At 36.3% G+C, this 72,089-nt stretch overlaps 2 protein-coding genes across 3 annotated transcripts in view; both read left to right on the top strand.

Moving 5' to 3' along the window:
* The window catches only part of LOC129253972 (mRNA cap guanine-N7 methyltransferase-like), a 21,215-nt gene extending 7,737 nt beyond the window's left edge, over nucleotides 1-13,478 (top strand). For both annotated transcript variants that reach the window (XM_064095164.1, XM_064095163.1), the window contains exons 4-11: nucleotides 997-1,129; nucleotides 2,378-2,499; nucleotides 3,008-3,189; nucleotides 3,646-3,810; nucleotides 4,485-4,602; nucleotides 5,518-5,640; nucleotides 7,472-7,784; nucleotides 10,404-13,478. In XM_064095164.1, the coding sequence (XP_063951234.1) occupies nucleotides 997-1,129; nucleotides 2,378-2,499; nucleotides 3,008-3,189; nucleotides 3,646-3,810; nucleotides 4,485-4,602; nucleotides 5,518-5,640; nucleotides 7,472-7,741 (1,113 nt within the window). In that variant the 3' untranslated portion in view covers nucleotides 7,742-7,784; nucleotides 10,404-13,478. The remainder of the gene's footprint in view (nucleotides 1-996; nucleotides 1,130-2,377; nucleotides 2,500-3,007; nucleotides 3,190-3,645; nucleotides 3,811-4,484; nucleotides 4,603-5,517; nucleotides 5,641-7,471; nucleotides 7,785-10,403) is intronic.
* A 28,760-nt stretch (nucleotides 13,479-42,238) lies between these two features.
* LOC129270652 (BTB/POZ domain-containing protein kctd15-like) lies at nucleotides 42,239-67,108 on the top strand. The gene is made up of 4 exons (XM_064095162.1): nucleotides 42,239-43,280; nucleotides 48,636-48,727; nucleotides 53,936-54,001; nucleotides 62,484-67,108. The coding sequence occupies exons 2-4, from the start codon at nucleotides 48,644-48,646 to the stop codon at nucleotides 63,393-63,395; spliced, it is 1,062 nt and encodes a 353-aa protein (XP_063951232.1). The 5' UTR covers nucleotides 42,239-43,280; nucleotides 48,636-48,643; the 3' UTR covers nucleotides 63,396-67,108.
* Nucleotides 67,109-72,089: the final 4,981 nt, after the last annotated feature.

Below are 72,089 nucleotides of genomic sequence, written 5' to 3'. Positions count from 1 at the left end.
CATCAAAATCGGATGTAAAATAAGAAAGTTATGATATTTTGAAGTTTCGCTTAATTTCACAAAACAGTTATATGCACATCCTGGTCGGTATGCAAATGAGGAGATTGATGACGTCATTCACTCACTATATCTTTTGTATTTTATTATGTGAAATATGAAATATTCTAATTTTATATATATTGTCAAGGGAAACAACAATTAATTCCTCCCTGAAAATGTGGAATTAGCACTGTTTAATACTATATGGTTCAGTCAAGGTGGTCCTTATTGTCAAATATGTAAAAAATGAAATATTGTATAAAATTCAAACAATAAAAAACAAAAGAAATAGTGAGTGACGGACATCATCGACTGACCCATTTGCATGTCGCTGAGTTGTGCATATCACTGTTTTGTGAAAAATAAGCGAAACTTCAAAATGCCATAACTTTTTTATTTTACATCCGATTTTGATGAAATTTTTAGCATTATGTTTGTTTGATTTTTCCCTATTTATTTACTGGTTGGACTTGACCTTTAAGTATGACTTTGAGTCGCACTAGTTGTGTGCGGTATAAAAGGCATGACCACATTGGTCAGATCATGCCAAGAGGACGCGCACTACTGCGTATTGATCAATAAGATCGCACGTTGAATATTATGTACGCGTCAACATTTAACCCATTGGTTTCTGGAACCTGGTGATCCCTGAACAAAGAGTATGGGACTTACATAGTCAACGGGTAAAGTGTGATTTAAGTCATACTTAAATCTTTGTGAAACACCCCCCTGGTCTGTTACCTGAATGCACATGCTATCTGTGTTTACAATGGGAAATGTAAACATGTTTTTTGGTGGATCAGTGGGTTGGTTATCACTTCAAATATTTTGTTTCTTTTAGAGTGTGAAAAAATATCCCCTTGGAATTAAAAGCCATAACATTGCTGAACAAATTAGGTAATGGCAATTCAAGAAGGCCTATTACATGTTAACGTTTGTCCAACATTCAATTGACAGAGTATGATCATCGCAAACTCATTGAAGGCTGTTGACAGAAAGAAAGGTTGTACAGTACTTGATCTTTGTTGCGGGAAAGGAGGAGATCTTCTCAAATGGACCAAAGGAAACCTCAAGAAATTAGTCTGTGCAGGTAATGTATTCTTGTCTTGGTCATTTCCATTTGGATTTAGTAATAATATTCTTGATTCAGAATGATTTACACCACCATGCATTTGGAGATTTCTGCCATTCTATTCCATTTTAGTGTTTTATTTTTGTGCTATCAATTCTTTTTGTGTCTTTCTTATTTGATTATTGTAGAATTAGTTATGTATTTGTTATTTAGTCTTAGTTTTAAAGAAATATTTATCTATTTAATCTTTTTTTTTGGGGGGGGGTGGAGGTTGGTTTTTATATTTTTAAAATCTTTGATTCTTACAGAATCAAAGATTTTTCTTTGGTATTGAAGAATTGCAGTAAAGACCAAGTCAGGGACGGGGTCTTTTACACTAGCAAGGGAGGGGCACATTAAAATCCAACATGGGATTCAGGCAACCCCCCAGGGTGGAATCAAACCCACGATCTTTGGTTCATCAAGCAGATGCTTAACCGACAAAGCCAACTTGCTCCCTAGTAGTGATAATTTGCAGTCCATGCTAAAAAGAAAAATCATTTTAGAATATCTGGAACTTGAACATTTTTTAAACATGGATGGCAGGAAAGAAGAAATGTAAGGTATGATATTATTACTTAAAGGAGAATGAAACCCTTGAAACCAGCTGAATCAATATCAAAGAGAAAAATCAAAGAAACATAATGTTGAAAGTTTGAGGAAGATTGAATGAATAATAAGAAAGTTATGAGCATTTGAATATTGAGATCACTAGTGCCATGTAGATCCTCCCATCGGCAATGCGACCAAGATCTGTGATGTCACACACGTACAACTCCCTCATTACTTTAGTACTTATTTCACTTATATTCTCACTTTTATAGAGTCTATCACAAGGTGAGGTGTTCTCTTTATGAGATGACAAGTACAGAGGTTTCACAACATTATATCATTGATGAATCATTTGTCATATGATTAGAATGAGCAAAAAGAGATGTTTTGGGGTATATTTTCAGTGTCCAAATGGGAGAGTTGTACGTGTGTGACATCACAGATCTTGGTCGCATTGCCAATAGGAGGATCTCCATAGCATTAGTGATCTCGACATTCAAATGCTCATAACTCTTTTATTGCTAGTCCTATTTTACTCAAACTTTTGTTGATCTTATTCTTTGATTTTTCTGCTTTCACAAAAGCTAACTTGCTCCAAGAGTTTCATTCTCCTTTAAGATCAAATGATATGATGCATATCTTTATTAAGGACTTTTTTTCGTCTCCTTGTTGCAGATATCGCAGCTGTGTCAGTACAACAGTGTCAGAAGAGATACAGAGACATGGCAGACAGGAATAGACGTACTGGTAATGCAAAGACCTTTGCAGCAGAATTCATTGCAGCAGATTGTGCTGAGGTAAAGTTTGTCTAAGACACTGAAAATTCAAAAGATAACAAAAAAGTTTTGTCCGCATTTGTTACATGTTTGCTTTGGGGATCAGAGAGAGAGAGAGAGAGCAATGATTAATCTCTTGCTCTGAATATGAAGGGCAGTTTTTAAATTATCAGATTCCATGTATCCTTTATAAGTGAGGGGTGGTTTCATGACAATTTTCTTTTCAAAGAGATTTATGACGAATTTTCAATGGACTCCTTCCTCAATACAATTATCCATTACAACCCTTCTCAAAAACATGTAAAATTTGCCACAAGTGAAGTACAATTATTCAAGTTACTAATTTCTCTAATGTATAAGTTACTTTGTAAGGCTACTCTGAATAAACTGATCCATTGTTATCATATCTTTTAATGACACAAAATGGATGTCTTCAATTAGTTTGAGATATAAGAAGGGCTTGTATCATTTACTAATAGTTTAGACCGTACCTTTGGATTTACAACACATGTTTCCTCTGTCTCTGCAGGTACTTTTATCAGAACGCTACCACGACAAGGACATTGTCTTTGACCTGTGCAGCTGTCAGTTTTCCTTCCACTACTCATTTGAGACTGCCGCTAGGGCAAGGACTATGCTCAGAAACGCCTGTGAGAGACTGCGACCCGGTGGATACTTTGTCGGAACCATTCCTAATGGATACGAGCTTGTGTAAGGAGCCATTCACTTTTTCACTTAGATTTTTCAATGGAAGTTGGAATAGAATGCCTGGCAAATAATCCTATATATTGTGGGGAAAGGATAAAAAAGTTGCCTTTCACCATTTATCTTCCCTCCTTTTTTTACTGTGTTTGGATAGGAAGGTTGAGAAAAGACATGAAATACAATTATTCGTTCTTTTTCTCTTGTTTCAGTTCCTCCGTCATTTTAGAGATCGATAAGTAGCACTGCAGAAATAAGTTTATATAGTCTGGTTGATGTAACGTACAGAGGGGTTGAAGAGATACAAATTTACAAGTAGTAGATTTAAGGGTCAGGGTGTTGAATTAATCGGTTGATGTTAGGGGAGACAATTATTTGTGTACAGCAATACGTGGTCATCTCTTTTGCTGTTACTTATTTTCTTTCAGTTTATTCTATTAATCACTTTATCTTTTTTTGGTACAGATCAAGGTTAAAAGCGAGTGAAGATCTGTCATTCGGCAATGATGTGTACAAGGTCACCTTTGAGAACAAAGATTCTTTCCCACTCTATGGATGCAAGTATGATTTCCATCTTGAGGGTGTAGTTGATTGTCCCGAGTTCTTGATCTACTTCCCTCTCCTTGAAGAGTAAGTACATTTTCAATGGTAGTCGTCAAATGCATTTTAAAATCATATTGTATTCAGTGATATTCAATGTTAAACATGTCAAATTACCAGTTGTATTCAACATTCACTCATGTTTTTATTCAATATCTATCCTATAAATATGTATTACTTCCATATGGTACGGAAGAATTTGATTTTTTTTAATCATGAAGTTTTTCCAAAGCATATTTTTTCTGTAATTTATGTACAGAGAATAATCATGAATATTTAAAAAAAATGAAATAAAACTTAAATAATGCCTGGAAGAAAGCACAGACGTAGTAAGGAGCTCAAATAAAGTATAAGAGGAGGAGGAGAGGGGCAAGTTATGAGAGTGAGAAGTAAAGAGTAAAAAATGATAACGTTTTATTTGCCCAGGGTAGCCACTTCCGTGAGAAAACTGCTCTACCAACAGGCCCTTCATAACATGATACATGTATGTTACTATTCATCTACATTCTAATTGCTGATCACCTAACAAGAAGGTCCCATTTTAATAAGTCTTTGGTATGACTAGGCCGAGGATTGAACCCACTATCTCCTGTTGATGAGGCTGTATCACTAAGCCACCATGAAGCTTGCGTTGCTAACCAAATTACTATATCTTTCTCTACTTTTTTATTGATTTTTTAAAATGTTTCTTTCCTTTCATACAGGATGGCTAAAGAGTTTGATATGGAATTAGTGTACTTGAAGAAGTTCCAGGAAGTGTATGAAGACAATTGTGGGCCAACAGACAACCAAGCTCTCATGTCAAAGATGCAAGCTCTTGAGGTACATATAAAAATTATAATAATAATGTAGGATATTTGTATATTGCTTATATCCACCTTGATAGGTGCTCAAGGCGCTCCTAAATTACCCCGGCTAAACTTGACAAGTTAAAGATAAATGCTAGTTGTGGTAACTATCTCAATATGAGTTCGAACAGAATCCAATTAAATGGCCACCCAATTTTTGTATGTATGAATAAAAATATGTGCCAACTGACTCTTGGCAAAAATGCTTAGTTGCTGATAAATTAGCAAATTAAGCACAGAATACCAATAGTTTGGTATTTTTCCAAGTAATATTAATATACTATCCCACATATGCATTTTTGTGTCAGTGATCATCAGAATTATCTGCTTTCAGCTAAAATTTCATGATTTCACAAAGATAAGTTTATTTCAATGTACCAGATCTAGATCTATGATAATATTGTGGCAATTAACCTTGATTTTAAAGACTTTCTCATGAAATAATTGTTTGCTGCAACTACTGTCTTTTACCTTTGAGTATTAAGTATGTAAAATGTTCATGTTATTACAAGTGTACATGTTATGAAATTTTATGTTTGCGATAATGCGAATACCAGTGCTATTTCTATCCTGCATACAACTCCATTTAAATAGCAATGTATATTGGTCAATGTGGATTATGCTTTAATTGTTAATGTTTTATCACACTACTTTAGTTATGAATGAAATCTGTATGGAAAGGGAAGTAAATAATGGCATTTCTTTGTTTCTCATTTCTTAACCTCTTTTTCACCTTTCTCAAATTGTGCAGATTATTCAGATAGAAAAAAGTCAAGGAGATTTTTCGAAATACTCAAAATATGTGCATTTATTATCAGAGCATATTTCTTGTTCTAGCTTTATTTATGTCAGGGTTTTATATCAGCCAATGTTTGTTTTATTCTTTTAGCAATACCCTCCTGAGAAGGGTACCCCTCCAGCCAGTAAGAAAGATGAAGACTACAGCCATGCTGAGACTAGGCATACGGAGGTCATGGGTATGGAGAATGAAGAGAAGAAACCAACATCCATCGTAAGTTACTCAAATCAGTAGATTATGTGATCATTTCCAGTGATTAGTTATGTACGTTTAACCCTTATTAAACTGGGGGGGGGGTCAATGTGACCCCCCCCCCTCAACAAATTTTGTCACTACCCCGTCGCACGAATTTTTTTGACTGCACCGCTCACTGACTTTTTACTTTCAAGTTTTGCGCATCTTTTGAGACCAAATTTGCGACTCCCGGTTACGCGGTTCCAAAATTACGCAACGTTTTGTAAGTGCATGTCAGACCAGAAATTGCTCAAAAACGTGATTCCGTGTAAAAAGTCAATGCAAATTGTGTTTTTTTACCAAAAATCATAAATGTATGATTATTTTTAGTTTTTTGGTTTAAATGGATTTATTTTATGCTATTTATGATCGCAAAAGGGTCCTCGACAAAGTTCATCGGGAAAAACAATAAAAAACATAAGAAATGAATTATATTTTTGCTATTTTGGGGGAGATATTTGTTAGAAATGTAATAATTGATACTCCCACCAAAAATTAGCTTTCTACTAGCTATATAAATTGAGTTAACTCTTAACATGCCATACACACTACTAACCCAACGCCACAGTGCTAATCCGATGCTTATCCCCTGTGCCAGCCACAAAACCCCCTGTGCCACATTGATTTTGGGATTGCGAGTCGTATTCACTCCTTTCAATAGTCATGATTACAATTGCTTGTAACTCTCTAACGATTAGTTTATCCACAAAATATTGTGTAGTAAAGTTGTAGGAAATTTCATACCCCTTACAATGGTGTCCTCATTATATGGATTCGTTATTATCTTTACTGCTAAAATATGAGTTGTATCAAGTAGTTCCATTTTGTGGAGTGTTTTGTATGGATCAAAAAACCTAGGTCTCTTCCCTCTCGGAGGCGGAGCCATATCTGTCAGAAAGCAGAGTTCGCACTGCACACAATAGTGCTAATTACGGCGTGCATGCGATGCGCAATACAATGCAAAACGGCGTAACAATGATTGTAATTCCGAATGTGCGCAGTCATGCACGAAGCAGGCGAGGGTAGGAAACAATGCAAGCACAAAGCAATCAATAGTAGGCGTGCGAGCATGAGTATGGCATGTTATAGTAGGATACGTAGCGTGCACAAAGCACTCAATGAGTTAAAGGCAAATACATACACAAAAAACAAATTTATGGCAAATTTCATATGCTTATTTGCATAAGTAATTAATAAAAAAATATTTTTAATTTTTTTTTTGAAAATGTTACTATACACTCTTGTAGTTTAAATCCGGCTCTACGCGCTTGCAAATTTTCGCGGCGATTGCGCAATCAGCGGCCGAGATCTGAGGGGGGGTCAAATTTACCCCCCCCCCAGTATATACTGGTCCGAAATAGCCCAGTTAAGATAGGGTTAAGTGGGTTTTTATGCCTCTATTCTAAACCATGGACATTTGATACTTTCTCTACTTTTTCTCTCGAGGGGCAGTAGGTTGTCTCAGTTGCTCGAGATACATATTTAGAAAATGTATTATTTCCAGAGACGAGCATCTTTAGAGATAATGGGGGGGGGGGAGTATGAAAACTTATTGACTAATCTTATAAAAAGGGAAGTTATCTACACAAAATGTACAATTTTAAAATATGGTTGTCAGTTTGAGGATCTCCATTTTTTCAAACTGTCATTTTGATGTATCCATAATTCTCATTTTTTTCTCTTTTTTGGTGGGGGGGGGCATCTTCTCCTTCATGTAATTCATTCTCCTGTAAGATATATAAAATTTAAATTTGGCATTTTGAAATTGCTGGAGATAGAAAGTTGACTGTACTGTTCATCTCTTATACAGGGCACCCTCTCCAAGTCCGAATGGGAGGCATCTAGCCTCTACTGTGCCTTTGCCTTCAAGAAAGCTGGAGACTTCGAGGAAGAGGAAGAGGAGGAGGAGGCACCCGCTGAAGAGGAGAAGAAGGAGGAGGAAGAGAAGACGGAAGAGGTTGCTAATGGTAACGGTGACGAAGCTGCCGAAGCGGAAGGTGAAGGTGGGGAGGAGGGCGGAGCCGAGGCAGAAGCAGAGGCAGAGGCTGAAGAAGGAGGTGGAGAAGAAGAAGCTCAATGAGTGGGGAAAGAAATCCATACTACCTGATTGACTATGAATACAGGTGAGAACACTTACATCTAGGAGTATAATATTGTCATATATACAGACACCTTGGCCCGGATTCTGAAGTCAGGGTTAACTTAGACCATGGTCTAACTCTGCTAAAATTATGGGGAGCCAAAATTCAAAATTTCTGTCTATATTATATATTTCAAATGTTCACTTTTTTGCTTCCTTTTGCTTTCAAAACGAGAAATAATACTTCAAAATACTTCAGTCATCATTCCCACACAATTATGAACAATTTGAGTGTTGTATCATTTAATAAATTGTATGTGTATTTTTAGTGATATGTGCCCCGATTGGCTCTCCATAGTTAAACCACAACTTTAAACCAGGGTTTAATTTCAACCCGAGTTCAGAATATGGGCCTCTGGGTGAAATCGTTTGCAGAGGTACCCAGTGTAGATAAGGTAGTGCTGAAAAAGACTGCTTGTCTTTCGGTGTAAGTTCTGAAAAGTTCCTTTTCAACGAACAAGAAGAAAAGAGTCCTTTTCAGGACTACCTTGTCTTCATGGTGTGTCTGCAAATCTCTTCACCCAGTCTATCCCCGATTCAAACCTTCAAAGCTCTTATACACTCCCCATTTTATAAGTTGACCTCTAGTGAGTAAACACTTTGGTTTAGTCAATGGGATTCATCAGACCCCTCGGTTTAATCATCTGAAGTTAGTCATAGACACCGTTCTCACTACCTTCCTAAAACTAGTTTACTGGAAACTAGATTAACGTGTAGTGAGAAAGGTCGAAGCTATCTTATTAACCGGTTCAGAAAACCACCTCGCTATGTAGTTTTCAAGATCGCTTTGCCCCGTTAAACTGGTTTTAGCGTGAGGACACACCTGTTCTTCGGGAAGCGATCTTCGCACATTTTGAGCGCGCTGCTCCACACGACAGGTGTAGAATGCCTACGCTGAGAGCGTTTCCATAGCAACAAGATCGCTTTATGTGAAGTGATTTTGAATACCACTTTCGTGTGATCAAGTGGGAACGCTAGCAAAGCGATCTTCCAAACCGGTTTCCTGAATCGGTTTCCAGTAAACTAGTTTTAGAAAGCGTAATGAGAACGGCCTCATATAAATTTATTTTGTTTTGGTTTAAGCAGTTTTATCGGTCTCTTCAGTGTAGTTTAGATAAGCCTAACTTGAAATAAAATGGTGGATGGGCTAAATGGCAAATAGATGAAATGGTGAATGTGAACTAGAATTAGATCATGTTTGACGAGGCCAAATGGAAAATATACAAATTGGTTACAGACCAAATGGCAATTCACCATTTACCTTAGCACAAGTCATTGATAAATATACATGTACCTTTACATGATTCAAAATGACTGCATTAATGGGAGCTCAAGTTATGTTCAACAAGCTCCCAAATTCTATGCTCTATCTCTACTGATTTTAACTACCTTGAAGCATCAGTCTGTTTGAGAGACAGAAAATTAATAGCGCCATCTTCTGGTGACTTTATTACATTTGCTTCTTCAGATATTTGACTGTTGACCATTTCCTATTTTGAGCTATTGATATATGCCTTGAGCATGGGTTGAATTGTAGAGCTAACATATACATTTTGTCACCATTTTTTTTTGGTCATGAATTAGCATGTTAATTTGGCTATTGTCATTTCCATGGCAATGCACGTGATTAGGATTTTTATTTTCATTTTAGTATCTAGCAATCAATCATGATGTTGGGATTCATTTGTTTCATTTATGTATGATTAGAATTCATGAACAGGAATATCAACCTACACATACTGAAAGATTACAATGCATTGCATTGCATTTATCTTTATTTTTTATTCTGTATGTTTAAAGGGGAATCCAACCCAAATGAAAACTTGTTTTTATAAGGAAAAGAAAAATCGGACAAGTTGATAGGTGAAAGTTTGAACAAACAATATCGGACAATTAACAAGAAAGTTATGAATTTTTTAAAGTTGTAAATATTGGTAATCACTATACCCATGGAGACTTCAAATTGGCCGCATATGGGATGCCATAGTGATGTAAGGCAAGGACTACTCTTTCATGTACTCCAATACATATTATGGCTAAAATGTCATTTTTCCTGAAAGTTTTATTTCAAATTATATTTTTATTTCATGAGGACATAAATCAATATACTACCTGGGTTATATTTAGATTACTGCCCCAGGGGAATGGGTACTTAGGAGAAAACCACAAATCCCTGATAATAAAGTACATGGCCTATGGGAAAGTTGTCCTTGCCTCTTGTCATAATTTACTTCCCCAGTTGCCAATTTGAAATCTACATAGTATTAGTGATCTCAATTTTAAAACAGCTATAACTTTCTTATTGCTTGTCCGATTTCTTTCAAACTTTCACCATTCTGTTTAATTTATTTTTCTCCTTCCCAACACAACATTTTATGACCAAGGCTGGATTCCCCTTTAATCATAAAATACATTAGACAATTGTATTGTTCTGTGTAAAATTGAATTACTGTTTATGGCACTTATTTCTAACATTGTGTTTATGTTTTATAATGAGAGATTGTGATCAAATTTTTGCAATGTAAATCAGCTATTCATCAATCATCTTCTTTTAATCATTAATCAATTATTTCTTTACTTCTGTCATGTTTTACATATACAGGATGAGCATCGGAAGGAATACCACATAAGAAAAGTAAAGTCATCCACAGGATTTAAACCGATTAAGACATTCAGGGGAAAGGAAATTAAAGGCATGGTTAAATAATTACCTTTAAATCAATACTTAATAGGCACACAGTCCTCTTTTAAGAGACAGAAGGATTTAAATCATACATTTATAAAGGAGTTATTGGCCTTCTGTTTCTCAACAGAGTGTGTGTTGGTTCACCTATTCATGTTGTATATTTTTCGTGTGTTTTTTTTTAATCAAGGACACCATTGAATTGTCAATTTTCATTTGTCTTGCTTTGTAGATTTCAGTTTGTAAAATGTTGATACTCAATCAGATTATGCTCCATTTGAGTTCATTTTTTTTAAAGAAGATAAATGCAAATTGACAGGGTGCAGATTACTGATATATGCCATCTAAGCACTTGTATCAATTTCATTTATCATAGAAAGATTTACGGTGTGATATGAGGGCCCGTTTAGCATGAATGGATGTCAAATGGTGGATATAAGATAGGATACATGTGATGTCTGTCACAGAATCTTTGTATGTTTTGAAAATGATCGTGTCCTTTTTAAGACAATCCCTTGATGATTTAGAATTCAGTAGAAAACTTTTCAGCTTGCATAGAAACTGTTATTTTGCATATATATTTGAATCTTACAATTTGTCCTAAAATATATTTTCGTTGGAGATTATTATTTTCTTTTCTTTTTTTACATACACTGCTGATTTTGTATTGAGGAGTTTTTTTGGAATTAAAACGACAGTTAGGATTGTTGCATCTTGTATAAAAGCTATCATATAAATCCATTTTGTTTGTGTGTAATGCAGAAGTCTATTGTGTACTTATGGTATACTCTATAAATCAAGGAGGGTTTACCATCATTGAATACAAGTCTGTACATAGAATGTATTTGTTACGTTTAGAATGATATGCACAATGAATTATGATTAATCCCAGTGAAGAGCTCTGATTGATAATTGTTAAGCGCATTGAGCAGTCGTAGATTGATTAAGTGCTATACAAATGACAATTATTATTATTTCCTAATGTTTCGTACCACCTCAGGACTTTTTGTTTTTATTTTACCCAAAGTTGGCAGTTCCTTGCAATACAAGACGATCTGTGTAGGTGAGGTATGTCATTCTCCCAGCCCTATAAAAACTATTTTGAGCCTCAGTTTATTACCATCCCATAGAAATGTGCATATGACGATAATCCATGTTTCTGTTTCCAAGAATTAAGGCTCTTCATGATTTCGTGAAATAGGTCCGAAGCGGGTTGTTTCACTTTCACGTATACTTAGTGTAACAGAAGCAATGTGTCTCCCCAGTATGCATTGGCTAGTGCAGGTGCTGTATTATAACCTAAGCGACTTTACGATACACTTAAATCCTTGTGAAATATTCCATGGGGTTCCAATTTAGATGCAATTCTGCAATGCTATGCATCTTAGATGGCATTCACCTTCAAATAGGCAGAGCATGGGAGATTTCACTGTCCAGTTTTCAAGTCTGACTTGGAAATCAAATGGCTTGATCTGGTGGGTGTTTCATAAAGCTGTTCGTAAGTTACAATATCTAGGATTAGCTCCTGTGTGATATTACATGCTACAAATGAGATTATTGACGATTTGGATTATTGTATGTTGTTTCATTGTTGTGTTTATGCTTCATTTTAGATCAATGTTAACAACAGCATGATTGAAACTTTTAAAGACTTATTTCCAAAAACTTATTTTCAGTGCCTTTCCTTGAAAGAGTGACAAACATGTTTGTTAAAGAAATATTCTCTTTTTACTCTCTAACTCCTAAATACCATTTTAGGAGCTAATTAAATTCTAAGAGAAAAAACTTTTAAAAATAGTAATGACCGGGAGCTAGTACCACAAATGTTAGTGACTGATCGTGTGATTGATCCTGGCGATTGATTGTAGATTGTGGTCAATGCAATCAATCATTGAACTTTGTTCTGAAACTAATTGCAAAGCTGAGTGTGAAATGACCCTTGACTGGCTCTTTATGCTTTGCATCCTCAAAGCACTGTACGTATTACAATCCAATCGTACAGGGAATTATTTCGCGCTTTTTACTTCTACAGACGATGTCTGCCACACAAACTGGCCAAATTTTGTTATTTATTGCTGTTTGTGTTTTAGCACGAAGTGATCGAGTTATGTACATAATTAAGATTTAAAAAAGTGACAGTTGGTTGGTGACTATGTCATTTTCTCTGATATCTGTTTAATGTTATGCAATCTTATAATATGCTCTATTTAGGGGAAGGGGAGAATTCATTGACTGTCTGTATTATATCAAAATTATGATACTTTTGATTGAAAGGGCTTGTAGAATTTTTTTTTTACTGAAGAAAATTCCTTTCTGCTTCCCTTACGTATATTAAGTATGATTCGGAAGCATTTATTAATAATTCTTTAGCGTGTGATTTGCCCTACTGCTGAATGGACTTGTTCATGGATCGATATCTTACACTAAAGATTACACAAGGTAGAATAGAAACGTGTGTGAAACATACTGGAATTTCTTTTGTTACTATAAAATGCATTCCTTTACATGATCTAATGATGTTAATAATAAAGATTCAGGGAGCTGACATAGAATTGATTTAAGAGCAAGCATTGCATATAGAAGTTGAATGGAAGTGTCAATAATTGTTGCATGGCGTAGGGATGGGAAAGTTCTTATGAACAAATTGTTAAAATAGGATTGTGATGTTGTTGTATAGGGGTTTAACAACCCACTTTTGATGTGATATTATTTTGAATTCCCAACTTTGTGTTTGGGCATTTATTTTTGCTTTTTTTTGGTAATGTATAGTTATGATCAGTGGTGTATGAAAATTAGGACACTGCAGAAGTTTCCTCCCATGAAATATTTCCCTCCCATTTTTCGTTGATGTACATTGCTTTGTTTTTGGTAATTACTTGAGAAAAAAAAAATGCATAACAATTTTTGTAGTATGGCTCAGAATTCTGTAAAGAACTTTAAATGTTGTAGAAGTGTAACAATAGCTCAATTAAAAAGACTGGAATGTATTCTAAATTTGACTTCTTGACTTTTCCTTTCTTTTGTTTTATATTTTTTGTGTAAACTTGGCAGTATTCCACCTACATATCATTTTACCAAGCAACATTATTGGAATGATGAATACAGTGTATACCCATCTCATGCTAAAAAAAAAGGGAGGGGGGGCTACGTCTAACATGCAGCTTTCTCCCAAATATGATTACCCCGGTAGTGACAAGTCTGGATCGAGTTTATATTTGCAGGATGAACTGCAAATAGCCTGTTTCACTTTTCAAAGAAAAGAAAGTGAGAGCCAACGAGTAGATTGAAGATTAATATACTTACATGCACTGTCACACTCCTACCACCAGTAAGGTGAAAGGACAAGAACAAGTAGGTGAAGGAGAATGAGGATGAATAAAGGAGAAAGGAATAAATGAGAATAAGGAGGAGGAAAAACGTGGAGGAGTGAGAGAGGTGTGTGTAGGGGGGGGGGTGAAGATGTAATACAGAAATCACGTTTTGACTTGCGAGTATCCATCCATTACCATGGCAATATCACGAGTAGTGTGATGATGGGTGTTGCGTCTCACAACACAAATACCACTTACATTGGCCATATAAAATGCCGCCCAGGGGATGTGTATATTACGAATCCATGTTGTATTGTTATTTCTTTTCTCTTGCCACCGGTGATTCCACAGATTTCTTTTAAGTGTTTTGATGAGATTTATCGCCATCTTCTCATCCTCCTGGGTTCCGTAACACAAAGGTTAGCGATTGATCATACGCTTGATTTTCACGATTGATTGTACATTGTAGTCAATGGAGTCAATCGTAGGAAAATGTTCTACGATCAATGCTAAGCTTTGCGTTACGGGCACCCGATCACCCAATACCATCTCACCTCTAAGTGATTGGATTTAGAAGCATGATATAACATCGATACAACAATCGAAGGAATGTCATACAATTATTGATTTCCCCAATCGTCAGCTTAAAAGGACAAGCAGGAAACATAGACTGAAGACGGCCACAGGGACATGAAGGACCTGAATATTTAAACCTTTACATATTATAGTTGCAAAAGTGGAAAGGGTCAAGATGTGGCTGTTTTGAAGAAAAAAAAGACATTTTTATCTCCAGTTGAAAATTGAAGTACAGGGGTACATGATGGCTTAATCAACTCCTCTTTGGTGGATTCTCACTTCTCACTAATACATTAAAATGTTTATTGCCAGAAAATGAGGAACAAAAAAATATGATATGCTTTTATACTTAATATGTCTCTTGATTGTTCATTCCTCTTCATCCTCCTTCCCTCTCTCTCTCCGTCTGTCTCTTTCCAGGGAGTTGGATTCTAAGTCCCAACTGTCTGTCTTTCTCTTCCCCCTCTCTCTTTCACTGTCTCTCTCTCTGACTTTCTCTCCTCTCCCATTTTCTTACTGTCCCTCTCCCAATTGCGTTGCTTTAATATTTGAATACATCCCTTTCCCTTAACCAACAGAGGGCTACACCGTTGGTCGAACATGCAATTACAAATTCGTAACCTTCAGTGTTGGTTCTGATGTTTGGAGGATAGCTCCATTACTGATACTTCAGGCCTAAAGCCAATATTCCTTTTCGGGATGCGATCCGAGATCTTTCTCCTCATCAGTGGAATGATGATGATTGTGATACGAGTCCATTCTGGTGATGGGAATAGGGATTTTCGAGTTTCTCTTTTTTTTTACATAATTATGACCAACGATTTCAGCAGAAAGGGGAAAACCGTTAATTCTAACATCCGTTAAAAAAAATCATTAACAGGTGGAAAGGTCACCAGTTGATTTGTATTCTGATGAAGTAAAATCTCAATTTCTAATCATACGTACAGCAGGTCCCGATGATTAGCTCATTGTTGATGTTTCAATTGAACCCTGGTCGAATTTTGATAGAGATCGCATGATGGTGATGAATTGCTTTAGCAAAGTGGGTTTCTTTTAATTCTTCATAATTTGTTTACTACATTATAAAGCAAGAGAAGAGGCGAGGAAGGCTGAAAGGAAGAATACGACATGCGTATTTTGCCGGCGGGAAGGAAAGGTTATTTACATCACTGTTCGGTTTTTCTTCTGCAAAATTAATGCCCCATAGGGGAAAGGAGGAAAGAAAAGAGGGGATATGAAAGGAAAAAAGAAAAGGAGAGAAAATGGGATGGCAAAGTCTGGTACCGGTAAACACTGTAAAGCTAGGCCGTCGGCATGCCGGGCGAATGCCAAGCTTTTTAGAATTTTGCTCATGGCATTTCGGTTTTTATGTGTTCCTTCCCTGCTCACCAGCGCTGCTTTATAATACGGGTAGTCAAGGCGAATTGCTTTTGTGTAGCATGGAGACTTCAGCATAACATGTCCGGCAGTCAACCCTGGGGGCGCTTTATACCCAAGTCGGCCCCTCAACATCTGCCGTCAGTTTTTGTTTGCAATTTCTCTTCTCTCTGTCGCATTAAAAGCTTCTGACTTGGCATTAGGCATGCTGTGCTGTGACATTGGCAAGGGCTCGCTTCATCCAATTTAATTCCCTAACGTCTTAAGGTGCTCATCGTAGATGTACTCTAATGATGATTGTATACAGCATTCTGTACGAGAATATAATGAACTCAAGAACTGTTATTGAACGAATATTGGGGGTGAGAACAGACTGATGTTGAATTGTTCAGATAGGTTAACTCCATTATTTAAAACTGTTGGAAGAAAGTCTTGCAGGATGTAATTTATATAGATACGAATATATGTAGGAAATTTCAACCCGTGTTATAATAACAAACCGTTTTTGCCGGAGAATGAATACCCTTTCCGACTTAGAAAAGAAGAAAAGGATAATGATAACATTGTTTTATTTGGATTCCAAGCCATCCTGTTACTATATGTCATTTACAATTGGATATATAGAATAGAAAAAAAAACTATCTTGACCGGGTTGGTAGAGCGCTGGTTATGCAATCCATATCCAGGGTCCAGGATCAAATTCCCTAGAGGACAGTCAGGATTTCCGTTGCTATGGTTTCAAACCCACTTCTTTATCGCAAAACTTTATCAAAATCCGTCAAAAGTGTGCAACACATCCTTCAGTTTTAATCTAAAATGCAAAGGTTGTTTTCGGAATAAGCTTGGTCGCTTCGCGCCGTCGCATATTTTGTTAATGAACTTTTTATATATAGGCATGTGGGGCTCATGTTGCAGTGTATACGGTCATGGAAATTCAACCGACAAGAATTTTCATGAAATGTTCTCTGGCCCCCTCACTGATAAAGAGAGGCAACAATCATGAAAAACCCCTCCTCGAATTGTAAATGTTCTAAAAACTACATTCTTGTCCGTTTCGTCGAAAATAAAGACACATAAAATAACTACCACATTCTTTGTTTTAGTTGCTTAATGTATACATGGGGACGCGATTAACTTTGGGAGAATTGTTTGCTATCAAAGAGGTGCTATGGAGTTAAAAATAAAATTTTCGTGAGTCAAGGAGTGAAAATTAAAACAGGAGGAATTGGGAGATTTTGGAGTAAAAATGGATGAGAACCAATTTTGTCCTTAATATAATCCCTCACGCTGTGAACGTTTCTCTTATGTCTTACAAGAGAGTATACGTAAGCTGGGATTGGCAGTGCCAAAGTTCCTACATCCTTAAACGAAAATTCAAGCTCCAAGGTACAATGTGCCTCATTATTCCCCCGCGCCCTTGAACATTGATGAACATGATGAATGACTGGAAGTTACAATCCCTGGCCCGTATTCTGAATTCAGGTTTAACTTAGACCACGGTCTAACTCTGTGCTATTATAATGGGAAGCCAACAATTCAAAAATTCTGTTTCTAATGTATATTTCTCATGTTTACTATTTTGCTTTCATAATGAAGAAAAATACTTCAAAATACTTCATTTATCATTCCCAGACAATTATGAACAATTTGGGTGTCATATGAGTCAATAAATTGGATGTGTAAGTTAGAGATTTGTGCTCAAATTGGCGCTCCATAGTTAAACCACAATTTTAAACCAGGGTTTAATTTAAACCCGAGTTCAGAATTCGGGCCCTTGTGTCCTATTTCAAATTTCGCTGATAGTGAAACATTTCAAGGTGAAGAGCTTTTTTTAGCCTAGTCCGCTGAATAATATCAATTAAAAATAAACATATTGGTATATATCTATTGATTTTCATATTTCAGTGAATGGGAATTTAACTTGGAATTATCTACCATGTCAAAAAAATCTCCACATAATTTTTATATCTTGTTACTTGTACATCTCCTTTAAACCTTTTTTCAGTATCAAACATTTTGATAATTAAAAGGTGCACTGCAATTCGTCTACTTTGGTGTAACTTTTCACCTTTCGAACTTGTTTGCAAAGGGTATCAGTGGCAAATACAGAGGCTGGTCCATGATCCGCCTATCTATACAAGAGAAGGACTTGAACCCCCACTCCAGGAACCCTAATGGTCCTTTTATGCTCGTCAGATTTTTTTTCAACGTCTAATTTTCTCTGTTGATAAACCTTTGGGTTTTTTTTGCTGGTCATTTCTTTTTAGGTGTCGTAATTTCTTGGCAACGAGAACCCCCACCCCAAAAAAAAAAAGTAACAATATATAAATAAATGCACCAAATTTAATCTCTTTCGTAGTGTGAACGCCACTGAACTACGAAAAATCCAAAGTAATGATAGAATGAAAACAAAAGTCACCACCACACAAACTTAGCCTATATCCCCCTCCCAACCCAGAGCACTTCACCATCCCCTGGTGGTGCCCCTCCCCCTCTAGCGGAGATCACCGGATAAACCTATAGAGAATCCAGTCATAAGTGTCCCGCTTCGGGTTTTCCGCCTAATCCTCACCCCCTAACCAAGCTTTTATCTATCTCATATTCTCCAGTTTATGATCTGCTTGATTATGTTTGAAGATGACAATGAATCACTGTCAGCGCGCTGTTAAATCTAGTTTGTAGTTTTCCAAGCTCATTAGAATTGAAAAGAATATTCGACCACAAAATGGCAACGAAGTGACGACGATTTATACAGTCATATAGATGATTTTTTTTTTCAATTCAATTCAAATAAACATTTATTTTCTTCCATTTCACAACATTTTTCATAAACATTAATTGAAACAAAAATCAAATTGTTATGAAGAATATAAATATGTACATGTTAGGTTTAAAGAAGAAGGCGTATACCCTAAACGCCGAGGCTTGTGGCGGGATACGCCTATAGACAAAAATACAATACAATAAACAATATAATTTGAGGAGGGACAGGAGGCTATTAAATATTGGGCTTTGTCATTATCCACGATCATTCCTCACATACCTGAAAGGAAATGGTGCAACACTTTTTTTGTGGGAATTATATTTACTTCATAATATTAAGTAACTTATCCATCCGATATAATGAAGCGCCTTTTCCTAGCGGTTACAAAACAGTACAAATCCCTTTCCGAAAAGATGATAAAATTTGGTGTATGATTAATTTCCTCATTATGTGGCGATGAACATGAAAACGAAAAAAAATGATAATGAAAACAAAACAGAATTATTAAATATAGATAAGTGCAGGTGAATACATATATAAATCATAATAAGCATATGCGGTAGACTCATATTCTTTGATGCTATACATATTAAGGTCACTGCATGTCCATGTAAAATGGTGTATAAACAAATGCCATTAAAAAAACTACCGACGAAAGGTACTTACCAAAAACTTGAGCCAGCACAACGGATAAAACTTCAGACACTCTGTACTTTACATAAAAAACATAAAAACGTATTAACCCTTTGCTTTGTCATACAACTTTATTGTCTAGTTACTTCCTTCACGAAATGAAGCAATTCAATGAAATTCATCGGAGCTATCATGTCTTTCCATAGAGCTATTAATAGCTCCATGGTCTTTCCTGCCTCGTGGCTGATATAGACAACCGGGGGTCACTTTAGTATCAGACAACGAATGACCACAACTCGAACGCACAAGGGTGTGGTTTTTAATAGCTCTCTTAGTTGACGCCACTTACAACCCTCGGGAAAAATGGCGCCTCTGATCAGCCGAATTGCGCAGATTGTAGCAAATATCATGCGACGTTAGCCAATTGACGTCTTATCCTATTCCTAGCTATGTAATACTACAGTTAATCTATACGGTCAATCAAAACATTATTTAGATGAATGTTACATTTATGATAAGAATGGGAAGAGAAACAATTTTATTGTGAAATGGAGTATGTTGAACCATTCGCTTGTATAATTCATATAATTATTTTACTTTCGCAAACGTGCAAGTTTTCTTTTAATGTAATTAAAATTGCCCATTGGGGCAAAAATAGGAAAATAAAAATGATGTCGGCCTAATATGCATAACTGAACAATGACTTATTATTGCTGTTTTTATTTATCCAAAACATGCGTCTATTGACCATGTTGACGTCCTATATAGCATCGGCGCGGCGGGATGTAACCGTCTTCTGTCGACTATATCCAAAACTAATTTATGTAACTATGTAACTATTTATGGGAGTATATCTATATTTCGTGCATACATGACCGTGTATATGTATACATACTTTACATGTATGCATGCAACATGTACAATATATGATCAGCATATTCATTTGACCCTTGCAAAAAAATTTTCCCTCTTCCCCTTTCCTTTCTTGTATTTGAATAAAAATCAAACTTGGATTTTATGGTCATAAAATTAGATCCGTCTCACCTAACAACTCATTAATAAGAACCTACAGTTTTACCAACTTGTTTTAATGTAGGTTCCATCATATTTCTCTGACTTTTTAACGCACCATATATGTTCCTCCCATTTATTGTTTTACCCCTGTAATACTTTGTAAATTACTATATCTGTGTTATGCAATTGATGCTTTCTGATTGCCAATAAAATCTTGTCAATGACTGTCAATAAAGTTACAGGTAATTACCTGTCATTTATTTAGAGCTATGTTACCTTTGTCACTTAACTGATTCAGTTTCTATAAAACTCGTTTTATTGTACACACTTACTTCCTGAAGATGATCTGAACGAAAGGTCGAAAATTTGAACGAACTCGAACAACATGAGTCTACTCGGAGTTTCCTTTCTGTCACATATACTCTTCATTTTTTTAAAAATTCCATTATATTGTAACAGTCGAATTTGCAGTATTTATTTGATAGTTGCCTTTGATTTTTTTTCCATACTTTACTGTTTACATTTACCTTGTTTATTTACAATCCAAGTCATGAGATCATTTTTCATTCCATTGTCGTTTTTGTTAGTAAAACAAAATAATGTCATACGGGAAATATGAAATAAATAAAATGAAATGAAAACAAAACTTATTATATAGTAATGAACTGTTAAAGTAACATGGACTTCAATGGGATTTACCAAATCTAAAGATATGCTATATACTGTAAATATCTTGATAAAGCGCATATATATACAACATTCGGGTAATCACTGATGGATATATTGTTTTTATGAGCCACTGTGTTGTAGAGAGCTCAACTTCGAGTGGTACTCGGAAGAATAGCTAAGCCCTCTCTCGACGAACTCATTAACCGACAACCCCCCCCTTGCCATGTCGTGTCTGCAGTACAATGATCTCGTGAATTCTGAAAATGTACATCAAATATTTAAAGAATTGGCATATTTTTTACAGAATCAAATCCATTTCGGTTGTTTGTTGAGTAATTTGGTGTGTAGCTTATACATATCACAACTTTGACAACAGGGCCATGCTCTATCAAAAACAGAGCTTGGGGTTTTAGTGAAGCACATTGGTGATACGACAAAAGTTAACTCGAAGAACATAAAAAACAAATAAATATGATTTCAGCAGATTGTCAAAAAGCCAGATAATTGAGCCTCAGATAGCAAAGGTTTGTCAGAGAGAGAGAGAGGGCGAGAGAGATAAAGAGAGAAAGGAAGGGAAGGGGGGGGGGGGAGAGGGGTGAAGAAAAATGGGGTGGGTTATGCCTCGAGGATCCTTCTGGAAACGTTAAACATCTTAATATTTACAATTCACCTGTTTCTCGAATCCCTTTCATCTAAATGACGCTCATGAATGTGTTTAAGTTAAACCATATTTCGTTCCCATGACACTGTATGAATAAAACCGATAACTTTCATTTATTGAAGTCATCACGTGACTACTTTTCAACATCATTGTTACTGGCATAATAAGATCACCTTCGATTATCATTCTTATCTCTTTTTTGTGTGTGATATTCTGGGAATATTTGAGAGTTTTTATTGCAACCTATACAACTACAGCATAGCTATTGGTGGCTGCAAATAATTATAATAGGTTTTTAGAAAAATAATTATCATGATTACAAACACTTCGCTGAAAAATCATGACGTCATTTATCCCTAATGTATGAAGCCGATGTGATATCATGGGTTAAACTTTTTTTCTTGGTGCCAGACGACTCGGCCGGTTCTTCATTACTATTTATACATGGTGTGTATATATATATACATATATATATATATATAGTAGGCCGAGTACCTTCAACAGGTGTGTGTTAATATACCCATATCGGAAGTTCATTTAAGAACGCCCCCTGTGGCAGAGTCTTCCTTTCGTTACATCTCCTTTACGACATGAGAAGTTACCCTTTAGGTGGGTGACGAGACAATCTGAATCATAGAGGAAAGTCTCTCTGCTTTTAAAGAGTAGTAATACTCGTTTGTCTGCTTTATGAATTCTCCCACGCAGTCAAGGGGGCGGCATTTAAATAGTAATCAATATTAGAGTAAGCAATTAGACAATCCTAAATCTAGAATATCGCACAGGGCTATAAAAAAAATTAGGTGTTCGCGTGGTTGACGTCACCCACATTTTGACCCTCCCTGCCTGACATAAGGAACTAATATACCCTAATAACTGTCGACCGTTTTCTAATATGATGATTTTTTTTTTTTGGTAGTCAGATTTTCGAAGACATAGATTTCGATCCATTCTATCTCAATGGTTGTCCAGCTTTGTCAACGAGAACCTATTTGTTTTTTGTTTAAGTCTACCCCCCCCCCAAAAAAAAAAACCTTTACCGGCTTCATACATGCCTACAAGATGTTTGAAATATGGACCTAAACGAGGTTCCTCCGACCTCTATAGTTTTACGCTTCGACTCTTTACTGTATTTATTCTACTAGCCGTTTGTCATCAATATGATGTTTTTATGTACCAAATATTGCATAGAAATTTATATTTCATACGAGATGAATGATCACACGTGTATCAAAACACACTCTCTAACCCACACTCTCACATCGCACACAGTCAACTTGTAACTGTGACAAACTTCTCTAATTTGCGAATTGTGCCCACACATCGCTTACAATTATTTTCATATTTTACACATCAAAGCGACAGCTGCTACTGTTTATGGCGAGATGCAAGGAAACTAAATCCCCATCTTGGATAATTCTTAGTTGCATTATTTGAGGTTTTTGTTTTCCATTAACAGTATCCTGTAATAACACTTGACGCTGCTGGCAATCTGAGCTGACGCTTGACGATATATAGACACATACAATCCAGGCAATGCTTTCTTCAAAAACGACCTCCAGCACTTTCTATTATGCATTATCTTTCTTGTTTCTGTTCAATTTTTGTTTCATACTTCTTTCTCTCTGGATCTCCCGCGTTTTCCTTCTCTACTCCCGTTCTCGCAGGCAATTCTAATTTGACCGAAAATGGAGGAGGCTCAAGGCTGTGTACGGACCTTAGCTACGCCTCCTAGAACCCACGGGGATTACGGCATCAAGGGAGAGATAGAGGGGAGAGCGAAAGGGGAAGAATTGGAGACGCTTCCGAGGAGGCGGTTGCAAGCAGACGACATTTTCACAAAGCAATGCAAAGATTTCAGCAGCGCCTCGAAAACCGCTCGTGTTTCGTCCACCTAGGGCGCCCTCAAGGCGATAATCCCGTCATTGCCATTCTGGGCTGTTCCATGTTCGAGGCAAGCAGGGGGTACCCCTTTGCTCGGGTCTATGAGTCGAAATGAGTATTATAAAGATTAGACTTTTCACCCATTATTTCTGCCCCTCACACTTGGGAAGACGTTTTGTTGATGATGTCAAGCAATATGAGGGATTATTACTGAGTAATCCACAAGGGAAGTTAGAAATAGCATTTTAGCTTGGAGGTAATTAGTACTCGTCCAACATGGCATCTGCGAGCAATTATGCTCGAGCGGGAAAGGAATAGATTTTCGACGATTAATTTGAAAGCAGAATTTCACCATATCTCTTCCTCAGTAAGGTATAAAACAACGGTAATCAATTAAAGCTGGGTAAAGTGATACTACCGGCATCATCCCACTCACTAGTCATTATTTCCGATTTGAGGATCGATGTCATAACTTCAAACAAAGACAAAATGTTATAACCATAGGCCTCATTTAGGTGGACTTTCGTCTACATCATTCTGCCTAGGTTTCATAGTCCTTTCTCAGTCTTATAGAATATCAAAGATTTTTTAAGGATAAATATTAATTTACCATATCTTTTGGTGTATAGGCCTACATAATTTTGATGGGAATCAGTAGAATGAAGGAAAGGACCAGAGGACTATTATGTGAAATAAAAAGATCAAGAGGCAGATTTGTCATGATTTATACTTTATTCATTTTTTAATTTTTCTCCTCTCTTTCTTTATTTATAGAAGAGCACAATTAAGGGAGGGTTTAAGGGGGGGGGGGGTTATTTTAGAAATTTTGAAGATTTTTAATTTCTGTACCAGGTCTTAGAATGATTGTTAGATTTAAGTCTTAGTGTCATATTAGAGTAGTCAAAATTCAATCAACATAAGTTCAAATAAAGCTTTTATTTATAAGTGGAATAAAAAAAGGGATATTCGTTTTATTCACATAATGGCCCATGCAACACATTTAGATTAACCTATATTTACGCAATATTACTACAGTCTTAAAATAGTTGGGCAAAAAATGCCAAACTTTTAACCAACCCTGGGCAACATACTGTCCACACAACTATTAGTTAAAATCTGCCCAAATTGGGTAATAAAAACTAACAATTGGGTAATAAATTTTCTCAATTTGATAATAATTGCCCAGAATATATATATATATATATTTTACCAACATACATTACCGAACATGGTGGACAGTATGTTGCCCAACATTTTAAGTGTGTAATGCGTGCATAACAAGGACAAATTATTCATTAGGACTAACATTGTTCAAAGAATTAATGTTTCCAAAAATAATAATAATAAAAACTTATTTCATTTGAGTGCAATTCCTGCAAATTATATTTTGGGAAATATATCTGACTTTGAATTTGGAGATTTCCTAGTCTTAATTGGGGAATTATAAAACAAGAACTCTCATCCCCATCCCTCGATGGTAAACCGAGTTCTCTACTGAGGGCTGGTGTGAAAAAAGAGTCACTGCCCTAACACCATCTTAAGTCTGATGCTCTACGATTTCTGGTTTCATTTTATTCAAGTTTATTTGCTCGTAGACTATACATGTTGCACATATAGGCATGACGGTATTTCAAGTGGGCGTCAATACCGGTTCATTGTCAGTGTCGTTGTTGCGAGTTCTCAATAAGGAGATTTCGCAACAGCTACGCAGATGCTTTCTGGAACGTAGAGAATATATTGTAAAACAATTTCATAGATAAAATTATTGCAACACACTTTAGTTTTGTTTAATATTTGATACGAATATGCCATTGATCTGTCTGTATTATATTGAATATGTATTGTTACTTTAATTATATTTTGAAAATTTTGTTGAACGGAAATAAATAAATCTAAATCTAAAATGCCCTTTTTGACAATGGAGTCTTTGTCGAGGGTCGACGAATCGAAACAGCAGCGTCGTCGGTGACTCTGGACAAACGACATCAGCTCTGAAACGTCGGACAAAACTGATGTTCGGCCGATTCGACAAAGACCATCGACCCTCGACAAAGACCTTATTGTGATTTGACTTGTATTTTCAATGCATTTGCTGCGTTGTAGGATTCATTCCCCGTTGCCGAAAGTCAGATCGTACATAAGAATATCTACCAAATTCATGTGCTGTCCGTCTCGTCAAGATAAAAGGCTCGACAAAATCGGTGCCTCGTCAACATTTGCGATCCTATCGCAAATTTCGAATGAGCAGTTATGATTGGTTAATTGTAAAGGGAATGGTCACGATGCAACAGCGATCTTGAATGATCGATGCCATTTTGCAATTGATTGCAAGCATTTTCGTCACAGAGCTCGTAATTGTCTGTCGAGTGTCGACCACTGAGCGGGGAGAAAATAGCAAACATCCCGCCCCACCTTGAATCTTGACGATTACCGATAACTTCCATGTCGACCTTAAAGTCATTGGCTTTTGAGAAGTACAACTATTCTGATCAAATACAACGAGTCATTATTTAGCTCTTTGCTTGAAACGCAGCTTGTGTTTCTGTTTCATTTTCTATAAATACCAACTTATAGGCCTATATACATGCTCATATAGGCCTACATGGAATTCCAAAACAGAACCGAGGCATACTTTGCGTTGAGAATCGATTTAAGAATAATTGGGCGTGGTTGGGTGGGCAGAGTATAGCAATATCCATCATCCCCATCGTTGACCAAAACTTGAACCATATTCTTTCGACAACTTACGTTGGCGCTCGGAGCCTTTAAACTGCGCGATATTACCACGTTAATATCGATCGGTTGCTTTTCAGCTGCTCAGGTGCATCATGGGAACAATTGTTTTTACAATTGTTCACAATAAATATAACTGTATCGGACAGCTAATTAGCATTAATGGGGGGGAAATAAAGCGATATTACGGGTACTATATCATCTGAATCATCGTTTGAAGATAATTATTGTCAATGTTGTCACATTCTGAACCAGGTATGACCGGCGACAGAGAAGATAAGAATGAGACGGTGGAACTCCATTGTATAACAGGCGCGTACTGGTTGCAGAAGATAAATGCATCCATTCGAAAGTCATATCACTAATTTTAAAACGTTACATTATCTTGTTTTGAAGACATTTATGTAATGTCAGTATCGTGCATAAACACACAAACGCATTTCCATTCAGGTCATGAAATGCAAAAAAAAAAACAGCCTGGTATCTATCTTGGAAAACACCCAGGGAAGTGTTGAAACAACACCAGTGAAGAATCAAACCGATATTTGTTTAACACTGATTGGTGTTGTATCTGGTGTTAGCCTAAAGCCGGAGTGGTGCTGTTTCAACACCTCTCTGGTGTATTCCTATATCGATACCGAGCTGGTGTTAACTTAACACCGGCATTTTTACAGTGTGACTCTCGAAAGTGACATTACACATCACAAAGGGACATAATACTATAAAGGGATGTTCAGGTTTTGTTAGGTATAGTTGTTTAGGTGGATCCACGGGTGAAAATGATGCAAAAGTTGTAGTCCAAAATTTGCATAATCAGTCTTGGTAATGGGAATGAATCGAAAGAAGCACTGAATGAAAAAGATGATGAGAAAGCCATGGAACCAGCATTTCCGGAAGATTTGCTTCTTATCCTTCCAAAACATTAAACCATAAGAAAAGGATCAATCCTGCACCTTCTAAAATTGCAGCCCTTTGAATATTCGATGATATAATTCTTTGCGTTCGAGAGAGGGCGTTAGTAGAATGATAATAGTCTTAACGTAAAAAAACCGCTAGTTCTCGTTACGTCTGCTCTGAACACAAAACGACAAAACATTACCCAAGATAGTGAACAATTATTTATGCCACTGTGGTGACTAATCGCATCAACAAGCAACAGCAAGACAAAATTGAATATAAAATATCAATTTGTATGCTTCTTTTGTTCACTTTGTTCACTGTTATTGCATACCACTCATTATGATGTTTCTCCCAAGTCTCTATAACAATGACGATCATAACGATGAAAGCGCTTTTGATTTGACATCCATCATGAGATCATTTAACACATGCTAATTCATTCGGTCTCGAATCACCCTATCAGCACGATCGGGGGATCGCTTTCACAAATCAATTAATCATTGGTATTCCACTAACAATTGTAACAAGCTACTGAATCCCTTATACGTGATTGGCTGAGAGCGAGTGTGACAGTGCAAATTACTTACAAAACGCTTCATGAAACAATACCCTGATGCTCAAACTCACATCACGCTTAAAAAGTTAATTCCAAATTACTTCTATGATTTGTGTTTAGCTTGTTTGAGACAACCCACTGTGGACATGGTAAGAGTTTTTCAATAAAATGAAACTAGATGTCACCCAGTTTGTGATAGGGGTTATACGTTTATTTTTGTGGCGACATTGACCATCGCGTTATTCGTGGCGTGCATCGGAATGTTACCAGTTAACTGCTAATATGAATTCATTTGACTGAGTTGCATTAATATTATGGATTCTATTGTGCATATTCACTTTTCTAATATCCAAACGATATCATCTTTATTTTGTTAAAGTGTTTGCTTATACAATGGTTTAGTGTTTGGGTTTAACATAGACAGCGATGAAACCGAGACGTATTTCGGCGCAATGGGTATGATAGTATATTGTCGTAATCATGGCACCGCGCGCACACTCCAAAATGTAAGCCTTGGATTGTTTTGTTTGAAGTGTGAAGATAGATGGAGGACGCGAAGCCATATCGCTCTTCAGACTGGCCCATCATCCTTCACCTCCTTCCCCTCATCATCATCATCATCTTGGTAGATATCATCACATAAGTAGGAGGAGAGGAGGAAGTAGGATGATGCAGCGATGGTCTGAAGCCGGGAGTTTGATACACCCCGACATAGCGCACAGCGCGTACCATGTACAGACACCCTAACCGTTGCACATCAGGCCAATCAACTAGATCCGCTAAAAGCTCACTTTCAAGGCTCTTACCTTCTTCGTAAACCCTCCCAAATAACCCCTCAAGTGATGTCAGTTGATCTTCTTGCCCGTAAACCACCTACCTTTTCTCTCCCTTTTCCCCAAACTCCTTAATTTCATTTCGGCGCTGCGTTTGCCGCTGTGCCTTGTTATCGCAGCTGAAACGGGACACCCTTTAGCCCCAGAAAATATCGGCGTTCCGCACGGTGACGAAACCTGCGGGGCGATCCGGGCAAAGTTTGGTGTAGCATCTCGGTGGCAACAGATGGCGCGCAAATTTTCATATCATTAGCTAATAAACTATAGGAGCCCTAAAAGGCTCTCATCTCTGCATCATCGCCCATCATGTTGTGTAACATTATATGAAGAGAAAATGTAGGCATTATGTGACCCAGTGATGAGTAAGAAGGGTATGATGTACCCCTGAGCATGATTGCATCCACTCAGAAAACCTCTTTGATTAACCATACCTATACCTCTTTACAAGAACACTCAATGAGACACAGTACAACAGAACGGAAAGCTCGAATCATTTCACAAAAAAGTTCCCTTTTCTGTCGGAAGTGAAACGGAGAACAGGGGCCATGAAAACAACTTAACGAAAATAAATGTGTTGAGTGAATGCATTTGGCGATAACAGTGGCCGCAAAACTTTTTCGTTTTTCGAGTATGAGAGTTGAACAGAGTTTTGAAACTTTTGATTTCAAAAGTAACTCCAGTAAACTTATGTACGTCATGACTTTAATATTTATGACGTGCGCATGATGGCATTATCGTCACATTAGCTGTTGTTGATCTCAAACATACAGCAACCTGTACAATGTCGAAACGATATGCATTGTTACGTGATCGAGCCTAAGAACATGTGTGCCATTCCAAAAAGTAAAATTAATGTAAACATGATAGATGACTGTTGATAACAATAATTCGTAAACATAATCATATACAGATTTAAAATCAATTGTGCGTTCGTCCGCGAGGTATAGGGTTAGAGCATGGTTTAACATGTTACACTCGAGGTAGAAGTGAAAGTGAAGTGAATAGAAGTGAAATCATGTGGAGAAAACAAAAATAGAGAAAATGTTGGGAAATTACAACGAGACCGTGATGAATATACAAAAGATGGCCACCACCCATTACTTTATCAGTTATTATTAAACAATCAAAATATTTGTTTCAATACTGATATCTGAAACAAAGTAACCTTTGAATGGTCCATTGACGCGTTTACATTACCACCAAAAGTAAGAGCAGGGATGTACTTGCAAAAAAAAACTGTACGATGCAAATACCTGTTATAGTTAATTAACAAGCACAAATAGAAGTTAAGAAAATTAAGTTTGCCTTAATTAGCCATGATGATCTTAATATTTTAGGCTAATGGCAGGTACACTTATATAAGATGCACTGCTCGACCCAGTATTAAACTCCTTGTTTAATCTGTTTTTAAAAAAGATCGAAATTGAACAAAAAAATCAACTGATGGTTAAATTTCTCACTCCTTTGTCTTACTTGCATGGCGAATGGCGGTGGCTGGAAAAAATATTATTGTAAGAAATAATAAAGAATCATAATGAAAAAAAATACATGTATTTGGATTTAAAGTTTAAAATATTAAGACAGATAATACCAAGACAGTGTAACTTTTCATTTGAAAATGTGAAAAGTTGTTAGCTTGTTATACATTTCTCGTGTTTGTACATTAGTATAAATACAACCCCTTTCGGATTTTATAGAAATATGTACACAGTGATAACAACTCATATTAAACATTTTTTTTTTAAGTTTGAAAGTACAAGTTTTGCGTGTAATGTCTGCTTATATTCATGCATTATTTTACCGATTGATTTTGTTTACAAGGATGTTTTGTCAATAATTGTCACTCTAACAAGGATTATTCAAAACACATTAGTTTAAAGAAAGATATAACGTCATTTTGATTTTTCGGATACCTACTTTTGTGTCATGTTTATTGGAGACATTTACTTGATAAAAAAATACTGTTATAAAATAAAACTTGTTTTCGATTCTTGCGATGTTTTTCGTGTTCAAAATCATGACTATGCGCATTATTATTTTGTTGAATGCAAGTTGAATGTCAATGAAGATTATGATGTCTTCGTCGTTAATATAGGAAAAGTTACTTGGTCACGTGCGCACGCACAACCAATCAGCTAGATCCACTCGCCATTTTAGCTCATACAACAACAAGAACTTAACAAGGAGACATTCAATAATGAACATCTTTGAGTATTTTAACACTTATCATTGACTTGATTGATTGACTTCAATGTAATTAAATGAAGAAATAAATTCAAGTGAGGGGGCAGACATGTGGAATGTCAACGAATAACTGGGAAAAACAGTATTACGACTGTCATAGATGCTTAATAATATAATACTCGATCGTTTCTAATATATGTATTTTGAAAATAAAAATGCTCTATTTTCTAATTCGTTCGTGATATTCATACAAACCGAATAATATACATTTATATTGATTGTTGACGGTTTACAGAATAAGCCTAATGTGTGTTGTTGTTGATTTTTTTTTATTGGGGGGGGGTCTTCGCCTATACAATCCCTTTCATTTGTTTTTTTACAAAAAAAAATGATCTTGAGCAGACGGCAGAGCTCATCTCAAATAGCCTTCATGCATGGCATGATTATCATGAACATGCACTGGGTATGAGGTGGGCGGCGAAATTGCATGTCCCCAATTATGTACTGATATAAGTTAATACAAAAGTTTTGACGTTGGAAGTGTAAAAGAAGTCGTTTATTGGTCGTTTCATTTTTTAATTCAGCAACTGCAGTTACTCAACTTTTTAAAGTGTGGGTATAATCAATACTAGATTAAAAAAAAATCACTTTGAAAGTTACAGGGCCTACAGATAGAGGCTGACATAGGCCTACATTTCGAATAGTTATACTTTCTTCATAAGCTTTTAATCTTTTCCTCTCTTTCTGGTCTTCGTGACAAAACGAACACAATTTTAAGCTGACGGGGGTAAGGAAATATGCACACTGTTCATAACCCCCTCACTTGTCAAAAGCGCCCATGCACGTATGTACATCTCATCAAAGAGCGGGACCTCGCCTCCCGCTATGCCGGCGGGTCCCGCGCGGTAGGAGACGAGTTTGGCTCCCCAGCTTCCGTCTCTCGGGCCCTGCTTGGGGGCGTATTTCTTATCAAGCTCTTTGCAGTTTTCTTGGACGTAATTGCGTCAGGAAAATTAGCGATGGACCCGATAGTGAAACCCTAAACCTTAAAAGTATATTTTCCTTCATCCACTGGCATGGCCTGTGAATTCGCTGTAGGGTGGCTGTAAGAAAGCACTTTAGCTATACACATACATATACCGAGATGGTATTCACAGTAATGATTCCATCCCACTGACAAACCGTTGAAATCAATATGTATCGTTTTTCAAAGAAATTGCTTTTCCGACCTTTATTGACATTATCTTCTGCAACTTGCCATGTCGTCCATATTGCAACAGTGTACTCAGAAACCTTATCGGTGTTCATTGACATATTCTGATTACACAGAAGACGACCGCGTTCGATTTGAGAATCACAAAAAGTTTTTAAGCAGCTTCTTTTTGCCAAAAAGTTTTTAAATTAACACAGTTTGATTATTCAGAATGCATTTTTCAAATCATACCTTTGTCTATACTGCAATGTCATCTACGCTGGTTCATGTAATTTGATTATTTTATTTAACATATCTAAGGTAAAAAAAAAGGTAATATGTATGTATAAAAAGGGCTATTTTTTAGTGGTAAATGTGGATCCCCATATTATAGGCCCCTCTCTCTTTTAATAAAAGTCAAACATTTCTGCTAACACGTCTCAAGAAACTCAAATAAAACCCTGAAAATGAGATTTATATTCATGCCATTCGTGCTCTATTCAGCTTACGAGTATTGCGATTACCATAATTGTGATTAAAGGGGCACCAAGTCATGTTGAATCTGTATAAATGGTAAAATGGTAAAAATCAGGAAAGTATTTTATTTCCGATCTTTCGAACCTTCTGAATAACGAACCTATGGATATAATATGAATCCCGTTTTGTCCAGTTTTTTTTTTTTACACTGGAAGCACTTTTTATGATTAAAAAGCGCACAGTCTGAATAGTATACTTAAAACCTTTTGTTAAATCGTAGTTTAAAATTTTCATGCAAGGTATGTTACCCATCGAGACGATGAATACCTCAGAGGATATGAGATTAATCATAGCCAGCCATTTTGATGTCTTCAGACATTAGCCCTTTGGGTTCTGACCTATTTCGTTGCAGATAATCCCTTCAAGTTAACTGGTTTTAGGCGACAGGATCACAGTCTTCTGTTATTTCGTTGCATTTTAACTTTCAAACTGATCACTTTGTAAATACAAAGTAACCGACTAAAATTAAAGGTGTTTATGATTTAAGTTTAAATAAAATCGATTAACTTTAAAGGACCATCAGGGGCCCGTCTTACGAAGAGTTACGATTAATCCGATCAATCGCAGCTATGGAAAGCCAACAACGTCAACATCTGGATGTGGAGCGTTGTGGCCCAGTGGATTAGTCTTCGGACTTTGAAACAGAGGGTCGTGGGTTCGAATCCCAGCCATGGCGTAATTTCCTTCAGCAAGAAATTTATCCACACTGTGCTGCACTCAACCCAGGTGAGATGAATGGGTACCCGGTAGGAAGAAATTCCTTGAATGATTTGAGCGCCTAGGCAGACCAGCTAAAGCCGGGGTAATAATAATAGCAGGGCCCGCTGGGAGAACAGTTTTCGGAACTGAAGCGGCTTCCCTGGGTAAATATACCTGTATTATTATTATTATTATTATCTAAAATACATGTTTGTTCCAGATATTTTATAGAAATGACGTGTATTCATACATTCATTGTTTTCTTGACAATTCAGTATGCTTCTCTTTGTTTTCAATGGACATTGAACAATTATGACATTGATGGATTTCCATATACTTGAGATTTATCCGATCAATCGTAACTCCTAAGACGGGGCCCAGCACGCAGTTATGAAATCAATTGATTTTGAAAATTGCTGCTGCTAGTTCTGTAACCGTTAGATTTTGCTTAAAGTCGCAATTTTAAAGAAGAACTTGCAGTGTTCACACCTATATTAAGGTAATTATACATCCTTTTTTTAATACAAAGTCATGTGCACACGTTGGTATCAATAAAGCATAAAGCATATTCATCATTTAGATAAAGTGCCTTGGTCAAGGGCAGTGCCGGGAATCGAAACCCGGACTTTCGTGGTGTATAGTCGTGCGCATTAGAGCTCTCAGCCACGGCACCTCGCCAACAGCATGCATTTTAACATTTTTGGCTTACAGTATATAGGTTTCCAAATCTACAGAAACACACTGTTGGGTTAGATAGGGCCTGGATGTCCTCTATATTTCAGTGGAAATGACATATACGGTTCCAGCATTCACAAAAGATGACATAAAAATCATGAAAGTTAGTAACTACCCTTTTTTAGTTCCCCCTTCCTTTCACTATCGTCAAAGATCTTTTCCCACATAGTTTCATTTAAACTTAAAGAATAGCGCCATCATAGGACCTTTAAAAGACCCAAAACAGTCACAACTGAATACCATGTTTGATGTGATAAGAATTTCCCTCTCAATATTGTATCCTTATGATATGAATGACGTATTACCGTCATAATCAGGCAATAACATGAAACCTAAACCAAACTCTAACACGTAGATGACAGGAAATTATTGTTGAAGGGGATGTACCCCGTGACCTTCCCGTCTTTGAACCTATGTCCCCTCCCCCTATATCTTTGTGCGATGTACATGTATATAGGTCATGTTAAACCTTTAGGCATCTTCGTTTTTCCTCACAATAGCGCCCGGGTGATAGACGGATGTGTATGGTGATGAGACGCTAATTGGTCCCTTCAAGGAATAATCTATTCAACACTCGGAATTAGATACAGACATTGGGAAGTTATTCACCAACTGCATGTGAGCTGTTACGAGCCCAAATTCAATCTCGATATCAACATTGAAACAGTATTTTAAATAGTTTTGAAGTGTTGCACCGACTACAGATTTTTGCTACTGAAACCTATATCTGCTGACATTAATGTTGTTCGCAGTATTCAAAGTTCAAGTAGTGTAGCATTAGTGTCGCATTAGATTTATTGTCGACTGAGTGAAAAAATATCAATAAACTAATCGCAAGTTCAAATTCCAGTAATAGCCGAATGAACGTTAAATGTAAACATTGTTAAGACTAAAACATAAACAATGCCAAGAACATACTGAAAACGATCTCCCTATTATGTACCTCAAAATAATTGCGCTATACTTTTAACAGAACAGAAGAGACGGATAGATAGAGAGAGAGGGGGGGGGGTAGAAATTGGAAGAGCAACTCGAAAAGATCGTTTTTCCAATTTTATTTTATGACATTTGTATTGGCATTACTATAGGAGAGCTCCAATGAGAAACCACTAGTGGGACGTTGCAAGAAAACCAAGTTGCCATTGATTGCAAATCAACTGCAGATTTGCGTTTATAAAGCACGATTTATACGATCAAACGCAAGTCTCTTGCAACACCCCATAAGTTATGTTAATAAAATATTTAGGCGGCCACACGCTATTGGTCAGAAATGCGATGTCACGTGACAGAACGCAATTGGCGCAAGCGCATTTTATTCATTTACTGACGATTCCTCTATTCTGGATTCTATTAGTATACTAATTCCTCCTGATTTCCTTCTTTTTTCTCTCCATTCTTGTCTTTTCAATTTACCATCGTTCCTGTTTTTCTCGATCATCCGCTGCTACTACACATTTATTACTCGTGACATGCATGAGTATTCCATTTATTCATCGTAAGTAACAAAGTTTAGCAATGCTTTGTTTATTTTTTGTTATCTGTTCTGTGTGATTTTTTTTTAAAGATTTGTATGGTTGACATAATTTCTACACAAATGTAATTTCGAGTATAGAAAAACGATGACTACATGTATCACACCATTATAATATAATGAAACTCAGATCATTCCCAATTTGATTAAACGTCTCTCTTTTACCATAAACAAATAATGCCCTTTTCGATTTAATGGGATTTTACTCATAATCTATACACAGTTCGTTTAATCATATTTCATATTTATGTAAAACGAGATTGCTGTCATCAAATGACCTTTTTAGGTTTTAGCTCTTGCTTTGAAAAAGCCCCAGCCACGACCGTAGGCAATGCCTTGGGCAATTCGAATACAAACTCCACATGATAATATGCATTCCTGCATACTCCGTTGCTTTATTGTGCACTCTCTTATCTATAGCCCCAAAACACATATCTGACATTATAGAATTTTACGGTGTAAAACAAGTCAACTATTGTCATGAAAAGAAGGGGGCGCGCATTTGCAAATCGTATTATTTCATTTGTATAAATTTGCAAATAAAAATTCGGATTTGCTTTTGATATTTGGCATTAATACTTGGCTATCTTGAGATATCTAAGATTTAAGGCTTCTTTCAAAGCCTGTATCAAGTCTTTTGGTAAATCTAGAATAATTCTTTTTAAATTGAATTCGATGTTACATGAAAATGAAAGAGGGTATTAAAGATGCGATATAATATATTCATGCGTAAGAACTCAAATCAAGAAATAAAGCAAATAATGTCGGGTTCCCGACTAAATGGTCACCCCCTTCTCTCTTTCTCAAGTATATGGACGAAAGTATCAACACATAATGTGAATCTATAGCATTTTATATAACATAACTAAATGTATAGTATACAAGATACTGTATTTAAAGGTATTTAGTATGAGACACAAGAGGACGCTAACTCTGATCAACTGTCAAAATAATTATCAACACTGGGTTTCTATTCCCTCTGAAAATTAGGAGAATGGAAAGCATGGAACCATGCAGGAGAAGATTGATTAATAAATAAAATCTATATTGCATAATAATAATAATAATTATAATAACGGTATATTTACCCAGGATAGCCACTTCTGTTCCGAAAACCGTTCTCCCAGCGGGCCCTGCTATTATTATTACCCGGCTGAGCTAGGCTACCTATTCAGGTGGACACATCTTTTTAGAGGAATTACTCCCTGCCGGTACCCATTTACAGTGGGGGACCGTGACCCGGAGGAGACAAAGCATTGGAGGGGCACAGCAGTGTTCACAAAAACATTACAGTGCCCCTCCAATCAATTGTCTCCTCCGGGTCACGGTCCGCCACTGCCCATTTACCTCACCTGGGTCGAGTGCAGCACACTGTGGATGAATTCCTTGCTGAAGGAAACTACGCCATGGCTGGGATTTGAACCCACGACCCTCTGTTTCAAAGTCTGGAGACTAATCCACAGGGCCACGACGCTCCATTATAGGTGAGGTAAACACATTTTTGCACGAAATTTTAAATGTGAATATCATACTGCATAAACTTGCCTAGAAGTGAAAGCAATGTTGGTGAAAGTGATTGGAAAAAAACTCCATCATTTCCAAGGCGATATGGACGTAGCTATATCTTCCCGAGGAGAAGCTGGGGAAACAGACTAAAGAACATTTTTGCTGTGAAAATGATAGTTTGTCTTATCCATTAGGCGACTATTTGTTTTGTTTTCCACATAAAAATATAGTAATTGTAGAAAACACATATTCCTAGAAAAATATGACACTTAAATACACTTATAATATCACGTAATTCACTTCACATGATTATGAGATGGCAACGTTTAAATGATGTGGAATATAATGAAGATTGTATTTGATTTTATACTACAACTCTTTATCTACTTTTTATCTACAACTTCTAGGACCCTTGCTGTATAGAAAGAAGAGCAATTACCATTGGTTTTAATTGAGGTTGAAATTTTTAAGATATCCATACAATCCATACAATGATGTAATCAATAATAAAAGTAAAAGTAACTGTTTATCTTAAATGACCCTCGGTGAATTTACGTAAGTATCTCGGGACATTTGTTTTCACATAAGTGAACATATAACGGATATTTTATAATCATAAATGTTGTGTACTTTAAAATGCAACAGAATTTTACTCATCAGCATTTAGAAGAAATTAGTTTCCATTTGAAATTTAGATCAATACGATCATAAAGTCGCTATAAATCCACTGCAGTTAGCTAGTTAAAATATCCTTGCCAAACACATGATTAGAATATGTGAACGTTATAAGACACAATTATTACAGGAACAAATAATAATTGCCACTGGCATATTGTCGAATTGTTCCTTGCTTTGGGTTATTGCAAATCTCGTGATCGTGTAAAATCTCAAAATTGGGTTTGATTGTCATGACGTCACCACATGAGACAATTGATCATCCTCTTCTCATAAACAAACATTGTTTTTATTATATATCTGCTAAGTGATATTCCTCGGGGCTATATAGGTAATAACACTTGATGACAGAAATGAATGACAATATATTCTACTTGCAATGTATAGGTTTTCGTATGTACTAAGATAGTCATTGCTTGACAAGACATCACTTTGACAAATCTGGCCTTCCCGTTACGAAGCTGTCAAATCCGTGATATAGGTGATATTTGAGAGGGTAAAAGTTTTCGAGAAGCCCCCAAAAGTTGTATTTTCAAATGACTTTGGCATGTCAAATATCTAACCCGACAAATACATATTTAACGAAATATGAGAAATAATTGTACACACATAAATATGATTCAAAACAAATATAAGTTTTTTCTTCTTTTTATTTCATTTTTTTTTTTTTTTGGGGGGGGGGGGGGGGGGGCGGTGCCCAATCTCCAGCCCCCCCCCCCCGCAAAAAAAAAATCCCGTCAACGTCGACCTGTAAAATGATGCAAACTTGGACCCTTCTTGTCTCTTCTCTAAATTCACCTTTTGCATTTACACCATCATGATCCGCAAACGTTTTATTTGTAATATCGCTCGACTCGGAGTATATTATGAGGTTTGATCTCCCTTTAAATGCACACGCGATTAACTTCTTTTAAAGCATATTTCCCCAAGCCCTATGCCAGCCCACTATCCATCATTGCCACCATGAAATTAACCCGTCAGATATCGGAGGAGCACGTCTTTTTTTATCCGTCCACTTGTAAACGGTTTGGCCAGCGACCGTTTCCGTATTGATGGGGCTTCGCAATGTTTACCATGTAACATTATGCTCGGCGCCAAACAACCTCGGATAAGCAACGCCACGGGCGACGCCCCGGGCTACACGCGGTCTGATTAGCTTGCAAGGTTTGCATCAAAATGTTTTCTCTCGTTACCTATATTGGTTCTATATCGAAAGTGAACACACGATTTTGGAGGATAGCTTTCACTTGAAGATACGGGCTCGTTGTCCTCGTATTTTTGGCCGCCATTTTTGCAAGGCTATCTTGTTCCTATACTTGCAGGTGCTGTATAGTCGCTTTTCAGAATGTTCTGGGAGCTTTTATGACATACCCTGAAATGAAAACCTCAGTTTTGTGCTTTTATTTGTCCTGTTTTAAATAGCATTGTTTGCATATTGATTTACTTTGTTACTTTGATTCAACACAAGCATTTAAGACTCACTTAAGCATTATTACCATGACAATTCATCAGCAAAGCGGAGGTCTAAGTGTCTTTCCTATGCAAAGTATCACTTATGGAAGTGAGCAGACTGTCCTCGGTTCTCCCGACAACTACTATCCACTTCTGAGTTGAAGATTGTAAAGGAAATACGGACCGGACGTGTGTTACACCACTCTGTCATAAAACACCCTCTCCATACGATCATGATGACGTGTTGACAAAACGACAGTTACTCCTACTCCGAGACAGAAACTCAATATTCCATCTAAATGCAATTCTTAAGAGGTTTTAGATGATGTCGCTGAGGGAAGGATAGAGCAAGGAAAGACAAGAGAAATCGAGGGAGGGAGGTGGGAGGCAATATACACCATGATGGTTTTAATATGATACACACAGAGAGAGATGGATATATACATGTATATAATTAAATATATATAGAGAGAGGGAGAGTGAGAGAGAGAGAGAGAGAGAGATAGTAAGAGGGGGGGGGAGAGGGGTGCGAAAAAACAAAGGGGAGAGAGAAAAAAAAGAAGAAGAGACATTCAGATGAGAATAGAATATTGATTGGGGAACACCTTGAAATTTAGGTTTAGTTGCGTCAAGAAAAAAAAAGTGCACGAAACCCGCTGTCTTGAACACTGGAATGAACAAACAGAATAATAATGGAAAAAGTTTGGTCAGATTCAGTAATTCACACTTAACTAATTATGCATAACCAGACACAAACTGAATGAATGAAGGTAAACAAATGTAGGAAAATTGAAGAATGATGAAAAAAGACATAATAAAAATCCATACAATTATATTAGCAGAAATATTGAAAATTGCAGAGAGAGAGACGGAGTAATAAAAGAGGAGGGTGTGAATGCTGATTATGTAATGTCTTTGAAAGTTACTGAAATAAATGTGAATAAACCATTAAAAAAACACAGCCATGCAGAGGAGTGTTTAAGCGAATACTGATAATGTCGTGTCTTTGAAAGGGTACTGACAAAAGTGTGAATAAAAACATAAATGATAATAAATAAATTTAAAAAAACAACAGAGGAGATGAAGTGAATGCTGGCAATGCAGTGTCTTTGAAAATGTACTGAAATGATGTGAATAAAACATATACCAAATTGAAGTTATATAAAATGAGTAGGTATATCTTAAAACAAAAATCGAAGTATAGAGGAAAAAATATATAGATAAGAAAATGGGTAAATCTGAATCGAAACCGATTGAAATGATAAAAAAAATAATGGGGAATCATTTGGAGTGAGAGACAAAAAAAGAATATCATGATGAATATATACCAAAGGGAATAAAACAAGAGCACTACTAAAACAGGAATCCAAAAAGAAGGGAATCTGGAAGGTCATGGGAGTTAAGATGAGAGAGGGAACGAAAGGAAGAGAGCGTTAGAGATGATGGGAGTCATCGCTCTAGCTTCGCCACGTGCCCATCTCACTAAATAACGATCACCATGTTAAATTGGCACCGTGATAAGTAAATGAATAAATCTACATGAATTGTGCACGATTCCACCGCGCCTATTTTGGCCATCCTCCGACTCGGCGCAAAATAGAAGGATTTATGTTTCAATTTTCACGCATATTTTTCCCTCCCTTTTTACTGCAAGATAGAGTATCGTTTTGGAATACATTTATGGCAACGCGAGACTGCCAGTGTAAGATGAGAAAACGTGGAAGAATATTGATATCTCTTTGGTGTGTGATTCAATAGAAGAGCTTTCTCTCGTCTCACCTTACTGAAAACGCCAATCTCTCTCGAGTTGAGAACTATAAATTGACAGACAATTCAAATGACGGTGGTTCAAACTGTCGAAACGAAGTTATTGTGAATTTTACAGTATGATTATACAAAAAATCAATTTCACTACAGCGCGCTGCGAACGATTATGGTCATTGTCGTTGCTTTTCTATTGGCGACGAGAAATATGGAAAGTTCATGATAGAACAAAAATAGAACAAAATTATTTTAAAGTATTAAAGCAAAGATGTTTAACAATTCTATTCACCTACCTAATATCCATCTCAACCATGAGATAAATAATCTAAATGAAAACGAAAGTTTGTTTGTCGGATACATGGATTTTTGGGGTCAAATATTATTAAATACTACTAAAATTAACTGTTGCTATGAATCTGACTTTCAAAAAGAGGCAGCAAGTTGTAAAAATATTTTCGTCATCTGCTTTCCAAATGTAGCTTTGACATGTGTTCTGTAAAGTGAAGAAGTAAAGTTTTTAGCTATTATGAATACCTTATGTTTATCATGGAGAACATACCATACCATAATCAGGGCTCCGTAACACAAAGATTAACGATCAATCGTTTAATGAACTGACCAATCAATATCAATGTTACACGCGCATTCGGTCTAAAATACTGACCAGGGACCAATCAGTGCGGTTCTTTCATATTTGCAATTCATCGCAAATCTTCGTGTTGTCTATGAACACGTTTAGCTAGGAACATTCATTTTAGTCATGTTAACATTTTTCATCATCTGCTTTCTAAATGTAGTTTTAATGTCTTTTTTGATTAAATATGAAAGCTGAATTGCATTGGTATTATGGTATGACAACCTTTGAAGGGTCCGATTTTGATCCCATTGCAACATTTTAAGCGAGGTGTTCACTTCTTCAGAAGATAACCAGTGACGGTATTGGCCATCTGGACTTAACAACGAAGAGACTTTTGACATTGCTATAGTGTATAATAGTCTAATTTTATTGGATTGTGTATGAAGGAGCCTGTGTGTTCAGAGTCCATTTAAATCAGGATCCAACGGGTTAAAGGACTTGGGTCTTATTCGATCTTTTGTCGGGAAAAGACAAAATGTTTAGGGCGCCACTTGTAAACAATCTTGAAATCATCCAAGTCGAATGGGTAGGGGGCATTTCCTCACTTTCAAATAGCCGAGCGGTGGCGTCCTTTTCTCTTTGCTTTTCATCAGGAGACATTTCCACCTTATTATTTTTCCCATTTGCTGGAGCCCTCCTTCGGGTTCATTATCGAACATTCTTACTGGGTATGAAAGTCACAGGCCAACCCGCACAGCGCTGATACACGATACAAACCCCCGGAGCTTCCCGCGAGGCTCCGTTAGCAAGACTATCAATAACAACATCGTAATGGCAAACTTAGGGGGAAAAACTTACATTAATGGCAAAATCAAAAGGAAAGTAAAGAGAGAGGGGTAGTATCGACATAAGAATCAGGCAGAAAGGGAAACAAGGTGGTAAGAAGGGGGTGGAGAAGAGAGCTCATGAGAGGGATAGAGAAACGGGGAGAGACGTGAGAAAAAATGAGGAAGAAAAGGAAAAGGCGAGGAGTGTAGGGAGACAGCTGTGATGTGGCTACCCTAAGGCGTGGAGGGCTGCAGCAGAAGTCTTTTCTAAAGTTTAGGTATCTCGGGTTTGTTCGGCATGCTTTTTCATTCTTGTTTTGCCTCAAGGATTAATCCGTTCTGAAAAATTCAACCCTTACTTCTTTTTCCTGTCGCGGGTATTTTTCCTTCGTCGACTGACCCGTATTTGGCCGGGGGCGGGCAGCAATCAGGATGGCCTGACGAATACACAGTAAAAACTCGGCGTATATACACCACGGGAGTTCAGGATAGGACAATCCGGACACGGCCCCATCATTCTGCTTAAAAACCCTAAGACAATTATGTGATATCAATGATTTTGATACTTTCAAAACGAATGACGACTATGGAGACTTGAACCACGAGTTTGAATTCCAAGTTGCCACTGCTGACATCCCAGTAGTCAAAAGATATGTACCATTTGTTGACTTACGGCATAAAGTTAACAAACTGCAACTGTTTGGAGCGGTGCTATTGTTGCTCAAAACCAACTCACTTGCCTTATACCTGTTACAAACACGGATCGCCCACTTAGCTGAATCGACTCGGAAAAAGTTTTTTTTTCACTCTGGGTTTTTTTTTGTACAAGAGGGGAAGATAAAAAGGGGAGAAGAAAGAACCTGGGGACACATATCCCCTGTAACCCCGACTCTGTAAGCCTATACACTTTTAATATAAGCATGGACGGTAGGCCTGTGTATTGTTGTTTGCCGTAAGAAAGAGAACAGTGGATGCCACGGCGTGGCCGGAGGCAAGATTTGTAATTATGCCGGTTCTCGCGAGACCCGCGCAGTGCGTGATGCCCGCCAGCGCTTTCTGATCGCCAACGGCCCTGAATTCTCCACTCTTCGCCATCATTCGACTGGGTTCATGAGCCCCACACGTATTTTGCACCAAAATCGCTGCGATTTACTTGCGAGAGAGACGTGCGACGTTGTGATTCTCCGAGAAATACGACCAAAAAACCCGGTAAGTTTTAGAGTTGTTTGTGTCTTTTACTTGTGACTTTACGAAGAGTATGTACGAATAATAGGGGGAGATGTGATGTGTGTCGGGACGGTGCGTCCATTTGTTGTAAAGGGAGGGAAGAGAGGAGCTATACTTGTGGAAAGGGAGATTTTGTTTGACGCTTGCTCATATACACGAGCAGCCGATAAGCTTGCATTACCTTCTCTGGAAAGGGTTCGTTCAAGCAAAGGACTCTCGTTACTAAGCCGTGTCTTGACATTTCAATTTCCACTCCCTCTCTTCTCCTAAAGATTCAATTTCTCTTATGAATCTAGTTTATCAGTAAAAGTATAGTCCTATGAAATGAAAATCATGTCAAACCTCGTCTATCTTAATGAGATGACGAATTGTTATCAATCTTTATTAGATTTCATAAGTTTTCGGACAACACTTACCGTGCAATACCTCGTGGTTTACAAAATGTGTCTCACGCTAAATATTCACGCAAATTGTTTTCGTTCCCATATTAAAAAGGCCTTCCATATAATAAGGCATTGATATTTTCATGATCATAATCATAGGATATGAGATGCAGATTGATTTTGACAGTTTGCGAATATCTGAAACATTAGACCATATTTTCTGTTGCTCATTGGTCAAACAGATACGTCCTGCTTCTACGTCACATGGTTAATTATTGCGTTATTTATCATACATGATTATTTTCTATATTAGTCCACTCCATTTTATGAAACTTCAAAATAACTAACATTTTATTATTGTGTGATAAATCATCCATTGGAATACATTTCAGAATACGACTTGATCGAAGTCTGAAATTCAAGAAATTAAATTTCTGAACGAAAAAGGGATGATAACGCCGAAAATGTGACGCCAGATTTCGTAACAAATTGCATATATTTATAGGCCTAAATATAATATGAATCGGTCTTTCTAAAATAGATATATATATATATATATAATTAGCATGCAGTGTAAGATTTCGTCCACATCCAAAATTTGAGTAATTGAGGTTAAAATATGATATGACAATGTTGACGAGAATCGGCTACATTATAATGTAAACTCAACGAAATAAATTCAAAACATTTTTCAAAAAATATTTAATGACTTTCAACACAATTTCGCATGGTTCCAAACTCGTTAAAATGACTCAAATATTAACGACCAATAAGAAATATGGAACGTTATACTAGTGGACGCAGAAATAATTCCAATAAAAAGTTCCATTCAAATTGTATCAATGGAGTTTGCGGTGATGATATCGCGAGCAGGGTCAGACGTCGTGATCAGAACAATACACAGAGGTCGATACTGAACAATCATCGAGCTATGATTGAATATTGACTCGTATAATTATACTATTGTCATGATTGTACAGTCCTTTACCGTTTCCCTCTGACTAAATTGGTTGGGGAAATCTGTGTAAATGGAGCAATTATATAATTGAGTTTATCATATATACGGTACTTCGTTTTAGGAAATGGTAAACATTACTCATTAGTTTTATGTCATGAATTGTTTTTATTATCGTGAAGTAACTATTTATTTGCATTTTTTCTGTTCTCCCTTCTCATTTTATTCGATGATGAAATGTAGATTGTTTACCAGTGCATATTAGGGATAAATGCCTAACTATTTTTTGTAACTTAAAATCTCGTCAACTTTAATCGATCGTAATCATGGTATTGATGGGGGTTGATTTAGTCCTTAACATTATAAAACAGTTCCACGGATTACTGTAAGTTTTATTAATTTCTACGCGTAGCAAAATGTTCACAGAAACACTTCTGATTCAGACTATATGAAAAAATGAATTTAAAAATTCATGATTTTTTTTTTATTTGAACAAAAGCTCCAGCGTTTATTTATTTCTATTACAAAGAATAAGGATAAGAGTTGAAGGGGAAAGAACACATATAATTTCTATTCACAGTAAACGCTGACAGACTAAGTATTACGGATCATATTAATAACTTAAACGCATATATTTTAAGATTTTTTTTTCATTGTTTTCGATTCAAATACATTTGTTTTCTTTCGATATATTTGTTTATATTTCTATTCATATAATCGTATATATAATCAATTATGTCAGACAAAATTTGGTAAATGTAAATTAAACAAACGGAGACTAATGTGACATAAAATCTAGGGACATTTTAAATATTATATTGTAGCCCCATAATAGTCTCAATTTACTTAGATAACCAGTAATAACATTTGAGTTGTATTTGTCGAGGAGGGGTTCAAACTATATTAAGGCATAGACTAATAAATAAATCCGAATGTATGAAAAAGGGTATTTAAACCCACCGAATGTAATAACCCAAAGCTATTTTAAATCTAAGATTGATTTTGCAACCGAAACCACCTAAAAACAGAAATTACTTTGGTGTCTGAGATGAATGGAAACATTGGGTTGTAATCATGAAATAAGTACGCGTACAATATTGTAAATCTATACCTCTGTCTTCAATTCAATCCAAATAAAAAAAGATTTTCTTCCATTTCACAAATTTCGACATTTTTCGTAAACATAAATTCATACAAAAATCAGTTTGTTATGAAGAATGTTAGGTTTATAAAAGAAGGCGTATACCCTAAAAGCTTAGGCTTGTGGCGGGATACGCCTATAGACAAAAATACAATACAGTAAACAATACAAAGGTAGGTTGTAAGATTTTCGTCTATATTTGTTACTTGCTTCTTTTATCGTCATCATACCAGCGATTTTCCTTTCTGTTCTTTTCTTTTCTTCTAATACCCTTTTTTTTTTCATACCATATTGATTGTCATTATTATTATTATATTAGTAGTAGTAGTAGTAGTAGTAGTAGTAGTAGTAGTAGTAGTAGTAGTAGGAGTAGTAGTAGTAGTTAGTGGTAAATTGCCAATTCGTATACTGCCAATTTGTCCACCCATCACATGGTCTACTTTCATTTAGTCTAATGCCATCCCGTCCATCAACATTTCGTCTGACAACCATTTGGTCCAATCATCACTTCGTCTAATCACCATTTCGTCTCATAACCTATTGGTCTACTATCCATTTCATTTTCATTCATTTTGCACAATTAACACTTAGTCCAATTAGACCAAATGGTATATGAACTAAATGGCCATTGGACCAACTGGTTATTAGACGAAATGGTGAGTGGACTAATTGGCAATTAGACCATGTGGATAGTGGACGAACTGATGGTAGACCAAACGATAGTAGACGAGTTGGCAATTGGACGAATTGGCATTAGACGAATTGGAAATAAACCGTAGTAGTAGTAGTAGTAGTAATATCAAAATAATAACTATTAGTTTCATTATTATTATTATGATTATCATCATCATCATAATCGTAATTTATAATTTCTATCATTTTTATCAACAGTAGTGTTTTTTTAATGCTTATTGTAATTCTATTGTTATTACGGAGTGATTTTTTTCCCCGAAAATAATAGATTCGTAAAACTAGATTTGATTTTTCCACGTTGTTATCATCATTATCACTGTAAAATATAATCTTTCTTAAAATATAACAAGTAATCGATGCTTAATCTCATCTGACTAGGGGCTCTCTGTATCATTCTTGTAAAGGATAATTTAAGATGAAATACATTTCCAACTTTTGCTTGTGGGAAGGCTTTCCGATCTTAATTGTAATGCTTCCGCCAATCGGCAACTTCAGTGCTTTTCTTTTAAAAGAAAAGTTGATTTTACTCTACTCTTATTTTAAACCAACGTAGGGAGTCATATTTACCTTGTAGCACGTTAGAGGCCTGCGGAATTAGCATCCGTACTTTAGTAAGCATCCGCAAATCGGCAACACATGTAGGCGTCTATATGCATCATGAAAAAAATGAGTTTATGCAATCTATCATATAGCCCGGAGGCTAGATTTAGAGGAAATTGTATAGGAAGCATTTATGCGAACTCATTCCTAAGAAGGACTGGATATAGCTAGAGTAGAATAAACTTCAAACTAAATCTCCCCTTCCCTCCCTGTTTCTCCTCTTCCCTCTCCCACCTTCTCTCCTTCCCTCTCTCCCTCTCTCTACCCTTCTTCATCCCTACACTCCCTCTACTGTCGGGTTTTCCGATAGATTAGTATCTTCAAAGAAAACAGGGGCGGCAACGATGCCATTATGTGCGCATAATGAGAGTTACACGGTTATGTGCTTTTCAATATGGCCGACTACTGATCTATTTACATTTGCCATACAAGAAGGCCTGCTCATTATTATATGGGTAATTATTTTCGAAAGAGTGCGGCACCTTTATGGACTGTTATCATCGACACCGTCTTATTGTTCCATCTCCAATGAAAATATCACAATTACGTCACATACTTTTTATCTAGCAATTTACATATGCAACCAAATATGGCATGGTTCTTTTCCATGAAGTGTGTGGCAGAAGGCTATTCTCTGTTTTTCGAGTATTCGGGACTGCTGATGACATGTTATTGGCAAAAATATAATGACTATAACCCCGGGCAATATTATTTTTACCGACACTGCCAGTAGCAATGACGTTGTTATTTCCTCTCATAAAGCCGTTTTGAATTAATGTAAAGATCGCTGCTTCGAGGTTTTATTCGCATTTTATTCGTTTTTGTTTTGCGATAATATATTATATTTTTAGTTTTATATCATCAAATCGAAATTCGGTGTGTATTTCTGGGGTTTTTTATGATCAAGGATAAGAATGAGGAATAGGGGGGAAAACACACACAAAATATGAAGACATATTGCTGTCACGAAATAAAGATATAAAGTTATAAGTGACGTGAACATAATTTTTTGTGTGTGTGTTTCCGTAGAAGAAATATTGGTAGAAATTAGTAGTTTTTATTATTATTTTCTCAGTTCACAGATTAAAGAGCACAATTGAATTGTTCGTGTTCGATTTGAAGAACAAAAATTGGTTACGTCTCAAAAAATCATTCATGCAACAATTTTATACATTGAATTTTCATTTTGAAACGGATTTTGTACTGATTTCTTATTGTCAGGACTGACAATATTCTCTACACCACAAAAATGACGCTTACAGTATTATTCCAAGCTATCATTTTTACGACTATTTCATTATTCATTGCTTTAAACGATTAAAACGTTCAATCCAAATTTAATTGATGATGGAAATATCAATTCGAATACTTTAATGTTGAAAAGCAGCATCATCAAGTGCATCTTTTAGTCATCGTGATGTATTTAAAATGAACAGAATGAGAACTGCATGCCCTACATCGCGCACAGCAAATGAAATACCAAAGTACAAAGTGCACTTGATACTTTGACCAATCATCATCTCTGTTGAACAAGTACTCATGCATATTCATGATTATTGTTACAGATCCACCAATGACCTCCGTGTGTGACTCCCGGGGACACAGCCCACTCGCACTTCGACCTTCTCCTGAATTTCCAGATACCAAAGTGATCCAGGTATGGTATTTATACCAGGCTCCATATATTTGAATCTACTAAGATTATTCGTTTATTAAACGAAATATGATTTTGTTCGAAAAATTTAGGGCCCCATGCTATAAGCCTGTTAGAATCCATGTGTTTGATTTTTTGTCTGCTGCATTTATTTATAGATAATTGGTTATTTTGTTTTAATGACGTTCAAGGATTCCCCTTAGAATCATATAGACTTATTATTCTTAGGTGGGGGTGCTTCACCGGATCTGTCTGTTTGTTCTAAGACTTGATACCTGTTCACTTGTGACATCATTAGTCACGCAACATAATCATTATTAATTGAAGTTAAAGTAGATAATTTCACAAAATTTTTGAAAAAAATGATAGAAGTAAACAGCTTGAATCCCGGACGATTTCAACATTTTAAACACATAAACAATTAACATGCATTACTACAAATCCAAGAAAATGTTATTTGTATAAGACGAAATATTTCTGAGAAATACCTTCCAAAATGATCCAGATTTTCTCTCAGTCTTTGACCTTCAACAACTGACCAATCAAAGACGACCATGCTTGACACGTGAACGTTTGCCCGTTAAGGCCTTAGCAACCGTGCTTCTCCCATTACGCTTTCAAATTGATTTCTTGATTATTACACATCAATTCACTGTAAATTGGTTTCTTTTACTCAAACTAAAACGTATCTCTCAAACCATGGAGCTATAAAACACAGACAGCTGAAGTGTATGTTAGCATATACAGTATTCCTGCGACTGTATCCTGCCTCAGTATTGGCCATTTCGTAATTAAACAATATGACAAATGTGTTTTTAGTAAATCATAATCAATACTAATTATTTTGTAATTATTTTATTTCATTAGAGTATTTTTACCATTACACTAACAAAGTATTCACGCAAATTTAGATTGAATGTAAGAGGTAAATGATGTTAGGTAACCATGGTAACAGACATACTGACAATAGGTGCATATAAACTAGAGGTACAATCATTGATTTCACAATTAATTAAACCCTAAGAAAATAATATGCCATTACTTTTCAATTACAAAAATGTACTACTGATTGTATATATCTTCATTATACTAACGAAGCTGAAATTAGATAACCAAGCCTTGTTCGTTCAAACACAATGAATACTCGTCTTCCAAATTCTCTTGGATTTTATCCCAATTCCTTTATTTAAACAGTGATTAAGTTATGACAAAGTCTTATACATCAATTAATCTAATTGAGGTGCCAGAAATACATTCCTATATAAAAATATGTTTTTATTTATTGATACACGATTTAACTGACGTCCATCTTCATGATATTCATGATGAATGACATTGAGTCTAAATAAGATTTACGAAATGACCTATATCTATAAATATTGACATCTGATAAATCAAATCGAACCATTTTGTGGATGAAATATGAATATTATATACTTTAAAGTGTGATCGACTTTATTTTCTACTTAAACATCAATGTTAAATTCGACAAAGGGAAGTCTGAAAAAAATAGTCTCGTATCTCTATTTTTAAGTGTCAGTTTAATTACCTTCAGATAGGTAATTAAAGCCAATTTGCTGCAGAGCGATATCTCGAATGCATTATGCTTTACGTGTAAAATGACGGCTATTTTATTCCTCTCATTTCTCAGGAATCATTGAAATATATTTTAGTCAAGTTCACCAATAATTATAATTGTAAGTTACATGAATATATTCATTCGAGATCAATCACCCCACATGACAACAAATTCGCTGAAAAACAAACATCTGAAATGAACGTTAATGAATACCCACATAAAAATGTAGTTGAAAATTTAGTATATTTCTTGTTTTTTTAAATATTATATCATGAGATACTGCTGTCATTTGCCGGCGTCGATAATCTTTCCAAGACAACCGCGGGCTCACCAGCTTAAGGTCTTAAACTTTGGTTCAAAAAGTACTGTAAATAAGACAATAAAAATAAATATATATATATATTTTGACGAAAGGCTGCACGGTAAAATTAATGATAAGAATACACATGCGCAAAGCTTGGTCATCTATCTTCTTGATGATAATATTTATCACCATTTTCTTCATTTGTGTTAAGACGAACACATGCACCACTTCTTTGTTATGCACACTCTGAAAATAATAGACCCCCACCTATCACCCCACATACACACCCACACTCGCAAATACTAATCATGATATCGTTTATTGATAAATCGTTGCATTGTATGTTTTCCAAAATTTACCTGGATATCTGGTCGATTTTAGATATTTTTGGCTCTCTTGCTTCGATCGCTCTCAAGAAAATCAGAATGATGAAATGCATCTATATACCCATCACCCGCATTATCCTATCTTACTTCTGTTACGCCACCGAAATTTAGATGAAAACATTTACAAAATTTATCGCATTTTGTAATTTCAAAAGGAGAAGCCTGTATAACATTTGTTAAGGGGGCGGGGGGGGGGGGGGTAAAGTAACATTTCATTTTATTGTCAAATCTAGATGCTCATGTACATTGACTCGAATAGATTATGTTTCTTCCACACCGCAACACTGAAGCAGATTTGTGCATAAGATCAACAATGTGAAGATGATATATGATACTGTATTATTATGCATTAATGCTTCCCTCATTCTTCTGACCATTACACTCCCTGGATTCTGAAAGTTAATGCACCGCTCTGGTTCAAAGCGCCTCCCGTACAACACACAACGTATTACATTTCTTACCAATATATTTCATCATCGTTAAAGCATGTCAGTGGAAACTTTGTAACTTTCTAATTTTCAGACGCCTGAATAAATAAATCCAAATGAATCGCGTGTTATCTGGCCGTAGGCAAAGAAAACATAAAATTTTCAAAAACATCGGAATAGGCTGGGGGACATGGGCTTCCCAGCGTCTATGTTTTTTATGGAGGGAGTTTGGCGCTATTTAGACCCGTTGGTATTATTCGAGGGGATTATGAAGTAGCGAAGAATGACAGACCAAGTTTTAAACCACCCCCTTTATTTCTTTCCAGCCCCCTTACCATCATTATAAACGGAAGCTGTTACACCTCGAAAAAAAATAATACATTCGAGAAAAAACGTAAGGTTTAAACGGGTCTTGGTTGTCTGCATTTGTAAGGCTTGTGTAATATTCGGACCACTGCTATTCGGAATACATACGAAGGATTAAATATCCTTGAGAAGAAGACTCGTTTATCTTACAGTCTAATTGTGCACCGTGATACCGTGATTTATAAACTGTCTTGTTTTTTTTTAAACCCGATAGTCTTTTTAAACAAACCATGAAAAACGTTTGTTCTATATTATGCTTCGCAAATTGCACTGCTGATTTACATGAGATCTTAAAGTTTGGGGCGTCTTTTTGTTTCATGTAATGCGACAACCTTTCAGTTCCACTCAAATAAACGTTATGTTGTTTCGAAAATTCAGTTGAGTCTCGTCACCGTTTACCGAAATTGCTTCAATCCATAGTTTACTTAGCTTGCTCGGAAAGTATCATTTTCTCCTGAACCGACAGATCTCCTAATGTTTGTTTATTATGTAGATTTCACATTAGTTTTTCAAAATATTATTACACATGTTCCTTGCAAATTTTTCTTCAATGTAAGCAATATTTTGAAACGAGTTATTATGATTTTACACATTTTAAGTCGAGTTTGACTGAATTTATGAGTGGAGGCCTGTAATGCTCGCCATACGAATAATAGGCCTACTAGTTTGAGTCCACAGACCAGGTTGCTTTGGTGTATATACTTTGACTCTTTTGTTCAAAAGATGTTTTTAAAGAAAGCAATGGGCATGAGTTTTTACTCCCCCCCCCCCCGAAAAGATTAATAAATAAAATAAAAAGGAAAGTTTAAAAATGAGGAACGAAGGTTGGCAATAGCGAAATGAACGAGTTCTACCCCTTGTGTTATAGCTATATTGGTAAAACAGCAATGGTATATATTGGGTCTTCACAGTGCTTTTATTTCAAGTCAAAACCGCGATGTAAAAATATACGATTCCACTGTTTATCGCGTGGAACTATACAGAGTTGGCAGTATCTGCCTTTCTATCCCACCGTACTTCATCAGATTTTGCTCTATACAAATGGTCACCACAAAAAGCACCATATTGACGTAAATCAGAATATAATCTTTCGTCACCCTGACGCCCCCAACGAGCGTCGATCAACCCCACCTATTTATCTATCTTTCAGCTCTCTCTCCCCCTCTCTCCCCCTCTCTCTCTCTTTCTCCCTCTATCTCTCTCTCTTACTCGTGTATGTTCCCTATAGGCCACATCCTTAGGCTAAGGGATTCAGCTGTCAACCTAGGAGCACTCATGTGAAAGACATTTTGCAAGATGAAAACAAAAATCGAAATGATTATTATGCTGTGTTCGCCTCTTATTTCCTCTGTATGTCATGATCATTATCAATTTGTTAATACATTCATGGGATCTGTATGAAAGCAAATACTCTATATATCAAAGAAAAAAAGCCACGTGTGACCCACTAGGCGATTTCAGATTTGGTGTTGCTTGGTGTTGATGTCGGCAGGGTCGGTGCTGCTTGACTAATATGGACTGCTGAACACCGTATATTGTTCGGTGCTAAGAGCATTATACAGGATAATGAACACCAGATATGGTTCGCTGCTGAGAGTAAGAGCATTATGCATAGTACTGAACACCTGATATAAATTGGTGCTGAGAGAAGAGCGTTACACAGGATGCTGAATATGGGTTTATGAAAATGATACTAATCACATCATTAAAAGTTCAACACCTCTTGACGTCAAACCCTTTACCAGTTTAATTCATTTTCGGTGATGTGACTGGTGTTAAAGTTAATTGAGAGCCAGTCACCCATTTTCTGTTTGATAATAATAGGCCAGAATAAATGACCTTATTTCATTTTTATTTTTCATATCAACAGATATAACTTATAAAACACTATCAATTAAACCATACCACATTCTCCAAGAAAGCTCGCGATATCAGAAGGAAAAGGTACAGAAAACCCTAACAAAGATTCAACGTTAGTCTATCCCGTTTTAGATTGTAACGTAGCTGTTTATTTTTATTTTTTTTACTTTTAATTAATATTATTATTATATTATTATAGTGTTTTCATGGCGTACCCTTCGAACGTAATTTCAATTTATCACATCTTGCATTAATGTTTTCCATTGTATCTTTTGTTTATTTTGTTAGATGTCGAATGGAAGAAGTTCAACCGACTTTTCATCACCGTATGCGATGGAAATTGTTGATCAAAAGGTGAGTTTGGAAGCATATTGAAATAGAAGGACGAATACCTTTTACACTCGCAGAAATATCGAAATGAAGGTTTATGTTTTGTATATTTTCTGCACCTAAACTCACATTGAAGTCCAATTAAAACATTTAAAATCAGCGCCATTAAATTTGATTTATAATACCCATTTGGCACAATTGCAATGAAGTACAAATCTTAAACTAGGAATTTTACCAAGACGATAAGTTTGTTTGATAAAAACCGAAAATGATAAATCAATGAATGTCTGACGAATGTCAATCAAAGAATAACAAAATATTAGATTTGAAAAAAAATTAATTTTGTGACGTCACGTGTGAGTGAAAATAGTATCACGTTTTCTCATATTTGCATTTAATGCATCATCAGACATAATTTCATGCTTTAACTGAATGGGAATGAGCCGTAAAAATGGGAATTTATAAAAAAAAAAACATATGGCATGACATGTGGGCTGCTAGTGGCTCTAAAAAGTAAAATTCTGAACTATGTTATTTTTTTTAATGGATCGTAATCTAACCTTTACAGATTTCCGTCACAATTGGCCATCCATATTAAAATCGCAACTACAAACCAGCGTTTAACTTAAACCCGACTTCACGGGCCAGTGTTCTTATCAGATCTTTCACTGAAAAAAAACCCCATGAATATTCTTTTTATGCTTTCCACGGCGTTTTCATAAAACCTCATCTTCAGTCACTTTCGCCACCATGCAAAGGAGCTCATATCATAAATTGAGTTCAGATTTTAAAATACATTGATATCATTTATCATTGAGAGTGGTGCCTTTATAACCACGTTTGTTAGTTGATAGAACTATATTTAGTATCACACTTTGTCTCGGAAATTGGTGCAAGTGCGTTGCGCATCAGCTTACCAGCTCGAAAATCAAAAAGTAATATTTTTTACAGCGTGCGCACGCGCTGAACATGCTGAACGGAAGCATACATCTCTCTGATTGAAAACCATGTGCACACGCACACCTAGCTTATAATTGTCGAAATTGTCAATATATGAATCGAGGATACCATTAAATTCGGTTTTTATCAACTAAATGATCGCATGTGCTTCATGAGCACAATTTAGAAGAATAATCTCTGTTTCCCCCCTTTCCACGTTAAATGAATGTTGAAGGGAGTGGGGGGAATGAGATTGGATAGTCAAAGAGAAAAGGTTCATACCAAGAAGGTTCAGACAACTTTGCACTTTCAAGTATCGGCTACATCCCATCGAAATGATCAAGAAAAAAATACATATCATTTTTGCGTGACTATGGATCATTGCAGGTCTGTTTAATACATGTAGGTCTTTATCAAAATTTGCTTTCTCCTTTCTCTCACATCCCTTCCAAAATATCAGCACGCACCAATCCGACATTTTTCTTTAAGTCGTTTTGAAAAAAAAAAAAATTTAATTGATAATTTTTAATGGATAATATAACACGGGTCAAGCAGATTGTGACCTCTTCGTCTGTGCGATGCTTTAATATTTGCGGCCATTTGAACGAACTTTCCACTACGAATATTCGAATGTGTCACCATGTTTATATTTGTGTTTGTTTACGAAGGGCCCCAACGAAAACCAGCTTGTTGCTGATTGGGCTACCCTTCTTTTAAATATTTGAAATAAATAAATAAATAAATACTGCCGACCCGTTTTATAAAACAAATAATGTACAATTCGTAATGTTAGTGGCAAAGCAGGCATCTCTATCGTGCTTGTGACATTATTAATGCACTGCATCGCCACAACACACTCGTACATGTGTATCATTTGTATTTTTACACGTTAATCGTTACGGTAAGTATTGGCGTTGTTGTTGATGTTGTTAATATAAATATGAATATGGCTTCATGACAACATCATGGTTGTCTTAGTAATGGCAGTTCTCATTTTATTCGGTTGTATTTCATTTCGTGTTCACAGAATCCTAATCCGAAACGCATTTATGAACGGATTGAAAACATATTAGTCAAAACACTCAAGAATTACATAACAGGTACTAAATCTCTAAATGGATCGAGCCATTATCAAAATATATCTGCAATTATCTTTTTTTAGTTTTTTCTTTTCTGCGCCTCCTTCTCTCTCTCTCTCTCTTTATCTCACTATATTATGTCTCCTTTTCTCCACCCTTCATCTGGCGTATTTTTGTACCATAATGGCATCTACCTTTATCCGCAAAGAGGTATGATGCATATAGGTATAAATTGGGATTAGGTTATCAGGCACACACATGTCTTTTTCCATTACAACCTCAGGACAAATTCGGCAACATCATTTTTTTCCCATTTCTTCTCCATCTTCTTAAGAAAGAGAGAATAGACTCCTAAATACCATGCAGCCGGAAAGTTGAAATTCTGGCTTGTCTCCGCTCCTTCCATATCTAGCCTCAAGCAGTGCAGTGGCAATGAGATGGATGAAACGAACAGAAAAAAAAAATCATAAGTAAAATTTGCAAAATGATAAGATAAAAGCGTTTTAGTACACAGTGGATTTATTTAGTTTCACGATGGGTTTGAAAGGATTATTTCCAAGTTATTCACTTTTCCTCATACGTAACCGCGTAAAAAAATCAATCTTCTTAAGAATAAGACATTCCATTAACTCGACACATTAAAATGCATGGATGATAAATGTTGAATATTATCTTTACCTTACTGTATGCTTCATTGAAATGTTAAACATCAGTCATTAACAACAGATTAAAGTTTTACAAACCCGTATCAAAAATAGATTTTGCAGTTATACCAAAAAATTATTTTCAGCTATTTTGAAGGTTTGAATAAAGAGTTTAGTGCTGTTCATTCCATATGATGTTGAAACAAGACTGTTGGGGAACAGACCTCAACAAGGTGGCTCAGTGGTAGAGCGCCCGCCTCATGATCGGGAAGTCGGGTGTTCGATCCCCGGCCGAGTCATACCAAAGACTTTGAATAGTGGGACATTCTGCCTCCTCGCTCGGCGCTCAGCATTTAGATTGGAGAAGGGTAATGATAACATATTATGTTATGCAGGGCCCGCTGGTAGAGCAGTTTCCTAAAACTGAAGTGGCTACTCTGGGTGAATAAGAGTTATTATTATTATTATCATTGACATAAGATCACATCTTATGCTTCATTCATACCAGTAAAACCGACTCCAGGGTCCCGTAACACAAAGAGTTGCGATTAATCGTACGCTTGATATTTTACGATTGACTTGTACATTGTAGTCAGTGCAATCAATCGTAGAAAAATGTTCGACGATCATTGCTGAGCTTTGTGACCAAAGCTTGTCCGTTGTATGTCATAGCAAATCATGCAGTCGGTTTTAGGTTTGGACTTGGAGTCAGTTTTGTTGGTGTGACTCAGTGACTGTCATGACTGTAGCGTCACTGACTCCTTCTCTCTCTTAGCAAAGATTGCACCCCTTCTTTATCAATACCTGGATACACCTCTTGATAATTCCCTTCTCAGTTTGTATGACACCAGGAGTTCCCTTTTCAAATAGCATACAAAGCAAGAAGAAGAGGAGGGTTCGACTGGGGAAAACGAATCCTATTGGGGAGAGCTGTTGCCAGTCGGTGCCAAGATTGTCCTGGCTGCAATGACCTTAGAACTGAGTGATAAACACCGGGCGATGCCACGGGCAAGTTGCGGGCGAGATGACGGTATAGGAGCCTTGTCATCCGGTATGTGGCTTACCAACTAGGCTTAGCTCAAGTCGGTTAATGGATTACGTGCCAAGATGCGCCTGTGGCCATCTTTTCATGAATATGTATTCTTTACACAATTTTGAAAAGTCATCCTATTTTAGAGGGGACACTGTCATTTAAGAGAACTTTGTTCGTAATCTTTTGGCAAGTAGTAATGGTTTATGAGCTGTGTTTATTTTGGAAACATGTATTTCAGTTTTCTTTCATAACCTGTAGTTCAACTTATGTTTTCATTCAAATATCGATATAATCCATATATAATCGGAATTACCCTAGAAATACATGTATTTAGAATTATTTGAAGTGTAATGGCGTTTTAACTACCAAGTTTGGTACTTATTAACGTTTGTGGTTTCAGTTATCTTTGAGTCATCGCGAGCCCAAGATTGTAAGCGTCAAATAGCCTAAATTTACTTCCTCTTGGCCTCAGATGGGAGATTAGTAAAAGAAAACGTTTATCTTTGCCTCGAGGGTAAATTTTTTGCAGATGTTGTATATTTCACTCCCAGAATCCTGTCCTTGAGTGTAAACTTTTGAAAAACTTCAACTTTAACTGCCATCTAAGACACTTTTGGGGGCAAACATACACACAATAGCCTGAATTTCATTTCATGAAACCCAGAAGATCTAAATCATATAGGCCTACATTGCTTCTCTTCAGTAAATTTTGTCAATAAAATCAAAGTAGGTCCTAAGCTTGTTGACTCCATTAATTCATCCCTTATGCCTTTCATGGAATTTCAACTTCAGTGTTGAATGCTGCTTTTAATAATGTTGGAGCGAAATAAATATTAATCAAATCAACTGTAAGCGAGGCCTGTGTTCGGATTAACGTCATTTTCAGCGTTGGGCTGTCAATAAAACAAAAAGTTTTGACTTTTCTGTACCCATGGTCGGTTTGGAGCTCACTAGAGCCACCTGACATGCGAATATAACACTATTAATACGACCAACACTGTACTTGCAATCATAGAACGATGTGTTGGCAGCGCTAGGTTATTAACTCATTGCATTGACTGGTTTCTCAGGCAAACTGGTGTCTGTCCATATGAAAGTAACGGTTTCAGCAGTGGGATATAAGCACATGCCATCAAAATGGCCGGTGTCTCATCCAAACTGGAGTCTGTCCATTTTAATGTAATGGTGGTAGCAGTGGGATGTAAACACATCAGGGAAACACATGTCATCAACACGACTGGTGTCTCGGCCAAACTGGTGTCTGTCCATTTAAGGGTGCGTTTATGCGCCACTTTTTTTACCCTAGAATCATGATCTGAATCATGATTCAAATCATGATTCTGCAGAATCACGATAGTAGTTAGATGTAAGCACATGGCATAAAAATGACCGGTGTCTCAGCCAAACTGGTGAATGTCTATTTAAATGGTGTCAGCACCGGGATATAAACCCATGCAATCAAGACGACTGGTGTCTCGGCCACACTGGTTTGTACATTTATAAGTGACATGGTGGAAGCAGTTGGATGTAAGCACTATTGCATCAAAATGACTGGTGTCTCAGCCAAACTGGTGTCTGTCCATTTGAATGTAATAGTGTCAGCAGTGGGATATAAGCATATGCCATCACAATGACCGGTGTCTCAGCCAAACTGGTGTCTGTCCATCTAAATGTAATGGTGGTAGCAGTTGGATGTAAGCACATGGCATCAAAATGACCGGTGTCTCAGCCAAACTGGTGTCCTTCCATTTGAATTTAATTGTGTCAGCAGTGGGATATAAACCCATGTCATAAAAATGACTGGTGTCTGTTCATCTAATAAGCTTTGATTGAAAATACTTTTGTTAATTATTCAAAACACAAATACCGAGCTTTTTGCGAAGCATAATTTATTGAAATGTTTTGAATTAAGTTTTACATGGGGTCTTCGTCAGTACAGATTTCAACATGCCATTAATTTCTAGTTTTAGTTGTATACTGCTTAAATTCATGAAAATATTTACGAAATCCTTGAAATAGTGCGACTTGAATAAATAAGATGCTCTATTATCTTTTATTTTTTTGTGGCGGTACATAAACCCAACATAATAATTCCACTCGATTTGCACACATGCCTGCGCACACGCAAATAATTGTAAAACTAAACTCATCCATACACACGCACACAGTTACATGATCCACTAACACAATATATAAGTAATGTTAAGTTAACATTATTATACACATTACTATACACACCTTTTACACTGCTTTTCTGTGTTACAATGGTTTTAAGACTTGTCGCCGGAATTTCATACACGTCTCATATTGCGCACGCTGAGTGCGGCCTAGACAAAAATAGGGATGTGCCTGGGGCAGTGCTAGAAAGAAAAACTAGGCCAGGATCGAACTCCGAAGGCCCGAAGTTATTCCAACAATGGTAATAGAGCCGCCTTGCATGCACTGAGGTCATTACACCGATAATGACCCATTACAAAGAAATGTTATCAGTTACTCACTTAATACAAGGGGCTGATTGATGGCGTACTGGTCATAAAGTAGGGAACAATCGGCTGGGGGATGAGCCTAAGTCATGATGCATGTTGTGAGGGATGATGGGAATCCAGTCTTTCTATGGTGACCCTAAAGAGCCCAAATCGCCCGGAGGGGTTTGGGAAAGGATTAGCTATTCATATGATGAAGAACAAATCCCATAAAGCTCTGAATGCAAGTGTAGAAAATAGCCGCATGAATTATTGCCGCCTGCGATATGGAGTCAGTGACTTTTCCAGATTTGGGGTTTATCCCTTTCACAACAAATAGGAGGGAATTAATATTACTTTTTTTAAATATGAGATACACTGCTAGCACTCTTCATAATAGAAAAGAAGGAGAAGTGGAGGATTGGACGAGAGATAATACCCCGCAGCGCTATCTACTTGAGGACACGATTGTACAAACATGCTTCTTCCATGAAAAGACTCAACAAAATAGAGAAGTTGGATTTTCATCTGATATGCCTATCTTCCATTATCATAACCTAATAGAAGTAATGATGAAGGAGAATATCATTACCAGAAAAGGCGGGAAAAGAAATGACTCAACGCGAACGATGTTGATAAATTATCGTAGGCTGAGTCAGAGATGGAACGTCTGACTAAAACGATTTATTGAACAAGAATGTTACGTTGTTTTAGTTCTAAATAACAAAATAGACCTACACGATGAAGCAATTATATGCGGTGAAATAATAAGAGAAGCACTTGATACAATCTTTTTCCTAGTCATATTAATAAAATCATTGTCATATTGTATTTACGACTTTCATGACTTTCATTGTTCGCTTGTAAATTTTTACCAAACTCTACAACGATCGTGAAGTCATTGGTAAAGTGCTGACCTCCTTTGTGTATTGATTTTTTTCAAGATCATTTTGAATTCACATCGTGTATTCAAGTCTCAGATGTAGGTCTTGATATTGAGCCATAGCTGTAACGATCGAAAACGAAATCTGAGACCCAGCAATCTAATTTTCCAAAGTTCGAATACAAAGATATTTCCAATACAGTTGTAGACGACCATTTCTTCTAAAGGCAGGATTATTATCTAACAGGCCTGTTAAAAATATTCCAGTATTATCTGATACTTTACGGTGTATTCTTTTCAGGGCTGAGAACACTGGACCCCCCCCCTAAAAAAAAAATGAATAAAATAAAATAAATAAGTACACGAATAGAATAATAATATAGTGACATGAATAAATAATAAATATAATAGACGACAAAATGAATTTAACAAATATTGAAGATTTCTCTTTTAAAAGAAACAATAGACAAAAAGACAGGAAAATGGCGGTGACGCAATGTAATATGTATTTGAAGGAACTTGCATCCAAAAAGGCCTTAAGCCTTTCTATAAGTTCTCTTTTTTCATTTCATATTTTTATGTATTTGTATCGAAATGAAATGAACGGATTCAATCAATCAATCAAAAAAAGGTGAAACATTTTATTCTTTAATTTCATTTTTTTTATGTGTCAAAATCTATCACAACATTTTAATAATGCTTTGGTAAACGTTATCGCTCGCTTGCAAATTTGTCAGAGCGATTTGTCTTTTGTTTTTGTACTTTGCACCAATGCTCATTCTTATTTGATATACTTGTTCCGTTTACTTGATATCCTAAGATATCACCATTTTGTTGATTAAAACTTAATAAAGTATACAGTTTTACAATTAATGGAAAATGTCTCAATTGAATAACTACATTTTGGAAAAATGAGCTGGCTTCCGGTTAATAATTTAGAGTAAAAGCGGAGAGTATCGAGTAACAAAATGAGAACAAGCAAATAAAAAAACAATATGATAAGTCATAGTGTCAAATTTTGACACATCTCTTGTTGCTCTCCCCATATTTTAACTCGAGGAAGTTCTTCACTCTTTTGTATAATTTCATTTCCGTTTGATAAGATGCACACAAGCTCATGAATTTGCATTTGTCATAAATCCTTGATCAGGAGCCAGCGCCAATCGCATACCCTGAAGCCATTCACTGCTTCTCCAAGCCAAGAATATTTTAAATCATGATGGAGCTATTGCTGATTCAAGGCTCGTTAAACCATTGCTCTGTGTACGTTAGGAACACCGCCAGCTGCTTATCATTTTCCTTAAGCTTCATTTGTTGCATATTCTGAAAGTATATAGTGAGATGATTCAATAGTGGATCGCTGATTGATTCCAGAAGATATGTAGAATGTTTCATGCTGGTGCTATTCTTCTCATCACTTCATGAAGTAATTATAATTATCCTCGCTTTCTTTAATATTTTTGCAGATATCTACGTCATTCATGTCCGGGATCAAGCGAAAGATGTCATCATCGCTCTCTCCATCACCAGTGACCACGCCCACCGCAAACTCTGTGACACCACCACCAGCACCATCATCCACAGGTATCACCACCCCTTCTACCACACAACACCAATCCTCGTCAACAACTCAACACAACGGTGTACCTCGAGTGGCACCCAATACGCGTTACACCGCTCCTGTCCACATCGATGTTGGAGGGCAGATTTACACCAGTACACTGGAGACGTTGACCAAGTTTCCAGAGTCACGGCTGAGCAAGCTCTTCACTGGTCACATACCGATCATCTTGGACTCTCTGAAGCAACACTATTTTATCGACAGGGATGGCCATCTCTTTCGGTACATCCTAAATTTCATGCGGACGTCGAGGCTGCTTCTTCCTGATGACTTCACCGAAGTGGAGGCTCTGTACGAGGAAGCACGATACTACAATCTCACCCCGATGATGGAAGCTCTTGAGGAGATGAAGTCTTCTGAAGAATCTTCAAAGACCACTCAAGAGAAGCGAGAGAAGGCACCGGTCGTCAAGGTCGAAAGTGGTTGTACCGGTAATGAATGCGTCATTGTACATACGTCACCAGACTGTGTCGAGCGTATCTCACTCAGTGGCAACAAGAATATCATCTACGAGTTGTTTCCAGAGGTAGGGAGCGTCATCTGTAACTCCAGCCCACCAGCTGCAGCAGGTTGGGCACAAGATTCGAACTGCGTCATAAGGTTTCCATTGAATGCTTTCTGTAAGTTGTACACGATACAGGTCTTGCAGCGCCTGCTTCAGAACAATTTCGTTGTGATTGCGTCCAGCGGAGGAGGTATCGAAGGGTCGCAGTTCAGTGAGTACGTCCTCACTAGGAAATATGGACAGCTTACGTAACTCTACCTCACCAAGCCTGTAACCCTATACTGCTCCATATTTCTGGAATATGAAAAATGGATGGCGAACAGAAAACACTTTGAAACTTTGAATATATCGCTTTATAGAACCAGATAGTTAAGGATAGCTAATATTCCATAGCAACATTCTATTTGTCACCAGATCAAGAAGGCACGCTGATGTTTGTCCGGCAGAACAGGGTCATGAAGCGTCCTCTATTGAACCTTTAAAATCTCTGATCTTGGAATCAAGAGGAAATTTGATCTAATCCAAGACATCTTTTCATAAATCGTAGTGACAGTGGGTCAGAATGGAAGTAAATTATTGACTGTTATGACTGTCGTAATAGAAAAAAAATTATCTGAGCATATTGATGTAGCGATTTCACCGAATCGCGACTGTTGTTGCCAGTTTGTCTTAATGAGAAGTTTTCATTTCTTTCTTAGTTGAAGTCAACGATATCTTGTTAATGATAGATCATCAGAAGACATCAATATTCAACAATCGTTGGAAATTGGAAATTGAATGCCCATTGGAATCTTTTAGGCCAATTGCCGAAATGTTATATATATATTGTGTTATCGGTTCACTTAAAAAGGTCTGCTAATTTTCTACACTAAGAAAAAAAAATCTGCCAAATTATGAACATTATCATGTACACAGTTTAGCTCCCCTTTTCAACGCCACGTGAGCGTGACGTTACAACCTAGCCATTAAAAATACATCGTTACATTATGGTAAAGATTAAAATTCCAAGGTACCAAAAAATACAAATGAGTACATCTTTAAACCTTTCAATGTAAGATACACGACGGAGCCCTATAACTTATTTTGCTATTGTTGTTTTCAGATTGAAAATCACATCTCGTATTTCATTATTGATATTTGATTGATGTCATAGATTACTATATGCTTACACTTTTTTCATAAAAATACTACAAACCTGGTTGTGACTGTTTATGTGACATGTTTATTTTGAGTGTATCATGTAAAAAATCTTTCAACCATTCATTTGTAAAATCATTATCAGTAATATTTTGTTAATGTAAATGTTGAATTATATGTTCAAATAATATTCAGTGTCATCTCATATTTTGATAAATTTACATCGTTATATCGTGATGGTAACTGATTTCGTCGTAAAGATTTTGTATCTATTCTTTTTTTATATGTAAGGGAGCGAGACCGATCAAAGTATATATATAAGATTATAAGATTTAACGACACTGAGGTTACTCTGCACGTCGAAATTTATTCTAATTGAAAAATAAAACAAGTTTTATTAATAATCTTTTTCGGAAATTGGTGAACCGGGACAGCTGATCGTCGTAAGATTTTTAGCTGACGAAAATTTCGATGTCGTTTGTCCAGAGTCCAGGACGAAAGTGCTATTTTGATTCCCCGATTTTCGACAAAGACTGCTCTGTCATGATGAGCACTTGACAATAGATTTTCTATGTTGTAGAATCCATCCCCGTCGCGATCAATAAAACTTGCTATTTAAGCCAACACTGAAACTTACACATGTACCCGTTTCGCGCTTCACGAACTCAAAACTTTTTTTGCAGTAATGAAGCCTTTGACGAAAATATAAGCTGAGGGTATCCCATGGGGAAAGTGGCTTTGTTATTAAGGGCTTGGTAACCCTTAGGGTTCAGACATCCCCTTCAGCTAAACTACCCACTAGTCTCCCTGTTGTTCTTACACGATCACAATCTTACTAATAGTCCGTATCCTGTCACGACTCAAACTAAAGAAACTTTGTCTTCGTTTTATCTCAAAGACAGCCAAAAGTATTGAAGTCGGAGGAGTGAAAGGAAATGTATTAAAAATGTTTGTTTAAAATTGTCATTGCGTGAGCGATTCTTATCTTCGCAGTGTCCTAATTTTCACTGGCATATTCGAGTAACATCTTTTAATAACAACTATGAAAAATTTGTTGGAGCTCTAAAATTCTTCCTTTTAAAACATAAATGGTTTTATCGCATTGAAGTTTTTAAGGAAAGGGAAGGTGCCCGGACTTTTTGAGTGATTACAGTATTTTTTAAAAAGCTGTTGCAAATTTGTATTGTCTAGCTTTATATCTTTTTAAGAAAATGCATTATAGAAATGTTATTATCCTTATTATCATTGTTAAAAATCATAGAGAGAAATAACAGGGCACAATAGTTAAAAACAGAAGTAGAAGTGCGTAGACAAGGAGCAGGAAATTTTGTATAAGCCTATTATGAGTATTAGTAGTAGTATTCACGGGTGTGTAGTTGGAGGTACGGAATGGAGTTTCATAACCAAGAAAAAAAAAGGAAAAAAGGAGAAAAAAGTAAGAAAATGAATGCAGTAGAGAGCAATATGATATATGCATTTTTTATTTTATTATGTCACAATCTATCATAAAATTAGTTTTTAATTGCAAAATGGTTATAATTTCGCTCGCTCGCGACTTAAAAAAAAGAATACCCCCTTCGGCATAATGTGCTCCCTCAATTTTTTGGGGGTCTCATTTCGTTACTCTTTGTAGAAGTAGCAGCAGCAGCAGTAGTAGTAATAGTAGTAGTGGTAGTAGTAGTGGTAGTAGTAGTAGTAGTAGTAGTAGTAGTAGTAGTAGTAGTAGTAGTAGTAGTAGTAGTAGTAGTAGTAGTAGTAGTAGTAGTAGTAACAGTAGTAGTAGTAACAGTAGTAGTGATACTCTTACCGTAATAGTTGTGAAAGTCATAATAGCATATGTTTAGAAAGAGATATTTCATTTTGTCCAAATGCAGCAGAGAATTGCGTCCATTTAAGTACAAAGGCCAATAGTAGTTCGAGCAGTATAGTAGTACACTACTAATTATGATTATTAATCTTATGATGAGTTATTTTAGTACATATTGTTTTATTATAATTAGATTGATAACATTGAAAAATGTTTCATGAAACCTTTCGTTAATCTGCGTTACTTGGTAAATTTACGACTTCAAGGTTCCTGATCTGCTAGAGCACCATATTTATAAGAAAACCATGGTACATTTTCGAATGGTGTTTATTTGACAAATATAAACATTTTTTTTTTCTATTTGTAGATTTCAATGCACCGTTCTTTTCAAAATAATTCTACTAATTACTGTACTGTTGATTACACAATAGCATTAAGTAAATCTTGTAGTTTTTTTAAGATGCGTTCAAAGAGCTACTGAACTGAATTTTACAACCGTTTCTTTTTCATTTGTGTTAATGAGTTTCTAAGTGTTGATACTAGATGTAACGATAAGTTCATTGTCATTGTTTTAATGAGCTTCTAAAGGGACGTAAAAGTTACTGAATGTAACATCTATGTATTTTGAATTGGTTTCATTGAGTTTCTGAAGTGACAGAATGTTGAAACTGAATATAACGTCCATTTACTTATTATTGGTTTTGTTGAGTTTTCAAAGTATTATAGACAGTATTAATACCTAATTTGTATGGATATAAATGTATGTAAGCTAACAGTTTCAGATAAAAATATATATATCGTGGTATAACTTCGGTTTCATAGTATTTTTGTGTATGTACTTTAAAAACACATGTATATTTAATTTAACTTTGTGTTAAGTTTTTCTTTTTTCATCTTATCGGTTATTCTGTTTTCATTTCCGTTTGTAAATAGAATCAAAGCTTTAAACAGAAAGTTGTAAAATATGTAAGTCTTTATTATCACTCGCTATGAAAATAAATGCTCTTGTGAATTATTATATAATACAACATTATTTCATTTTGTGTTCACTTGAGATTTCTTGGTTTCATTCATATTTATTTTCAAGTCTGATCCACAATGTTATAATGGTAATAGCAGCATCAGCAATAGCACCAGTAGAATTATAATAATAATCCATAATCATACTTGCTTATATAACGCCGAACACTGACTTTTTATCAGAATTCTCTTAGCGCTCTACAATAATGCAGTAGAATTACCCTTGCTTTAGCAGAGCAGCTGTTACGCGGGCTGCTTTTCAATTAATATATTCCTGGGTTGAGTGCAGCACAATGTGGATCAATGTCTTGCTGAAGGAAATTACACCATGGCTGGGACATGCGACCCTCTATTTCAAGTAAGTCTGGAGACTACTCCACAGGGCCACAACACCACGCCTTATCAACGTACGCCCAGTAGTAATGGTGGTGGTGAAAATTTGAAAGAAAAAAGCAACAACGAATTGAGTAGTAGTAGTAGTAGAAGTAGTAGTAGTAGTAGAGGTAGTGGTGGTATAATATTTAATTTCATTTTTTTCATCTACGTTCATCCTAATACCACATAAAATGAACGAGTATAGAGTAGAATATATATATGTATATATGTATATATATATATATACCATATACCTGCGACCCTCTATTTTTAAGTCTGGAGACTACTCCACAGGGCCATAACGCCACGCCTTATCAATGTACGCCCAGTAGTAATGGTGGTGGTGAAAATTTGAAAGAAAAAAGCACCAACGAATTGCGTAGTAGTAGTAGTAGTAGTAGTAGTAGAGGTAGTGGTGGTATAGTATTTAATTTCATTTTTTCCTCTGCGTTCATCCTAATACCACATAAAATAAACGAGTATAGAGTAGAATATATACATATATATATATATATAAATGTGTAAAGTTATACATGTACAACAGCTTTGGCAACTCTTTTATTTAAATATTGTAAAGAAATGGATGAAGAGAACAATGGTAGGCGTAGCTTAAATCAAGGTTCCCCAGAGCTATCTACCCTTTGACAAAATTGGTGATGCCGAAAAAATGTCTCTGCCGGGAATCGAACCCGGGCCCCCAGCTTTGAATAATATATATATATATATATATATATATATATATATATATATATATATATATATATGTGTATATATATGTATATATATATATATATATATATGTATGTATGTATAAAGTGTAGAAAATAGTAGTAGTAGTAGTCGTAGTAGTAGTAGTAGTAGTAGTAGTAGTAGTAGTATTAGTAGTAGAAGTGGTAGCAGCAGCAGCAGCAGCAGCAGCAGCAGCAGCAGCAGTAGTAGTAGTAGTAGTAGTAGTAGTAGTAGTAGTGGTAGTATAGTATAGTATTTAATTTTTTTTTCTGCGTTCATACTAATACCACATAAAATGAACGAGTATAGTGTAGAAAATATACATACACTTGACACTTTGGCTATTACAAGATATTATAAGTAAAGTTGGATAGAACGCAGGAGTCCTTCGTCACTGGCAAATTGCTTGATATCGGCTTCTATTTTATCATTTGATTTTACCACCTTCGTGATAACTATCTTTATGTTTATGAAATTATTTTTTGTCATCTGAACTAGTGTTCAAATAAGTAAAAATTGAATAACAACATGGAAAATATTGAACAGGCAAATTCAGCCAATTCTCACAGCAACGTTAGTTTGCTGTACGTTTAACATTAGGGTTATCGTCTGTAAGTAAATTATTCTTGGTCTCAATTATCCAACGCCTCTCTGCCTTTCTCTCCTATTCTTTCTTTCATTCCTCTCACAAAAGGTGAATATAAGTCAGGAAAAAAAATGTATCCGTGTCAAATTTGGAGGTTGTTGTTCTAGCTCTGTGGTGGGTTAATTTAAATTAAGAGCTCCGACTCGCCCGAATACTTCCATCCAAGTTTCTTTCTCCTCCATCATGTTCACCCCCTGAAGGTTCCCCGGGCGGGTTGGGGGCCCTCCTGCACAACATCAGCCTGCTATGAAGGATTCCTTATTTTGAAAATAATGTAACATAGGCCTTATTTTTCCCTCTTCCGCCTCGGGAGGAGAATTTATCACTGTTAGAAACTGTCACAGAATATCTGAAAGCCACGGGCAGTGCGTGTTGCCTATTATGCATTATGGCCCTTCCAGGCTTCTCTCTGTATGGCAGATCTTCTTGGGTTTTGAGCAACATCCCTAGGAAATGATTAGGGAAAATGTGTGTATAGATCTCTTTATACATTATGTAAAAGAGCAAAGAAAATAGGACAAAGGCTGACAGAGAGAAGGAGAGAGAAGGGGGGAGACAGGGTCTACTACTACGACAAAAGAACAGATGATGGAGAGGATGACATTAAAGAGGGAGACAGACAGAACGAGAGAGATAGAGAAAGGAAGAGAGGGGAGAGAGAAATGGGGAAGAGATGTGATGGGGATATACAGATTGAGGAGTGAGTGAGATAAGAGGACGATATTTTGAAGCTTCGGAACAGACTTCAAGCATTTCCTCTGATGACTACTAAATCTGTATGTATAAAGCCTTGGAGAAATTAAAACGATTTTCATTGCGGCGAGCTGTCAAATGTCGCTCACCCCTATCCCCACACTCAATTATATACCCCCCCCCCTTTTTTTGCCGTCTCAGAATAAAAAATAAAAAAATTTAATATACTCTCACTACCCCCCCCACACTCTATCCCCCTTATACGAGCACACACTCATCCACCCTTTCCCATGTTAATCTCATTCTCTCTTACGCACATGCACACCTACCCGCGCCCCTTCAATCCACACACACACCCACACTCACACTTCACATACACTCCCTCACCCTAACATACCCTAAAATACTTTCACGTGTCTTTACCCATCTCGCCCTCACTCTCACTAACGAATGTCCCCACACACACACACACACACACATCCACCCAACCCACTCACCCCTACACACGCACACTCAAACAAATATTCACCCTTGTTGTCTCCCCGTAGCCTCCCCTTCAAATTCGGTAATTCACCGAATTCCTCCGTCCGATTGTCCCCTTCGACATTTTATCTTCCACAATGAAATGAGTAACGGGGGCATTGAGGATGATAATATATTCTTTACCCTGGAAAGAAGGAGCACATTAACCATTTGGCATGTTAAGGCTGGAGGATGTCGGGTTAATATGGTGACATACAATCCCTCGTTAGACAATGATCACCCCCATGCCTTAACTAATTTTCTATCTGTGTCAAGTATGGGACGCCCCCTTTGTCAGAAGACAGCCGTGTCGTTAGATGGAACTGTCATGGTTTCAACCTCTGTGATGAAATACAAATATTTGAGTTCTATACATAAACGGTTCTACCATATCAATTATTAAATGAGTGAAAAGAGAGAAAGTACAACACAGAACAGTTTACTTTTAACATCGCCATTTTCTTCCTGGAACCTTTTTGATATATCAATAACAATCCCTGGGAGATTAAAAAAGCCTTGCATGCATCACCAGTCGTGTCATATGTACTGTCAGTTGACTTATTTTCTTAGAACCTAATATGTGATAATGATAATAATAATAACAATAATAACAATAATAATGATAATAATAATAACAATAATAATAATAATAATAATAATAAATCATAATGTGATGCCTATGGGGTAAACTCTAAACCATAACAATATAGTACGAAAGCTAGAATTGAATATACTGGTATTTTTTAATAAATGTACTGGATATATACTAACAAATAAATGAAATAATACTTCTACGACGATACTCAGCAGGATCCATAAGTCAGGATGTAGTGCTAAGGAAATATCTTGGGTGCTCATCTGCAGTGCATAATACTTAGTCTTTGACTGACAAAAAATCACACTAGAATGTATTTTTTCTTTAATATAAAGTATGTAATTTAATCATACTAGTGATAATATTGCATCGAAAATGGGATTTGTTTATTATATAGGTAAATACAAAATAAACGATAAATTGAAATTATCAAAACACCATCAACATGTTACATATCAATAACATGGAATTGTCACACATTTAACCTAAAAAATACAAACTTGGTACCGTATCTTCACGAATGTAGGACATTTATTTCGTGTTTTCCTAGAACATTAAGGATGTAACATACGCAATAGATTCCGACATATTGGAGAACATACTTAGGCTCAAGTGTTAGTCATGACGGACAAGAACGGTTGAGAGACCGCAGTAATGTCGTAATACAACCTTGGTGGACCGTATTACAGCCGTTGTAACCGTAGTATACCAAATATATAGAATGATTTCTTATCATTTATACCAAGTGCGATCAAGTCCAACTCTCACGCGCGATCCAACCGCAACTGATGAATGTCGATAATATATTACCGTCTTGGCAATTGAGTACTGTAATACTGGCTCGAGGTAGCCGTAATTTTACCGTGGAAGATACGCAGTGTACTAGTTCTAAGAACCGTTAAGTTGACAGTTGGAGGATTTTTTTTAAACATCTTCATTTGTTTTTCTTGCTGTCCAAAATAAATAGCCTTCACACGAACCTACACAACCGTAACGGAAAGGGTCATTCAGTGACGGTTGAATTACCGTTTCGACCGCTCTTTACACAATACTGAAAACTGCTCATGTTCGGTCTACTACCGTCTACAACCGCACTATTACGGCCTACGTACGATTCCTCTGCGGCAGTACTACGGACAACCGACACTCGAACGTTTTTCTCGGGCACGAGCGACTTAGCATAAACAGAATGGGTAATTTTGTGTTAGTGGATTTGAAAATAACTGAAGCATAGTGTAGTAGGTTTCACGGTACACCATGTATCTTTCTTGGGCATATGTTGGTCCTGAAAAAGGACCACCCAATCTCGACGTTTCGACAAGTGTGTTCTTGTCGTCCTCAGGAGAACTGAATCATGATGGAATCATTTTTTCATAGACGCAGACAATAATATAAACAACAACAAAAACAGTTACTACATCG

Source organism: Lytechinus pictus, chromosome 2 (genome assembly GCF_037042905.1).
Source record: "Lytechinus pictus isolate F3 Inbred chromosome 2, Lp3.0, whole genome shotgun sequence".
Taxonomy (NCBI): domain Eukaryota; kingdom Metazoa; phylum Echinodermata; class Echinoidea; order Temnopleuroida; family Toxopneustidae; genus Lytechinus; species Lytechinus pictus.
This window is presented reverse-complemented; position numbering and strand designations above follow the sequence as displayed.

Coding starts and splice junctions, on each gene's coding strand:
- LOC129270652 (XM_064095162.1), top strand. CDS start 48,644: ATGACCTCCGTGTGTGACTCCCGGGGACACAGCCCACTCGCACTTCGA. Junction 48,728..53,935: donor CAGATACCAAAGTGATCCAG/GTATGGTATTTA, acceptor TTATTTTGTTAG/ATGTCGAATGGAAGAAGTTC. Junction 54,002..62,483: donor TGGAAATTGTTGATCAAAAG/GTGAGTTTGGAA, acceptor ATATTTTTGCAG/ATATCTACGTCATTCATGTC.